Source organism: Nerophis lumbriciformis, linkage group LG23 (assembly GCF_033978685.3).
Source record: "Nerophis lumbriciformis linkage group LG23, RoL_Nlum_v2.1, whole genome shotgun sequence".
NCBI classification, from domain to species: domain Eukaryota; kingdom Metazoa; phylum Chordata; class Actinopteri; order Syngnathiformes; family Syngnathidae; genus Nerophis; species Nerophis lumbriciformis.
This window is the reverse complement of record NC_084570.2, coordinates 39,635,924-39,708,012: the sequence shown is the minus strand read 5'-3', so window position 1 is coordinate 39,708,012 and position 72,089 is coordinate 39,635,924. Positions and strand designations below refer to the sequence as shown.

At 38.3% G+C, this 72,089-nt stretch overlaps 2 protein-coding genes and 1 non-coding gene across 6 annotated transcripts in view; 1 reads left to right on the top strand and 2 right to left on the bottom strand.

Annotated features, from left to right (window-relative positions):
- Positions 1-12,038, bottom strand: part of mbd6 (methyl-CpG binding domain protein 6) — an 86,445-nt gene extending 74,407 nt beyond the window's left edge. For 2 of the 4 annotated variants that reach the window (XM_061985554.2, XM_061985558.2), the window contains exons 1-2: positions 10,404-10,564; positions 3,170-3,331 (exon numbers count right to left, since the gene is read on the bottom strand). The gene's annotated coding sequence lies outside the window, so the exon portion shown is untranslated. Of the gene's footprint in view, positions 1-3,169; positions 3,332-10,070; positions 10,315-10,403; positions 10,565-11,932 lie in introns of those variants that run through there. The other 2 variants (XM_061985555.2, XM_061985557.2) reach the window with 2 other exon arrangements.
- Positions 12,039-24,324: 12,286 nt separating this feature from the next.
- Positions 24,325-55,769, top strand: stac3 (SH3 and cysteine rich domain 3). Its single transcript, XM_061985389.2, has 13 exons — positions 24,325-24,601; positions 25,411-25,440; positions 32,743-32,821; positions 36,894-37,047; positions 37,107-37,204; positions 39,945-40,005; positions 41,267-41,364; positions 41,621-41,690; positions 43,925-43,974; positions 46,170-46,252; positions 47,509-47,560; positions 54,021-54,158; positions 54,224-55,769. The coding sequence occupies exons 2-13, from the start codon at positions 25,433-25,435 to the stop codon at positions 54,329-54,331; spliced, it is 999 nt and encodes a 332-aa protein (XP_061841373.1). The 5' UTR covers positions 24,325-24,601; positions 25,411-25,432; the 3' UTR covers positions 54,332-55,769.
- A 12,380-nt stretch (positions 55,770-68,149) lies between these two features.
- Positions 68,150-68,262, bottom strand: LOC133622766 (U5 spliceosomal RNA). The gene has a single exon (XR_009817829.2). It is a non-coding gene; the product is annotated as a U5 spliceosomal RNA (small nuclear RNA).
- Between the last annotated feature and the right edge of the window lie 3,827 nt (positions 68,263-72,089).

Below are 72,089 nucleotides of genomic sequence, written 5' to 3'. Positions count from 1 at the left end.
TACTATCCAGGTGAGGGACGTGATTCATCAGCTGGAATTAACTTACACCAACTCAAAGGCCATGCAGCAGCTCAATATGTCTAAAAGTAGTCCACCTGTGTTAGCGCTTATAATAACAATAGTGCCAATGTTCAGGTCACGACATGTAATTGGAGTATTAGAGGACTTTGTAGGCAGTATAGAGTACTCTCATTAGCCAACTTGCCATATTTATATTTAGAATGCATTAAAAAAATAAGTTCTTGTCTTACGTAAGAGTCGTGGATGACGGACAAAATACAAATTAAAGTGCAGTTCCCCTTTAACTCTTATTGATGTTTTCTTGCTGTTGGGTGTTGCTACGCGTCGCCTGGTTACTCTCTGCCATGTAGCTGAGGTCGGCGTTTACACTTAAGTCTGATACGGCACTCACGTTTGACTAAATAAAAAGCATTATTGGAGCCTGGCTCACTGATTGAGAGTGAAGAAGTGCAGTGCTAGCCAATGAGATAACAGCCACGCGCTGTCAACACGTCACAGGAAGTGAATATGGAAGTATCGTTGCAGTGAAACTATCTGCAAGGGCGTATCTCCATCTGGAATATGATCCACGTGTCCATGTGCTAATTTGTGTGTCTGTATCTCAATTTGTGTGTGTATAATCAGATTCGCGTGTGCTAATTTGTGTGTCTGTATCTCAATTTGTGTGTGTGTAATCAGAGCCGCGTGTGCTAATTTGTGTGTCTGTATCTCAATTTGTGTGTGTGTAATCAGATTCGTGTGTGCTAATTTGTGTGTCTGTATCTCAATTTGTGTGTGTGTGTGTGTGTGTGTGTAATCAGAGCCGCGTGTGCTAATTTGTGTGTCTGTGAAAAAAAAAGTGTGTGTGTATTCAGATTTGTGTGATGCAGGAAGTCTGATTGACTTTAGAGACACTTCTGAAAGTGTAAAAAAGACGTGTCTGCAACTTCACCTTTCCCTCTACTCCACGCTCGTTGTTCACCTTTCCCTCTACTCCCCGCTCATGTTATTCACCTTTCCCTCTTCTCCCCGCTCATGTTATTCACCTTTCCCTCTACTCCCCACACGTTATTCACCTTTCCATCTACTCCCCACTCATGTTATTCACCTTTCCCTCTACTTCCCACTCATGTTGTTGAAGCCGCCACATAAGACTGACTTGTTGACAGATAACATTACTGAGAACTTCTTTGAAACACTGAGTTACTGCTAAAATATCAATTTGTACTTGCAGCTAGTGATCCCACATCCATTGTTTACACTTCATCAGGAAATAACATGAGTGGGTGCAAGACGCCCACTAGTGGGGAATATCGGGAAAGGCAAGATGACATGGCAGACACACAAGTCTTACTCTAAAAACACACACACACACACAGATTGAGATATAGACACAAAAATTAGGACATGTACACAGATTGAGATACAGACACACAAATTAGTACACAGACAATTAATCAGATTACAGACACACAGATTGAGATACACACAATTAGTACACAGACACAATGAATCACATTACAGACACAGATTGAGATACACACAATTAGTACACAAGACACAATGACTCAGATTACAGACACAGATTGAGATACTCACAATTAGTACAGACACAATGAATCACATTACAGACACAGATTGAGATGCACACAATTAGTACACAGGCACAATGAATCAGATTACAGACACACAGATTGAGATACACACAATTAGTACAGACACAATGAATCACATTACAGACACAGATTGAGGTACACACAATTAGTACACAAGCACAATGAATCAGATTACAGACACACAGATTGAGATACAGACTCACAAATTAGTACACAGACACAATGAATCAGATTACAGACACACAGATTGAGATACAGACACACAATTAGTCCACAGACACAATGAATCACATTACAGACACAGATTGAGATACACACAAATTAGTACACAAACAATAATCCAATTACAAACACACAGATTGAGATACAGACTCACAAATTAGTACACAGACACAATGAATCAGATTACAGACACACAGATTGAGATACAGACAGACAATTAGTACACAGACACAATGAATGACATTTCAGACACAGATTGAGATACACACAATTAGTACACAGACACAATGAATCAGGTTACAGACACACAGATCGAGATACAGACACACAATTAGTACACAGACACAATGAATCACATTACATACACAGATTGAGATACACACAAATTAGTACACAAACAATAATCCAATTACAGACACACAGATTGAGATACAGACTCACAAATGAGTACACCGACACAATGAATCAGATTACAGACACACAGATTGAGATACACACAAATTAGTACACAGACACAATGAATCAGATTACAGACACACAGATTAAGATACGGACACACAATTAGTACACAGACACAATGAATCACATTACAGACACAGATTGAGATACACACAAATTAGTACACAAACAAAAATCCAATTACAAACACACAGATTGAGATACAGACTCACAAATTAGTACACAGACACAATAAATCAGATTACAGACACACAGATTGAGATACAGACACACAATTAGTACACAGACACAATGAATGACATTACAGACACAGATTGAGATACACAATTAGTACACAGACACAATGAATCAGGTTACAGACACACAGATCGAGATACAGACACACAATTAGTACACAGACACAATGAATCACATTACATACACAGATTGAGATACACACAAATTAGTACACAAACAATAATCCAATTACAGACACACAGATTGAGATACAGACTCACAAATGAGTACACCGACACAATGAATCAGATTACAGACACACAGATTGAGATACACACAAATTAGTACACAGACACAATGAATCAGATTACAGACACACAGATTAAGATACGGACACACATTAGTACACAAACACAATGAATCAGATTACAGACACACAAATTAGTACACAGACACAATGAATCAGATTACAGACACACATATTGAGATACAGACACACAAATTAGTACACAGACACAATGAATCAGATTACAGATGCATAGATTGAGATACGCGTTTGCAAAGAGTTTTGCTACAAAAACACTTCCATAAGTGAGGTTTACGCCACTAACTATCGCACGGCCACAATGAGGAGTGTGAAAGCGCCCAGAGCGTACCTTGTCATCTTTGGGAAGCCAGGCTCCGGTTTGGGCTAGGGTATGGACTGTCTGAGGAACATGCTGCTGCTGGTGTAAGCTTCACGTCCAAAAGTGTGCAGAAGATGTGTCTGTCCTCACTTCATGTCCGATGGAGCTGGGCTTAGAAGGACTGGATGAGTCCTGCAGAAGAAAGGTGGAGGTGGATTAAGTAAGGAGGGAAGTAGGGTTGTGCCAGGTTGGGGGCTAACGCACAAGAAGCCATGCAAAGCCACGCACAAGGAGAAAAACAAGTTTAGCACTTGGAAGGTGTGTTTGGTACACAGGCCTGTGTAGTAGTGCGTGTCCGGCTGCATCATCAGTGTTAACGTGCGTTAACGCACTTTTTGTGTCTTTTTACACCGGAACGTCTTTTTTACCGTAAGATTTCAAGAAAAGCTGTACTTCTGTAGGATTATAGCCAATTTAAATGACCACGTTGCTTTTGAACATCCCATGTACAAGTGAATGAAGGGCATACTTAATCAACAGCCATACATGTCACACTAAGGGTGGCCCTATAAACATCGCCAACACTGTCATAAATATGTGTCATATAGTGAAACCACACTAAACAACACTGTCATAAATATGTGCCATATAGCGAAACCACTAAGGCTGAAACGACGCGTCGACGTAGTCGACGTCATCGGTTACGTAAATACGTTGACGTCGTTTTTATGCTTCGACGCGTCGCATATTTACGTCACACTGCCGTCATGGCGGAGCGCAAAGCAGATGATGCGAGCGGTGCGAGCGAGGGAAAAAAAGCACGCCAAAAGTCGTCAAAAGTGTGGGAGTATTTCAATAAACAAATGTATATAATTCGGCATTATTTCGGCCAGTCGGCTTATAAAATCAGAGCCGATCAGTTTACGTTCGCGCGCAGGTATAACGCGGCGCGCTCCTGTCTCATCTGCTGGTGCGCGAGCCCGGTAATTAGACCGCTGTGTCAAATCAAGGAGTACAAAAGACGCCAGCGCAGAGTGGAAAAAGGTTTAGTTCATTACAGATAACCCAGAGTTGTGCCAAAAGTATGTAAGATTTAATATTTCTCTTCGTGGGTGTGGCGCACCTGTTGCGCTGGTGAGATGGGAGGGGGGGTTGTGTGCATGTAGCGTGCTTAGTCTGGAGGCTAAATACACACAGTGTGTTATGTAACTGTTGTTTAGTGTTGATATTCTTTGCTTAGTTTGATAAATGTTGGAGCAGTTTGCTTCATCAGGAGGGTGAAGTCGCTCAATTTAAAGTGTTGGATTTAACTGTGTTGGTGAGGGCGTAGAAAAAGGGGCATTTTTCTACCAGTAGACAGCGTTTAAGATTGAGTGTTTCACTGCTAAATTAATAATATATTTATATTGAATATGGATTTTAAATATGTATCTAAATAGGTGGTTAATTGGTTAGGTATTTATGTATTTGCATATTGGGTTTTCTGTTGCATTTATCTATTGTGTTTCTGGTGTTAAATGTATTTTATATGTATCTTGGTGCATTTATGTTGAGACAATTTATTTAAAATCTGTTTTAACTTAAAGGGAAAAGATGTGTCCATTTTCTTGCACTTGTTTAATGGTTAAGAGTTTGATAGCTAATTAATAGTTGTAAATTATGGGATTGATAATTGATTGATTTTTTACAGCATGTTAATCTTGTGGTGTTTTGTCCTTAAAGGTTTTTCACCTACTAAAGAAGCTAAAGGCTACTAAAGGCTACTAAAGACAGCTAATGACAGCTAAAGAAACTAAAGTCTATTAACACTGCTAAAGACTGCTAAAAAGACTAAAGAAGAAAAAAGAAGCTGTTTCTTGGTTGGAAAAACTGTTGCAAACTAAAGGAAAATAAAAGGAAAAAGTAACTACGGTCTGGTCTTTTGAGTGAAATCCAGAAGCCACATTCAGCATTGGTACATCCCTTCAAGTGTGGGATAAGCACAGCGAAAAAAGCAAAACACTTGACAGTTGTTGTATGCACACTGTGTCGAGCGGAAATGGCCTATCATAGCAGCACAACGGCTATGAAGGAACATTTGAAAAGAAAACCCCCGACAGCGTTCTTGCCATCACCATCAACTAGTCAATCGTCCGCGTGAGTATACATTGTCATCATTACACAAAATCATGAATGTGTCATTTGTATCTGCGTTGTAAATTCATAAACTAAAACACTGTTTCGCTCTGAGAGGCGCGTTTGGCATGCCTGTTCAGTGTTTACAAAGACGCGCTCCTCTTTAACGCTAACGTTAATTAGTTGTGCAAATACCTTTTACAACATTAACAGTTACATATACTATGTACAAACCAGCAATTAACTTTCACTTTAATCATACTATCATTGTTGTGTTATTAAGCAAAATAAGCAATACTTTTACTTTTGTTGAAATGTTTACACTGTTACAGAATATTTCGTTTTGCACTTTTTTGTATTGGATGTTTATCTTTATTTTTGCACATTTTAAAGCAAAATAAGCAATACTTTTACTTTAGAAATGCTTATACTATTGCAGAATATTAAGATTTGCACTGGATGTTTACTTTTATATTTGCACATTAAAAAGCAAATAAGCTACTTTTAATTTTGTTAAATGTTAAAAGTTTTAAATGTTTACATTGTTACAGAATATTTTGTCATGTTGTTGTCAATGTTGACTGAGTGGCCATACTTTTTTTTTTGTATATAAAAGTCATGCCTTTTGAAAAAACTGGCCAACATTTATTTTTTCATCTTCATTTTAAATAAAAAAAAATAATCGGTAAAAGGAAAAATAATCTATAGATTAATCGAAAAAATAATCTATAGATTAACCGATTAATCGAAAAAAATAATCTATAGATTAATCGATAGAAAAATAATCGTTAGCTGCAGCCTTAGAAACCACACTAAACAACACTGTCATAAACATATGTCATATAGTGAAACCACACTAAACAACAATGACAAACACATTTCGGGAGAATATTTGCACCACAACACAACATAAACACAGCAGAACAAATCAGTACCAACTCTTCCGGGACGCTACACTATTTTATTTGGTACAGGGTGTATTTATAAGTGTGACCAGTAGATGGCAGTCAAACATAAGAGATTAGTCTCAAATGAACAACACCAACATTTTAAATGTTCCATTGAAAATATAGAACATTACACACGGCGCTCAAAAATCTATCAAAATGTTTTAGTAGTAAATGTCTTAGTGCCATTTCTAATATAAAGTAGTGTAAAGTTCTTACTTATATCGGTCAGTAAACTCACCATGAAAGTGCTAAAACATACCAGCGTAGTGAGTTTACATTATTCACCCAAGGAACTTTAGTTATTAGAGAGTTCCGGTCGGACGGTTTTTCACGGGACACATTTCCGGCGTTGTTGTTTCCGGATGTGGAGATGCTGCTCCGTTATTGATTGAAGTAGTCTGAATGTCAGTAAAACAGTTAGCGCCATCTTTTGACACTTCTTCCACTCCCGTCCTTGCACGCTACACCGCTACAACAAAGATGACGAGGAGAAGACGCTGTCAAAGTGGAGGCCCGTAAATAAGACCGCCCACAAAACGGCGCATCCTGAAGCGACTTGAAGATGATGTGTAAAACATCATCTATGCATTTTGAGCAAAGAACCACCATTACATGTTATGTAGACCACAAGGAAGTATTTTACATTTAGAAAATAATCATAATATGACTCCTTTAATTTGCCCTATAATTCGGTGTGCCTAATATATGAAAAAAAATTAAAAAATAGACCATTCATGGGCAGTGCACCTTATAATCCGGTGCGCCCTATGTTCCGAAAAATACGGTATATTTGCCGGGTAAAATTATTAATTATTTATTATGGGTCGACTTCAACGTAATGCACTTAAATAGACCCCCTTTTAGACCAGTTGATCTGCCGTTTCTTTTCTGCTCTGCCCCCCCTCTCCTTTGTGGAGGGGGGAGGGGGGGGCACAGATTCGGTGACCACAGATGACGCGCTAGCTGTCCAAAGTCGGGACCCAGGGTGGACCACTCATCTGTGCATCAGTTGGGGACGTCTCTGCGCTGCTGACCTGTCTCCACTTAAGATGATCTCCTGCTGGCCCCACTATGGACTGGACTTTCACTATCATGTTATATCCACTATGGACTGGACTCTCACTGTTATGTTAGAATCACTATGGACTGGACTCTCACTATTATGTTAGATCCACTATGGACTGGACTCTCACACTATTATGTTAGATCCACTATGGACTGGACTCTCACTATTATGTTAGATCCACTATGGACTAGACTATCACAATATTATGCTAGATCCACTATGGACTGGACTCTCGCTATTATTATGTTAGATCCACTATGGACTGGACTCTCACTATTATGTTAGATCCACTAAGGACTGGACTCTCACACTATTATGTTAGATCCACTATGGACTGGACTCTCACAATATTATGTTAGATCAACTATGGACTGGACTCTCACACTATTATGTTAGATCCACTATGGACTGGACTCTCACTATTATGTTAGATCCACTATGGACTGGACTCTCACACTAATATGTTAGATCCACTATGGACTGGACTCCCACTATTATGTTAGATCCACTATGGACTAGACTCTCACAATATCATGCCAGATCCACTATGGACTGGACTCTCACTATTATGTTAGATCCACTATGGACTGGACTCTCACTATTATGTTAGATCCACTATGGACTGGACTCTCACAATATTATGTTAGATCCACTATGGACTGGACTCTCACACTATTATGTTAGATCCACTATGGACTGGACTCTCACACTATTACGTTAGATCCACTATGGACTGGACTGTCACACTATTATGTTAGATCCACTATGGACAGGTTCAGTGTTACATAATTTTAATAGTTACATTTATATTTGTAGATTTTGCCATTGCAGTATTAACAGTCAGGTAAAAAATATGTATATTTTATATAAAAAAAAAAAGAAGAATTTATGTCAACTGCTGTACAGAAAACCTTTTTTTTTTCTATAGATAGATGGATAGATAGATAGATAGATAGATAGATAGATAGATAGATAGATAGATAGATAGATAGATAGATAAAACAAATATTTATGTCCAGTAAAGAAAGTCTGTCTTTTTTCTTTTCTTTTTTAATATGTAAAACAAGTATTTATGTTAAGTGCAGTTCCATCCATCCATCCATTTTCTACCGCTTGTCCCTTTTGGCGTCGCGGGGGGTGCTGGAGCCTATCTCAGCTGCATTCGGGCGGAAGGCGGAGTACACCCTGGACAGGTCACCACCTCATCGCAGGGCCAACACAGATAAACAACATTCACACTCACATTCACACACTAGGGCCAATTTAGTGTTGCCAATCAACCTATCCCCAGGTGCATGTCTTTGGAGGTGGGAGGAAGCCGGAGTACCCGGAGGGAACACACGCAGTCACGGGGAGAACATGCAAACTCCACACAGAAAGATCCCGAGCCCGGGATTGAACTCAGGACTACTCAGGACCTTCGTATTGTGAGGCACATGCACTAACCCCTGTCCACCGTGCTGCCTTTATGTTAAGTGCAGTTGTTGATGTTAAATAAAGTGATTATTGGCAAAACCGCTTGTCATTTTTATGTTGAGGCGGCGGGGGTAATGTCGGTAGCTGCATCGCCGAATATAACTAATAAAGTAACTTGTAATCTAACTTTTAAAATCAACTAATCAGTAAAGTAACTAAGTTACTTTCTAAAAGGAGTAATCAGTAGTCATTAATCAGATTAGTTTTTCAAGTTTACTGTGGCAACACTGATATCACTTGTATTTACCGGCAAATGTCCACGCTTGGAGGAAACCAGAGGAGTGGAAGAAAGGTTTTAAAAGCTGAAGTGATCACAGTGTTTCTCAACCTTTTTTTAACGAAGGCACATTTTTTGCGTTGAAAAAATCTGGAGGCACACCACCAGCAGAAATCATTAAAAAAACTAAACTCAGTTAACAGTAAAAAGTTGTTGTCGCAATTGTTGGATATTACTTTAATGCATAACAAGCATGCATCAATATAGCTCTTGTCTCAAAGTTGGTGTACCGTTACCACCTATCACATCACACCCTGACTTATTTTGACTTTTTAGCTGTTTTCCTGTGTGTAGTGTTTTGGTTCTTGTCTTGCGCTCCTATTTTGGTGGTGTTTTCTCTTATTTTGGTATTTTCCTGTAGCAGGTTCATGTCTTCCTTTGAGCGATATTTCACGTATCTACTTAGTTTTAAGAATCAAGAATATTTCAGTGGTTTTTATCCTTCTTTGTGGGGACATTGTTGATTGTCACGTCATGTTCGGTTGTACACTGTGGACGCCGTATTGGCTCCACAGTAAGTCTTTGCTGTCATCCAGCATTCTGTTTTTGTTTACTTTGCAACCAGTTCGGTTTTAGTTTTGTTTTGCATAGCCTTCCCTAAGCTTCAATGCCTTTTCTTAGGGGCACTCATCTTTCGTTTATGTTTGGTTTAAGCATTAGACACAATTTTACCTTCACGCTGCCTCCCGTGTTTCCGACATCTACAAAGCAATTAGCTACCTGCTGCCACCTACTGATATGTAAGAGTATTACATGGTTACTCTGCAGAGCTCTAGACAACACCGACACTCAACAACAACACATCATTTGCAGACTATAATTACTGGTTTGCAAAACATATTTTTAACCCAAATAGGTGAAATTAGACAATCTCCCACGGCACACCAGACTGTATCTCATGGCACACTAGTGTGCCGCGGCACAGTGGTTGATCACATGCTAAGCTAACGGCTAAGCTAGCTGTGTAGTGACAGCTGTCAGGCGCACAAAAACACTCTCTAGCCCCGCAATGTGCACCGCACACGTCCAGAATATAAAAGGCATTACCGCGTTAGGGCCAGCCCCCGTAGGCGACGTCTAGTCCGGGACGAGTTGTGCAAATGTTCGCCTTTAGCGTCTGCTTGGCTCGCGGGAAGAATCACGTTAGCATCGGCGAGCTAACGGCTGCTAGGAGATGCTTTCTGACGCTCAAACGTGAAGACGCAGGCTTATCGCGGCGGTGACCGGCTGACGTGTGGACAACGTATGCGGGTTAACGCGCAGACAAAGCGGCAACGAGCCTCCTTTTTGTTGGTAACAATGTTAGCATAGCAACTAGCATAGCATAGCTAGCTGAGTTGGTTTGTTTGCAAGTGTCCCGACAAGAGTGCAGGATGTTACTTAGCCACGTCGTCGCTCTTGTCTAAGGCCGTCTTCCGTTCCAACGACGTACTCCAACAACCATTACGAGCCATGTAAATCCCCAAAATTCACAGTTTTTGTTGTTTTTGTATTATTATTCTACATTCCCACTTTGCAAAAAAATAATAATGGGAGTTTTCTGTCGCGCATGCGCACTGCGTCGCTGGAAGGAGGAGTGTACCCAGCATGCAACGGGAACTTTGTAGCCTTACGTAAAAACATTAATAACGCTTCAGGAAAACATCGTTGTACTTAAGTAACGAACCTCAAAAATGTCTACATTTACATATATTTTTTTAAATATTACAATGAGTAAACTGATGAGTTTGTAAATCTGTCACGTTACGTATAACATGTCATGTGGTTACGTAATCCTGCTTCTCATACAGCAGGGGTGTCCTAACTTTTTCCACACTGGGGTCATTGTCATCATTTTCGTTTTTTAAACCAATAAAATATTTATTGTAAAACTAAAGGCTTCCCTCAATTTTGTTGAACATTAAAGGACCTTAAACACTTAAATCTTCAGCTCAACTTCAGAAGTTATAATTTAATTTAATGTAGCCTGGCAAATTAATGTAAAGTGGCCAGATCCACATCATTAAAATTGTCCAGATCTACCTCATTTAAATTGGCCGGATCCACATCATTTAAAGTGACCAAATCCACTTCATTTAAAGTGGCCATATCCACTTAATTTCAATTGGCCAGATCCACTTCATTTAAAGTGTCCAGGTCCACTTCATTTAAATTGGCCAGATCTACATCATTTAAATTGGCCAGATCCACTTCATTTAAAGTGGCCAGATCCACATCATTTAATTTGGCCAGATCCACTTAATTTAAATTGACCAGATCCACTTCATTTAAAGTGGCCAGATCGACTTAATTTAAATTGGCCAGATCTACATCATTTAAAGAGGCCAGATCCACTTCATTTAAACTGGCCACATCTACATCATTTAAATTGGACAGATCCACATCATTTTAATTGCCTAAGTCCACATCATTTACAGTCGTGCTCATAAGTTTGCATACCCTAGGAGAATTTATGATTTCTTGGCCATTCTTCAGAGAATATGAATGATAACACAAAAACCTTTCTGCCATTAATTTCTGCGCAAATGTCACAAAGTATCCCGCTTTCATTACGCCAAACAGCAAAGAGACAAGCCTAAAAACTTCTGGAACAAAGTAATTTGGAGTGATGGCTTTCTTCTGGCGACTCGACCATGCAGCCCATTTTTCTTCAAGTGCCTCCTTATTGTGCATCTTGAAACAGCCACACCACAATTTCTCAGAGAGTCCTGTATTTCAGCTAAAGTTATTTGTGGATTTTTCTTTGCATCTCAAACAATTTTCCTGACCGTTGTGGCTGAAATCTTTGCTGGTCTACCTGAATCCCTCATTTTCCACTTCTTAATCAGCGTTTGAACACTGCTGATTGGCATTCTCTATTCCTTGGATATCTTTTTATACCCCTTTCCTGTTTTATGCAGTTCAATTACCTTTTCTCGCAGATCCTTTGACAATTATTTTGCCTTCCCCATGACTCAGAATCCAGAAACATCTGTGCAGCACTGGATGAAAGATGCAATGGTCTGTCAGAAGCCCAGAAACTCACTGACCTTTTATACACACACATTAATTACAAACAAACAGGTCACAGGTGAGGATTGGAATCTTGATTAGCCATTCAAACCTGTTTGTGTCAACTTTTGTGCACGTTATCAGATCAAAGTCACTGGGGTATGTAAACTTTTGATCAGGGTGATTTGGGTACTTTCTTTTGTCATTCTGATTTAAAAAGAGTAAACACAGTTGTTTGCCAATAAATAGCTTCACACAACTACTAAGCATGAGTGGAAGAAAGGTTTTTGTGTTATCATTCATATTCTCTGAAGAATGGCCAAGAAATCATAAATGATCCCAGGGTATGTAAACTTATGAGCACAACTGTAAATTGGCCAAATCCACATCATTTAAAGTGGCCAGATCCACTTAATTTATAGTGGCCAGATCCACATCATTTAAAGTGGCCAGATCCACTTAATTTAAATTGGCCAGATCCACTTAATTTAAGTTGGCCAGATCCACATCATTTAAAGTGGCCAGATCCACATCATTTAAAGTGGCCGGATCCACATCATTTAGAAATAGCCAGATCCACATCATTTCATGTGGCCAGATCTACTTCATTTAAATTGGCCAGATCCACTTCATTTAAATTGGCCAGATCCACATCATTTAAATTCGCCAGATCCACATAATTTAAAGTGGCCAGATCCACTTCATTTAAAGTGGCCAGATCCACTTCATTTAAAGTGGCCAGATCCACTTCATTTAAACTGGCCAGATCCACTTCATTTCAATTGGTCAGATCCACATCATTTAAAGTAGCCAGATCTACATCATTTGAACTGGCCAGGTCCACATCATGTAAATTGGCCAGATCCACATCATTTAAAGTGGCCAGATCCACTTCATTTACATTGGCCGGATCCACTTCATTTAAATTGGCAAGATCCACTTAATTTTAATTGGCCAGATCCACTTCATTTAAATTGCCCAGATCCACATCATTTAAAGTGGCCAAATCCACTTCATTTAAACTGGCCAGATCCACTTCATTCATGTGGCCAGATCCACTTCATTTAATTTGGCCAGATCCACGTCATTTAAATTGGCCAGATCCACTTAATTTAAGTTGGCCAGATCCCCTTCATTTAAATTGGACAGGTCCACATAATTTAAAGTGGCCAGATCCACATAATTTAATTTGGCCTCCACTTCATTTAAGTTGGCCAGATCCACATCATTTAAAGTGACCAGATCCACTTCATTTAAATTGGCCAGATCCACTTCATTTAATGTGCCCAGATCCCCTTCATTTAAATTGGACAGGTCCACATCATTTAAACTGGCCAGATCCACATAATTTAAATTGGCCAGATCTACTTCATTTAAAATGGCCAGATCCACATCATTTAACGTGGCCAGGTCCATATCATTTAAATTGGCCAGTCCACATCATTTAAATTGGCCAGATCCACATAATTTAAAGTGACCAGATCTACTTCATTTAAAATGGCCAGATCCACATCATTTAAAGTCGCCAGGTCCACATCATTTAAATTGGCCAGTCCACATCATTTAAATTGGCCAGATCCACTTCATTAAAATTGGCCAGACCCAATTCATTTAAAGTGGCCAGATCGACTTAATTTACATTGGCCAGATCTATATAATTTAAAGTGGCCAGATCCACATAATTTAAAGTGACCAGATCTACTTCATTTAAAATGACCAGATCCACATCACTTAAAGTGGCCAGGTCCATGCACATCATTTAAATTGGCCAGTCCACATCATTTAAATTGGCCAGATCCACTTCATTAAAATTGGCCAGACCCAAGGCATTTAAAGTGGCCAGATCGACTTAATTTACATTGGAGAGATCTATATAATTTAAAGTGGCCAGATCCACTTTATTTAAACTGGCCAGAGCTACATCATTTAATTTGGCCAGATATACATAATTTAAATTGCCCAAGTCCACATAGTTTAATTTGACCAAATCCACATCATTTAAATTGGCCAGATCCACTTCATTTGAATTGGTCAGGTCCATCTCATTTAGAAAAAGCCAGATCTACGTAATCTAATTTGGCCAGATCCACTTTATTTAATGTGGCCAGATCCACATCATTTAAATTGGCCAGATCCACTTCATTTAAATTGGCCAGATCCACATAATCTAAATTAGCCAGGTCCACATCATTTAAAGTAGCCAGATCCACTTCATTTAAAGTGGCCAGATCCACATAATTTAAAATGGTCAGATCCACTTCATTTAGTTTGGCCAGATCCACTTCAATTAAATTGGCCAGATCCACATAATTTAAGTTGGCCAGATCCACTTAATTTAAGTTGGCCAGATCCACTTCATTTAAAGTGGCCAGATCCACTTCATTTACATTGGCCGGATCCACTTCATTTAAATTGGCAAGATCCACTTAATTTTAATTGGCCAGATCCACTTCATTTAAATTGCCCAGATCCACATCATTTAAAGTGGCCAAATCCACTTCATTTAAACTGGCCAGATCCACTTCATTCATGTGGCCAGATCCACTTCATTTAATTTGGCCAGATCCACGTCATTTAAATTGGCCAGATCCACTTAATTTAAGTTGGCCAGATCCCCTTCATTTAAATTGGACAGGTCCACATAATTTAAAGTGGCCAGATCCACATAATTTAGAAATAGCCAGATCCACATCATTTAAAGTGAACAGATCCACTTAATTTAAATCGGCCAGGTCCACGTCATTTAAAGTGGCCAGATCCACTTAATTTAAATTGGCCAGGTCCACTTCATTTAAATTGACCAGATCCACTTCATTTAAATTGGCCAGATCCACATCATTTAAAGTGGCCAGATCCACTTCATTTACATTGGCCGGATCCACTTCATTTAAATTGGCAAGATCCACTTAATTTTAATTGGCCAGATCCACTTCATTTAAATTGCCCAGATCCACATCATTTAAAGTGGCCAAATCCACTTCATTTAAACTGGCCAGATCCACTTCATTCATGTGGCCAGATCCACTTCATTTAATTTGGCCAGATCCACGTCATTTAAATTGGCCAGATCCACTTAATTTAAGTTGGCCAGATCCCCTTCATTTAAATTGGACAGGTCCACATAATTTAATGTGGCCAGATCCACATAATTTAATTTGGCCTCCACTTCATTTAAGTTGGCCAGATCCACATCATTTAAAGTGGCCAGATCCACTTCATTTAAATTGGCCAGATCCACTTCATTTAATGTGCCCAGATCCCCTTCATTTAAATTGGACAGGTCCACATCATTTAAATTGGCCAGATCCACATAATTTAAATTGGCCAGATCTACTTCATTTAAAATGGCCAGATCCACATCATTTAAAGTGGCCAGGTCCACATCATTTAAATTGGCCAGTCCACATCATTTAAATTGGCCAGATCCACATAATTTAAAGTGACCAGATCTACTTCATTTAAAATGGCCAGATCCACATCATTTAAAGTCGCCAGGTCCACATCATTTAAATTGGCCAGTCCACATCATTTAAATTGGCCAGATCCACTTCATTAAAATTGGCCAGACCCAATTCATTTAAAGTGGCCAGATCGACTTAATTTACATTGGCCAGATCTATATAATTTAAAGTGGCCAGATCCACATAATTTAAAGTGACCAGATCTACTTCATTTAAAATGACCAGATCCACATCACTTAAAGTGGCCAGGTCCATGCACATCATTTAAATTGGCCAGTCCACATCATTTAAATTGGCCAGATCCACTTCATTAAAATTGGCCAGACCCAATGCATTTAAAGTGGCCAGATCGACTTAATTTACATTGGAGAGATCTATATAATTTAAAGTGGCCAGATCCACTTTATTTAAACTGGCCAGAGCTACATCATTTAATTTGGCCAGATATACATAATTTAAATTGCCCAAGTCCACATAGTTTAATTTGACCAAATCCACATCATTTAAATTGGCCAGATCCACTTCATTTGAATTGGTCAGGTCCATCTCATTTAGAAAAAGCCAGATCTACGTAATCTAATTTGGCCAGATCCACTTTATTTAATGTGGCCAGATCCACATCATTTAAATTGGCCAGATCCACATAATCTAAATTAGCCAGGTCCACATCATTTAAAGTAGCCAGATCCACTTCATTTAAAGTGGCCAGATCCACATAATTTAAAATGGTCAGATCCACTTCATTTAGTTTGGCCAGATCCACTTCAATTAAATTGGCCAGATCCACATAATTTAAGTTGGCCAGATCCACTTAATTTAAGTTGGCCAGATCCACTTCATTTAAAGTGGCCAGATCCACATAATTTAGAAATAGCCTGATCCACATCATTTAAAGTGAACAGATCCACTTAATTTAAATTGGCCAGGTCCACGTCATTTAAAGTGGCCAGATCCACTTAATTTAAATTGGCCAGGTCCACTTCATTTAAATTGACCAGATCCACTTCATTTAAATTGGCCAGATCCACTTCATTTATAGTGGCCAGATCCAAGTCATTTAAATTGGCCCGCCCCATCAATTATGTGGCCAGGTACATCAATATAGTGACCCTCTATATGATTGTATTGTATGTGTATATGTTATTGTAAATTAGATGTCAATGAAGTACGTTATATTTTCTTCCTCAATGTTCTTTCTGTTTTGACAGAAAGAAAAACACATTTTAAACTATAATAATATTTAATAATACAACACATATTACATTTGATTAAATCATTCAATTGCATGTTTATGAATACTGATACTACATCTGTATCTGATACAACTACAATATCTGTATCTGATACAAGTAGTATATCTGTATCCATACTTGCCAACCCTCCCGGATTTTCCGGGAGACTCCCGAAATTCAGCGCCTCTCCCGAAAACCTCCCGGGACAAAATTTCACCCGAAAATCTCCCGAAATTCAGGCGGAGCTGGAGGCCACGCCCCCTCCAGCTCCATGCGGACCTGAGTCCGCTTTCCCACAATATAAAGAACGTCTACAGTAAAGCAGTCTGTCTGCCATAAACAGCAATGTTGTGACACTCTTAAACAGGACAATACTGCCATCTAGTGCATTTGATGAAAGCACTGTTGTGCGTGCCACACAGCAATGCATCATCAGAGAGGGTGTTCAGCATGGTTAGAAAAATAGTGACAGAGAATAGAACAAGGATGGACAATTCAACCCTTAACTCAACAATGAGTAGATGAGTGTTATGTGTGTGTATATGTGTAACTAAATGAACACTGAAATTCAAGTATTTCTTTTATATATATATATATATATATATATATATATATATATATATATATATATATATATATATACATATGTCTTAATAATGTGACGATCTGTCACTTCATTTCGGTTTGTTTCATTGTTTTTGTATTTACTTCCTGTCAGTGCTCTTATTTTGTTATACTTCCTGTTTGTTCCGCTGAGCACTGTTTTCTCCTCACCTGCCGTTGATTGGCAGCCTGTCCACACCTGCTGCCAATCAGCATATGTCTATTTATGTTTTCTCTCGAGCACTCCTCAGTGCTCGACGATAGACTATGTTAGGAACTGTTGTATGCAAGACTGCTACATTTCTCTGTTGTTTTATAATTAAAATCATCTTACCTGCTCATCCTCCTCCTGGTTCTTGCATCTTGGGGTCACACAAACGGCAGCCATGCGAGTTCCTCACAGTATCGTCGAGCCAGAAGATTGTGTCCTCGCGAGAACCCCTGTCGGCAATGCACAGCCGACCTTCTGGACCGCACAATTTTTGGAGGACTTAAAAGCCAGGTTTGTGCGGTCCCAGCCCACAGCAGGCTCGGACCTTCACTCTCCGCCTCGACCGCCGGTTCCGGCTCTCCGACCGGCGAGGCCACCGCCGCCTTCGCTCCTCCCGGCTCGGCCGCCGGTTCCGGCTCTCCGACCGGCTAGGCCACCGCCGCCTTCGCTCTTCCCGGCTCGGCCGCCGGTTCCGGACCTCCGACCGGCGCGGCCACTGCCGCCATCTTCCCCGTCGCCTGCTGTGCATCCTGTCCCGGCTCCACGGCAATCGCCTGTGCCAGCGCGCCGACCACCGGTTCCCACACCGCGTCGCACGCCGGTCGCGGCGCCACAACAACCAACACCGGCTGAGTGCCCAGCACCCGTTCCTGCTCCAAGGCAGCTTCCAGCAGCTGCACCACGGCTGCTATCCCTTCCAGCACCCGCTCATCCTGCCAGTCCGGCGAAGGCTCCAGTGGAGCCCACCGTGATGTCCTTCCTGGCCTCCTGCTGGGACTCGGCGAGGGACGTGTCGTTTTCCCTCCTCCTGGCCCCCTTCCGCCCGTTCCTGGTTTTCGCATCGGGGGACATAAAAAACCTAGAACTCCTTCTCCCAGTGGTGGACGGCGTCTGGCATTCGCCTAGTGGAGGGGGGGCTACTATCAGCAGCAGTGCAGCCAAGCACACGCCGCTGTCATCCCCGCCATCGTCTCCTCCCACGGAGACATCATCGTCTCTTTCCACGGCGCCGCCACCTTCATCTTCTCTGGCGCGCATTCGCACTGCGCGGACATCTTCCGCGTCACCGGTGGGACTCCGCATGACACCGCCATCTTCCTGGTCGGCAGCAGATCCACCCACAACCACATCGTCTCTGGCGGGCTTTCGCAAGGCGCCGCCATCTTCATGGTCATCATCATCATCATCATCGTCACCACCGGCTGCGCGACCTCCTCCTCATCCGCCAAAGATGTGGCGGTGTTATGGACTTCATCCGCGCTGTCGGCAGCGATCTGCAGAACCTGCGTGTGGACCTTTGCAGCTGTTGGTGTTCAGGTACCACGTGCTTCCGCCTCCTTGTCGGCCACTAATGTGGCCATTCCGTGGTCGCCCGCCTCGCCAGTTCCAGCGGCGTTCAACGCGTCGCCGCCACCTGACTTTCCCTCGCTGGCTGCGGGGACACTTGGCCTGGCGACCCTCCGCCATGTCCTCCCTCCTCCCTCCCGTAATTTTTGGACTTATTTCCGTTCTTGTTTCCAGGGAACATCTGGAATCTGTTCCTTGAGGGGGGGTCCTGTGACGATCTGTCACTTCATTTCGGTTTGTTTCATTGTTTTTGTATTTACTTCCTGTCAGTGCTCTTATTTTGTTATACTTCCTGTTTATTCCGCTGAGCACTGTTTTCTCCTCACCTGCCGTTGATTGGCAGCCTGTCCACACCTGCTGCCAATCAGCATATGTCTATTTATGTTTTCTCTCGAGCACTCCTCAGTGCTCGACGATAGACTATGTTAGGAACTGTTGTATGCAAGACTGCTACATTTCTCTGTTGTTTTATAATTAAAATCATCTTACCTGCTCATCCTCCTCCTGGTTCTTGCATCTTGGGGTCACACAAACGGCAGCCATGCGAGTTCCTCACAAATAAGGTTATCCAAAAAATAGTGCTCGATACCGTAGTAGAGCGCAATATATGTATGTGTGGGAAAAAAATCACAAGACTACTTCATCTCTACAGGCCTGTTTCATGAGGGGTTCCCTCAATCATCAGGAGATTTTAATGGGAGCATTCACATACCATGGTTTATATAGGGCACAGAGTGGGTGGGTACAGGCTGGCGTAGGGGCGTGGTGATTGGCTCATGTGTTACCTAGGAGGTGTTTCCGTCTGTGGCGGCATGCTGATACAATTTCGCTGCGCTTGTTGGGGGATGACAGGTCTGGACGGTATATAATAAACAGTTTCTCTTTCAAGCATAGGTTGCATCTTTTATTACCACTATTGTAAGGTGTGCTGGATGCAAGAATTTGCCATGTTATTGAATATTCAACATTATTGTCTTTGAGGTCCCAAATGTGTTTGCTGAGTTCTGTGGTATTCCGCAGGTTTTGGTTCCTGAAAGAAGCCTTGTGATTGTTCCATCTGGTTTTAAACTCTCCCTCGGTTAATCCTACATATGTTTCGGATGTGTTAATGTCCTTGCGTGTTACCTTAGATTGGTAAACAACTGATGTTTGTAAGCACCCACCGTTGAGAGGGCAATCAGGTTTCTTGCGGCAGTTGCAGCCTTTGTTGGTTTTGGGGTCGCTCTGTCCGGGGGCCGACGGCTCTTTTGCAATTGTTTTGTTGTGGTTTGAGATGATTTGTCGTATATTGTTCATACAGCTGTAGCTCAATTTGATGTTGTTCTTGTTGAATACTTTTCTTAGGGTGTTGCCTTTGGGGAAGTGTTTGTCAATCAGATTGAGGAATTTGTGGCCAATGTTAGTTGAGACGTTTTTGCTGTATGGGGGGTTGTACCAGATGATGTTGTCTCGTTTTCTGTTCTTTTTTGGTTGGTTTCCTGGCGTGGGTTCATAGGTGAGGGTGAAATTGTATCCGCTTTCATCAAGGGCTTTTTGGTACGGGGGGGTTGCTTGGTCAAATTCAGCTTTGCTAGATGACAGCATCGATAGCCTTTTATTAATTCCGGTAGGTATTCTTTTCGTGGTGGTGGGTGGGTGGTTGCTGTCATGGTGCACGTATTGGAGTGTTGTGTTGGATTTCGTGAATGGTTGGTAGCTGTTATTTCTCAGGTTGAAAGTGACGTCGAGGAAGTTGACGGTTTGCTTGTTGGCTTCAATCGTGATCCGTAGGCCGTTCTCTTTGAAAATTTGGCATATGCGCTTCTTGGTATTCTCGCTGCTCCTTGGCGAGGCGCGACACACTGCCAGTCCGTCATCACGGTAAATACCAAGGTTCAGGTTGAGGCTAGCAAGCTGGGAGAGGAGGAAACTCCCAACGAGTTCACACGTTTCTGCTCCGTCAAAACTTCCCATAGTGACGTCAAATGTTGAGTTGTTCTTTTTTTGCCATGGTGTACTGTTGTGGATGAGTATGGAGTTTTTTGCGTGGATGATGATGTTTCTTTCGTTGCCTGTGATTGAGTCGTAGTCTGAGGCGAAGTCTAGTGCTTGAGTCAGTAGGTCTTGCGTGATGGAAGGGTAAAATTATTCGATATCGAAGGAGATGAAGTTGTGCTGTTGTTTGTCTTGGATGTTGTTGAACCATTTGATTACTGCTGCTGTATTTCTCCATTGGTTGAGTGGTGTTTTGTCCTTGATTTTTGTGTTGACTCTGTCCAGGATTATTTTGCTGATTTTTCCTATTTCAGATTTAGTTGGGTTTATTAGTCGGCATGTTGGGTTATTTGCGAAGTTGGGTTTGTGGTCCTTCAATGTGATGAAGGCTTCCTTGTTGGCTGTGGCGTCCACCCTGTCCTCAATGTCCAGTTCAGCCGCGATCCTTTTATTTTCCAGGTGGATGTTCTGTAAAGTGTTGGGTTGTGCTTTTTTATATGATTTGGTGATGCTTCTGTCCAGTAAGGTGTTATGTTCTGGTATGTCCATTCTGTAGAAGTTTGTGGTTTTATCGGCAGCTATGATGAGGTTGTTTACTTTCTTGATGCGCTCCTTGTCATTTTTCAGCTTGGTGAGGAGTGGGTTGCGGACTGGCTTGAATTTGACTGATTGTATCATTTTGAGCATGTCGTTCTCAAAATCCTTTAGTTCCTCAACTGTGGGTGGGTTCTTGGTAGATTTGAATCCGTAAGTTTTCTTTTGCGTTCCTTTTGTTTCAGGGTGGAGGAAAAAATGTGCTTTCCACCGCATCCTTCTTAGGAAGTGTTCCGTCTTTTCTATGAGCCTATGAATACCTATCTCCTTCGATATCGAAGAATTTTACCCTTCCATCACGCAAGACCTACTGACTCAAGCACTAGACTTCGCCTCAGACTACGACTCAATCACAGGCAACGAAAGAAACATCATCATCCACGCAAAAAACTCCATACTCATCCACAACAGTACACCATGGCAAAAAAAGAACAACTCAACATTTGACGTCACTATGGGAAGTTTTGACGGAGCAGAAACGTGTGAACTCGTTGGGAGTTTCCTCCTCTCCCAGCTTGCTAGCCTCAACCTGAACCTTGGTATTTACCGTGATGACGGACTGGCAGTGTGTCGCGCCTCGCCAAGGAGCAGCGAGAATACCAAGAAGCGCATATGCCAAATTTTCAAAGAGAACGGCCTACGGATCACGATTGAAGCCAACAAGCAAACCGTCAACTTCCTCGACGTCACTTTCAACCTGAGAAATAACAGCTACCAACCATTCACGAAACCCAACACAACACTCCAATACGTGCACCATGACAGCAACCACCCGCCCACCACCACGAAAAGAATACCTACCGGAATCAATAAAAGGCTATCGATGCTGTCATCTAGCAAAGCTGAATTTGACCAAGCAACCCCCCCGTACCAAAAAGCCCTTGATGAAAACGGATACAATTTCACCCTCACCTGTGAACCCACGCCAGGAAACCAGCCAAAAAAGAACAGAAAACGAAACGACATCATCTGGTACAACCCCCCATACAGCAAAAACGTCTCAACGAACATTGGACACAAATTCCTCAATCTGATTGACAAACACTTCCCCAAAGGCAACACCCTAAGAAAAGTATTCAACAAGAACAACATTAAATTGAGCTACAGCTGCATGAACAATTTACGACAAATCATCTCAAACCACAACAAAACAATTGCAAATGAGCCGTCGACCCCCAGACAGAGCGACTCCAAAACCAACAAAGCATGTAACTGTCGAAAGAAACCTGATTTCCCCCTCAACGGGGGGTGCTTACAAACATCAGTTGTCTACCAATCTAAGGTAATACGCAAGGACATTAACACATCCGACACATATGTAGGATTAACCGAGGGTGAATTCAAAACCAGATGGAACAATCACAAGGCTTCTTTCAGGAACAAAAACCTGCGAAATACCACAGAACTCAGCAAATTCATTTGGGACCTCAAAGACAATAATGTTGAATATTCAATAACATGGCAAATTCTTGCATCCAGCACACCTTACAATAGTGGTAATAAAAGATGCAACCTATGCTTGAAAGAGAAACTGTTTATTATTTACCGTCCAGACCTGTCATCCCTCAACAAGCGCAGCGAAATTGTAACAACATGCCGCCATAGACGGAAACACCTCCTAGGTAACACATGAGCCAATCACCACGCCCCTAGGCCAGCCTGTACCCACCCACTCTGTGCCCTATATAAACCATGGTATGCGAATGCTCCCATTAAAATCTCCTGATGATTGAGGGTACCCCCCCTCATGAAACAGGCCTGTAGAGATGAAATAGTCTTGTGATTTTTTTCCCACACATACATATATATATATATATATATATATATATATATATATATATATATATATATATATATATATATATATATATATATATATATATATATATATATATATATATATATATATATATATCCACATCATATATATCCACATCATATATATATGAAATACTTGACTTGGTGAATTCTAGCTGTAAATATACTCCTCCCCTCTTAACCATGCCCCCAACCACGCCCCCCGCACCCACCCCCACCCCCCACCTCCCGAAATTGGAGGTCTCAAGGTTGGCAAGTATGTCTGTATCTGATACAACTACTTTATCTGTATCTGATACAACTACTACATCTGTATCTGATACAACTACTTTATCTGTATCTGATACAACTACTACATCTGTATCTGATACAACTACTATATCTGTATCTGATACAACTACTTTATCTGTATCTGATACAACTACTATATCTGTATCTGATACAACTACTACATCTGTATCTGATACAATTACTACATCTGTATCTGATACAAGTAGTATATCTGTATCTGATACAAGTAGTATATCTGTATCTGATACAACTACTACATCTGTATCTGATACAACTACTACATCTGTAGCTGATATAACCACTATATCTGTATCTGATACAAGTACTATATCTGTATCTGATACAACTACTATATCTGTATCTGATACAACTACTATATCTGTATCTGATACAACTACTATACAGTATATGTATCTGATACAAATACTACATCCGTATCTGATAAAAGTACTATATCTGTATCTGATACAACTACTTTATCTGTATCTGATACAACTACTATATATGTGTCTGAAACAACTACTACATCTGTATCTGATACAAGTACTATATCTGTATCTGATACAACTACTACATCTGTATCTGATACAACAACTATATCTGTATCTGATACAAGTACTTTATCTGTATCTGATAGAAGTAGTATATGTGTATCTGACAGAAGTAGTATTTGATACAAGTACTATTTTGGGCGTTCAGGCAAGAGAAGTATCCAGTTTCTCCTGGTCCTGGCTGGTCCAGGTCTGAAGTCTGCAGCTGTCCCAAACGCTCACTTTGACACACGGAGACATGAGCTGAGCTCCACATTGACTTGGACACACATAGGCACCAACGCAAACACGCAACCAACAACCAACAACAACAAACAACAACAACAACACCTGCTGGCTTCCTGACCTTGCGACAAGGAAGTCACTTGCTATACAACTATACAAGACCTGGACCAGGAGGAAGTGTTTTTGTGACCAGGTGGTCCAGGAGTCCTGAGGCGGGACAAGGTTGTCCAGGAGTCCTGAGACGGGACAAGGTTGTCCAGGAGTCCAAGAGCAGCTGAAGGTACAAACAATAAACACTATAGATATATTTTTTATATTTGCATTTATTTTGAAAACATAATTTCAATAAGTTGAAATATTTGTCTTACTTGCTGATATAAAACCTTGCTAAATGTTACAAATATAAGTAGTACTGAAAAAGGACAATTATAATACTGCTAAAAACACATTACTGTTCTGAATATTACTGTACATGTACTACATATTATAATTAATATTGCTATATTGATCATTTTCCAAATATTGTAAATTACATATTTTTTTTACCTTTGATTTAAATAGTAATGCCATTGTAAATGTTCACATATTATATATATATATATATATATATATATATATATATATATATATATATATATATATATATGTGTGTGTGTGTGTGTATATATATATATATGTGTGTATATATATATATATATATATATATACACATACGTATATACAAGAAAACAGTATTACTGTATACTTTTTTTCAAATATTTCTGTGTATTTTTAAAACATTATTTCAAAATCTAAATATTCAAATATTATTTTTATTTCATTTCTCTTACTTAATGATACAAAATATTGACAAATTGCAATGCTAAAAAATACAAGTATTACTTAAAAGAGAAGATAATAATACTAATAAAACATATTACTACTGTACATGTACTATATATATTGTTGTAGTACTACTATGACTATTACTGTACATGTACTGTATATATTGTTGTAGTACTACTATGACTAATACTGTACATGTACTGTATATATTGTTGTAGTACTACTATGAGTATTACTGTACTGTACTATGTTTTATTGTTATAGGTGGAGCAGTGACAACACAAATATGGACCAGTGAGTACACTTCTGATATAAAACATTACATTAATAATAATAATTTATTTATGAAGTATTTATATAGGTATTATATAGTTTATGGTAAATAATGTGTATTTATATAGTTATTATGATAAAGTTTATGGTAAATAATGTGTATTTATATAGTTATTGTGATATAGTTTTATGGTGAATAATGTGTATTTATATAGTTATTATGATATACTTTTATGGTGAATAATGTGTATTTATATAGTTACTATGATATAGTTTTATGGTGACTAATGTGTATTTATATAGTTATTATGATATAGTTTTATGGTGAATAATGTGTATTTATATAGTTCCTATTATATAGTTTCATGGTAAATAATGTTTATTTATATAGTATTATGACACAGTATAGTTTTATGGTGAATATTGTGTATTTATATATTATTATGATATAGTTTTATGGTGAATAATGTGTATTTATATAGTTATTATGATATAGTTTTATGGTAAATAATGTGTAATTTTTTAAAAGTTATTATGATGTAGTTTTATGGTAAATATTGTGTATTTATATAGTTATTATGATATAGTTTTATGGTGAATAATGTGTATTTATATAGTTATAACGATATAGTTTTATGGTAAATAATGTGTATTTATATAGTTATTATGATATAGTTTTATGGTAAATAATGTGTATTTATATAGTTATTATGATATAGTTTTATGGTAAACAATGTGTATTTATAGAGTTATTATGATGTAGTTTTATATTATGAAATAGTTTTATGGTAAACAATGTGTATTTATAGAGTTATTATGATGTAGTTTTATGGTGAAAAATGTGTATTTATATAGTTATGATATAGTATTATGGTAAATAATGTGTATTTATATAGTTATTATGATATAGTTTTATGGTAAAAAATGTGTATTTATATAGTTATTATGATATAGTTTTATGGTAAATAATATGTATATATACAGTTATTATGTTATAGTTTTATGGTAAATAATGTGTATTTATATAGTTATTATGATATAGTTTTATGGTGAATGATATGTATTTTTATTGTTATGATATAGTTTTTTTGGTAAATAATCTGTATTTATATAGTTATTATGATTTAGTTTTATGGGAAATAATCTGTATTTATATAGTTATGATATAGTTTTATGGTAAATAATGTGTATTTATATAATCATTATGATATAGTTTTACTTTAAATAATGTGTATTTATATAGTTATTATGATATCGTTTTATGGTAAATAATGTGTATTTATATAGTTATTATAAGATAGTTTTATGGTAAATAGTGTGTATTTATAAAGTTATTATAAGATAGTTTTATGGTAAATAATGTGTATGTATATAGTTATTATGATATAGTTTTATGGTAAATAATGTATATTTATATAGTTATTATGATGTAGTTTTATGGTAAATAATGAGTATTTATATAGTTATAATATAGTTTTTTGGTAAATAATCTGTATTTATATAGTTATTATGATGTAGTTTTATGGTAAATAATCTGTATTTATATAGTTATTATTATATAGTTTTACAATATATAATGTGTATTTATATAGTTATTATAAGATAGTTTTATGGTAAATAATGTGTATTTATAAAGTTATTATAAGATAGTTTTATGGTAAATAATGTGTATGTATATAGTTATTATGATATAGTTTTATGGTAAATAATATATATTTATACAGTTATTATGATATAGTTTTATGGTAAATAATAAGTATTTATATAGTTATAATATAGTTTTTTGGTAAATAATCTGTATTTATATAGTTATTATGATGTAGTTTTATGGTAAATAATCTGTATTTATATAGTTATTATAATATAGTTTCACGGTAAATAATGTGTATTTATATAGTCATTATGATATAGTTTTACGATAAATAATGTGTATTTATATAGTTATTATGATATAGTTTTATGGTAAATAACGTGTATTTATATAGTTATTAAAAGATAGTTTTATGTTAAATAATGTGTATTTAGAAAGTTATTATAAGATAGGTTAATGGTAAATAATGTGTATTTATATAGTTATTATGATATAGTTTTATGGTAAATAATGTGTATTTATATAGTTATTATACGATAGTTTTATGGTAAGTAATGTGTATTTATAAAGTTATTATAAGATAGTTTTATGGTAAATAATGTGTATTTTTATAGTTATTATGATATAGTTTTATGGTAAATAATATGTATTTATATAGTTATTATGATATAGTTTTATAGTAAATAATGTGTATTTATGTAGTTATTATGATATAGTTTTATGGTGAATAGTGTGTATTTATATAGTTATAATATAGTTTTTTGGTAAATAATCTGCATTTATATAGTTATAATGATGTAGTTTTATGGTAAATAATCTGTATTTATATAGTTATTATAGTATGGTTTTACGATAAATAATGTGTATTTAAATAGTTATTATAATATAGTTTTACAGTAAATAATCTGTATTTATATAGTTATTATGATATAGTTTTATGGTAAATAATGTGTGTTTATATAGTTATTATAATATAGTTTTATGGTAAATAATTTGTTTTTATATAGTTAATATAATATAGTTTTATGGTGAATAATGTGTATTTATATAGTTATTATGATATAGTTTTATGGTAAATAATTTGTGTATTTATATAGTTATTATACGATAGTTTTATGGTAAGTAATGTGTATTTATAAAGTTATTATAAGATAGTTTTATGGTAAATAATGTGTATTTATATAGTTATTATGATATAGTTTTATGGTAAATAATATGTATTTATATAGTTATTATGATATAGTTTTATGGTAAATAATGTGTATTTATGTAGTTATTATGATATAGTTTTATGGTGAATAATGTGTATTTATATAGTTATAATATAGTTTTTTGGTAAATAATCTGCATTTATATAGTTATTATGATGTAGTTTTATGGTAAATTATCTGTATTTATATAGTTATTATAGTATAGTTTTACGATAAATAATGTGTATTTATATAGTTATTATAATATAGTTTTACAGTAAATAATCTGTATTTATATAGTTATTATGATATAGTTTTATGGTAAATAATGTGTGTTTATATAGTTATTATAATATAGTTTTATGGTAAATAATTTGTTTTTATATAGTTATTATAATATAGTTTTATGGTGAATAATGTGTATTTATATAGTTATTATGATATAGTTTTATGGTAAATAATTTGTGTATTTATATAGTTATTATACGATAGTTTTATGGTAAGTAATGTGTATTTATAAAGTTATTATAAGATAGTTTTATGGTAAATAATGTGTATTTATATAGTTATTATGATATAGTTTTATGGTAAATAATATGTATTTATATAGCTATTATGATATAGTTTTATGGTAAATAATGTGTATTTATGTAGTTATTATGATATAGTTTTATGGTGAATAATGTGTATTTATATAGTTATAATATAGTTTTTTGGTAAATAATCTGCATTTATATAGTTATTATGATGTAGTTTTATGGTAAATTATCTGTATTTATATAGTTATTATAGTATAGTTTTACGATAAATAATAATCCCACAGGTTGGCATTGATGATGGTTCCTGGTCAGTAGACTCCTAGGACCCGACGGAGGCAACGGTTTACGAATGTCTGTAATTTATTGAGTATACTATTGGTGGTTTTCCAGGTTTCTGATCCGTACAGCAGAATGGATTTGACATTTGAGTTAAATATTTTCAGTTTGGTTTTGAGATATTTTTTTTTTTGCTCTCCATATTTTGTTTAGTATGTTGAATGATGTTCTTGCTTTCCCTATTCTGTATTTGACATCATCTTCCCCTCCATCTACACTGATTATGCTCCCCAAGTATGTAAAACTGACTACCTCCTCTAATTGATTATGGTGCATTGTTATTGCTGTATTGTTCTTGTTATTGATACGCATGACCTTTGTTATTTGTGAATTAATCTTAAGCCCAAGAAATGCAGCAGTTCTTTGTAGTTTTTGTGATTTGTCCTGCATCTGTTGGTGAGTGTGAGCCAGGAGAGCTACTGTAGATCATCTGCAAAGTCTAGGTCCTCCAGTTGTTCGGTAAGGCTCCACTGTATGCCGGTTTGCTGTTTTTGGTTGTTTGGTTCATGGTCCAGTCAATACAGAGGAGGAAAAGGAAAGGCGAGAGCAGACATCCTTGCCGCACCCCAGTCAGGTCCTTGAAGTATGAACATTTACTGTCATGTAGGACACGACATCGCATCCCTTGGTAGGTGCTCTTGATGATGTTGATGAGATTCGGTGGGATGCCATAGTGTGCCATCAACTTCCACAGTGTCTCACGGTCGACACTGTCAAACGTCTTTTCAAAGTCTATGAAATTAATATACAGGTAAAAGCCAGTAAATTAGAATATTTTGAAAAACTTGATTTATTTCAGTAATTGCATTCAAAAGCAGCAGGAAGCATGAAGTGCTCTAAAACTTGCTGGTAGACGGCTGCGTTGACCCTGGATCTCAGGAAACAGAGTGGACCGACACCAGCAGATGACATGGCACCCCAAACCATCACTGATGGTGGAAACTTTACACTAGACTTCAGGCAACATGGATCCTGTGCCTCTCCTGTCTTCCTCCAGACTCTGGGACCTCGATTTCCAAAGGAAATGCAAAATTTGCATGGTTGGGTGATGGTTTGGGGTGCCATGTCATCTGCTGGTGTCGGTCCACTCTGTTTCCTGAGATCCAGGGTCAACGCAGCCGTCTACCAGCAAGTTTTTAGAGCACTTTGCTGACCTGCTCTATGGAGATGGAGATTTCAAGTTCCAACAGGACTTGGCGCCTGCACACAGCGCAACATCTACCCGTGCCTGGTTTACGGACCATGGTATTTCTGTTCTAAATTGGCCCGCCAACTCCCCTGACCTTAGCCCCATAGAAAATCTGTGGGGTATTGTGAAAAGGAAGATGCAGAATGCCAGACCCAAAAACGCAGAAGAGTTGAAGGCCACTATCAGAGCAACCTGGGCTCTCATAACACCTGAGCAGTGCCAGAAACTCATCGACTCCATGCCATGCCGCATTAACGCAGTAATTGAGGCAAAAGGAGCTCCAACCAAGTATTGAGTATTGTACATGCTCATATTTTTCATTTTCATACTTTTCAGTTGGCCAACATTTCTAAAAATCCCTTTTTTGTATTAGCCTTAAGTAATATTCTAATTTTGTGACACACGGAATTTTGGATTTTCATTTGTTGCCACTTCAAATCATCAAAATGAAATGAAATAAACATTTGAATGCATCAGTCTGTGTGCAATGAATAAATATAATGTACAAGTTACACCTTTTGAATGCAATTACTGAAATAAATCAAGTTTTTCAAAATATTCTAATTTACTGGCTTTTACCTGTATACCGGTGAGTTCCATTCCATGGATTGTTCTACTATAATCTTGAGGGAGGTAATTTGGTCAGCACAAGATCTTCCATTTCTGAAACCAGCCTGGTTTTCCCTCAGTTGTGCATCGACCAATGTCCGCATCCTTTCTAGTAGTATATGGTTGAGCACCTTCCCTGGCGTTGAGAGGAGCATAATTCCCCTGTAGTTTTTACACTCCCTGGTGTCTCCTTTCTTGGGAATCTTTATGATGTTGCCATCTCTCCAGTCTTATGGGACTTTTTCTTCCTCCCAGATAGCTTGCATGAGATGGAAAAGCATGCTGGAGGATGTTTTGATATCTGCTTTGAGAGCTTCTGCTGGTAGCTCATCTGGCCCTTCTGATATACCCGTATTTTCCGCACTATAAGGCGCACCGGATTATTAGCCGCACCTTCAATGAATTACATATTTCATAACTTTGTCCACCAATAAGCCGCCCCGGATTATAAGCCGCGCCTACGCTGCGCTAAAGGGAATGTCAAAAAAACAGTCAGATAGTTCAGTCAAACTTTAATAATATATTGAAAACCAGCGTTCTAACAACTCTGTCCCAAAATGTACGCAAATGTGCAATCACAAACATAGTAAAATTCAAAATGGTGTAGAGCAATAGCAACATAATGTTGCTCGAACGTTAATGTCACAACACACAAAATAAACATAGCGCTCACCTTCTGAAGTTATTCTTCATTCGTAAATCCTTCGAATTCTTCGTCTTCGGTGTCCGAATTGAAAAGTTGCGCAAGCGTGGTATCCAAAATGGCCGGTTCCGTCTCGTCGAAGTCATCGGAGTCAGTGTCGCTGTTGTTCTGTGAATCCTGCCTTCCGGAAAGCTCGGACCACAGTTGTGACCGAAATATCTGCCCAGGCATTTACGATCCACTGGCAAATGTTGGCGTATGTCGTCCGGCGCTGTCTGCCCGTCTTAGTGAAGGTGTGTTCGCCTTCGGAGCTGTGTGAAAAAAGCCACCCGGCCTCTTCGCGTAAACTTCCCTTAACCACTCGCTCATCTTTTCTTTATCCATCCATCCCTTCGAGTTAGCTTTTATGATGACGCCGGCTGGAAAGGTCTCTTTTGGCAAGGTCTTCCTTTTGAATATCACCATGGGTGGAAGTTAGCATGGCAAGCTAGAACCACAGTGAAGGATGACTTCTCATTCCCTGTGGTGCGAATATTCACCGTACGTGCTCCCGTTCCACAGTGCGGTTCACAGGAATATCAGTTGCTGTGAAATACGGTAGTAATCCGTGTGCGGATGGAGAGATTGCGTCTTTTTATGAACCGGATCCTTGTCGCTAAGTAGGAGCCATTTTGTGGTCTTTACAGATGTAAACAGGAAATGAAACGTACGGTGATATCCGCGCGTTTTTTCCTCTTCTTCCGGGGGCGGGTGGTTGCTTACAGTAGAAGAAGAAGAAGCGCTTCCTGTTCTATGGGGGCGGGTGCTTTCCTTGGCGGTTGCTTGCGTAGAAGAAGAAGCGCTTCCTGTTCTACCGGGAAAAAAGATGGCGGCTGTTTACCGAAGTTGCGAGATCGAAACTTTATGAAAATGAATCGTAATAAAGCGCACCGGGTTATAAGGCGCACTGTCAGCTTTTGAGAAAATGTGTGGTTTTTAGGTGCGCCTTATAGTGCGGAAAATACGGTAGTTGTATGGTTAATATAAAAAGTGTTGTGTTGACATGAAGTACTTGTGTTTGTACATAAAGGACAAGTTGGTGGTAACTTTGTGTATAAATAAATACAAGTGTGCGGGAAGGAGACGTGCATTATTATGAGTTAACATGATGTCATCAAATACATGTTTTTGAATATTTATTGATCTAAAGTTGTCACTTTGACTTGAATATTGGTGTGATGGATCAGGGAGGATGACAAAAATTCGGTGGACATCCACGACAACCCCCCCGCCCCCGACAACGTGGTGAGGGAGGATGGTGACACGGTGAGTGTTTACTATCATCACTACTTCAATTATTACACAATAGAACATTTACATTGTTACACAATAGAACATGATTATACAATAGAATATTTACATGATTACACAATAGAACATTGACATGATTGCACAAGAACATTTACATTGATACACAATGGAACATTTACATGATTACACAATACCACATTGACATTATCACACAATAGAACATTTACATGATTACACAATAGAACATTTACATGATTACACAATAGAACATTTAAATGACTACACAATAGAACATTTAGATGATTACACAATAGAACATTTACATGATTACACAATAGAACATTTAAATGACTACACAATAGAACATTTAGATGATTACACAATAGAACATTTACATTGTTACACAATAGAACATTGACATGATTACACAATAGACCATTGACACGATTACACAATAGAACATTTAGATGACTACACAGAAGAACATTGACATGATTACACAATAGCACATTGACATTATTACACAATAGCACATTGACATTATTACACAATAGAACATTTACATGATTACACAATAGAACATTGACATGATTACACAATAGAACATTTACATGATTACACAATAGAACATTTACATGATTACACAATAAAACATTGACATGATTATACAATAGAACATTTACATGATTACACAAGAACATTTACATTGATACACAATGGAACATTTACATGATTACACAATAGCCCATTGACATTATCACACAATAGAACATTTACATGATTACACAATAGAACATTTACATGACTACACAATAGAACATTTAGATGATTACACAATAGAACATTTACATGATTACACAATAGAACATTTAAATGACTACACAATAGAACATTTAGATGATTACACAATAGAACATTTACATTGTTACACAATAGAACATTGACATGATTACACAATAGACCATTGACACGATTACACAATAGAACATTTAGATGACTACACAGAAGAACATTGACATGATTACACAATAGCACATTGACATTATTACACAATAGAACATTTACATGATTACACAATAGAACATTTACATGATTACACAATAGAACATTGACATGATTACACAATAGAACATTTACATGATTACACAATAGAACATTTACATGATTACACAATAGAACATTGACATGATTACACAATAGAACATTTACATTGTTACACAATGGAACATTTACATGATTACACAATAGACCATTGACACGATTACACAATAGAACATTTAGATGACTACACAGAAGAACATTGACATGATTACACAATAGCACATTGACATTATTACACAATAGAACATTTACATGATTACACAATAGAACATTTACATGATTACACAATAGAACATTGACATGATTACACAATAGAACATTTACATGATTACACAATAGAACATTGACATGATTACACAATAGAACATTTACATTGTTACACAATGGAACATTTACATGATTACACAATAGCACATTGACATTATCACACAATAGAACATTTACATGATTACACAATAGAACATTTACATGATTACACAATACAACATTTAGATGACTACACAATAGAACATTTAGATGATTACACAATAGAACATTTACATTGTTACACAATAGAACATGTACATTATTACACAATAAAACATTGACATGATTACACAATTTAACATTTACATTGTTACACAATGGAACATTTACATGATTACACAATACCACATTGACATTATCACACAATAGAACATTTACATGATTACACAATAGAACATTGACAAGATTACACAATAGAACATTTACATGATTACACAATAGAACATTTAGATGATTACACAATAGAACATTTAGATGACTACACAATAGAACATTTAGATGATTACACAATAGAACATTTACATTGTTACACAATAGAACATGTACATTATTACACAATAAAACATTGACATGATTATACAATAGAACATTTACATTGTTACACAATAGAACATTTACATGATTACACAATAGCACATTGACATTATCACACAATAGAACATTTACATGTTTACACAATAGAACATTTACATGATTACACAATAAAACATTTAGATGACTACACAATAGAACATTTAGATGATTACACAATAGAACATTTACATTGTTACACAATAGAACATTTACATGATTACACAATAGAACATTTACACTACTACACAATAGAACATTTAGATGACTACACAATAGAACATTGACATAGTTACACAATAGCACATAGACATTATTACACAATAGAACATTTACATGATTACACAATAGAACATTTACACTACTACACAATAGAACATTTAGATGACTACACAATAGAACATTGACATAGTTACACAATAGCACATAGACATTATTACACAATAGAACATTTACATGATTACACAATAGAACATTTACATGATTACACAATAGAACATTTAGATGACTACACAATAGTACATTTAGATAATTGCACAATAGAACATTTACATTGTTACACAATAGAACATTTACATGATTATACAATAGAACATTTACACTATTACACAATAGACCATTTAGATGACTACACAAAAGAACATTTACATTGTTACACAATAAAACATTTACATGATTACACAATAGTACATTTACACTATTACACAATAGAACATTTAGATGACTACACAATAGAACATTGACATGGTTACACAATAGCACATTGACATTATTACACAATAGAACATTTACATGATTACACAATAGAACATTTACATGATTACACAATAGAACATTTACATGATTACACAATAGAACATTTAGATGACTACACAATAGAACATTTAGATGATTACACAATAGAACATTTACATTGTTACACAATAGAACATTTACATGATTACACAATAGAACATTTACACTATTACACAATAGAATATTTAGATGACTACACAATAGAACATTTAGATGATTACACAATAGAACATTTACTGTTGTACAATAGAACATTTACATGATTACACCATAGAACATTTACATGATTACACAATAGAACATTTAGATGACTACACAATAGAACATTTAGATGATTACACAATAGAACATTTACATTGTTACACAATAGAACATTTACATGATTACACAATAGAACATTTACACTATTACACAATAGAACATTTAGATGACTACACAATAGAACATTGACATAGTTACACAATAGCACATAGACATTATTACACAATAGAACATTTACATGATTACACAATAGAACATTTACATGGTTACACAATAGAACATTTAGATGACTGCACAATAGTACATTTAGATAATTGCACAATAGAACATTTACATTGTTACACAATAGAACATTTACATGATTACACAATAGAACATTTACACTATTACACAATAGAACATTTAGATGACTACACAAAAGAACATTTACATTGTTACACAATAGAACATTTACATGATTACACAATAGTACATTTACACTATTACACAATAGAACATTTAGATGACTACACAATAGAACATTGACATGGTTACACAATAGCACATTGACATTATTACACAATAGAACATTTACATGATTACACAATAGAACATTTAGATGACTACACAATAGAACATTTAGATAATTACACAATAGAACATTTACATTGTTACACAATAGAACATTTACATGATTACACAATAGAACATTTACACTATTACACAATAGAATATTTAGATGACTACACAATAGAAGATTTAGATGATTACACAATAGAAGATTTAGATGATTACACAATAGAACATTTACATGATTACACAATAGAACCTTTAGATGACTACACAATAGAACATTTAGATGACTACACAATAGAACATTTAGATAATTACACAATAGAACATTTACATTGTTACACAATAGAACATGTACATTATTACACAATAGAACATTTAGATGACTACACAATAGAAGATTTAGATGATTACACAATAGAAGATTTAGATGATTACACAATAGAACATTTAGATGACTACACAATAGAAGATTACACAATAGAAGATGTTGTGTGTGCAGGTCTACTTCATCTACGAGGAGGAGGTGGAGGTGGAGGAGAAGGAACCAGAACCTCCTCCTCCGGTGGTCCGGGTCAATGACAAACCTCACAAGTTCAAGGACCACTACTGCAAGAAGCCCAAGTTCTGTGACGTCTGCGCTCGCATGATCGTCCGTAAGTTGGCTTTTTGTTTGGCTTCTCACACAAGGTGACCATGACTTGACTCCTTCTAGTCAACAACAAGTTTGCTCTGAGGTGCAAGAACTGCAAGACCAACATCCACCACTCCTGTCAGTCCTACGTGGAGTTCCAGAAGTGCTTTGGCAAAATAGTAAGTGTCTCTTGTCCCACTGTCTCTGAATGCCACACACCTCCAAACACAACCTGCCACACACACTGTCGCCTCCAAACACAACCAACAAATCATCTATTTAAAAATTTTAAAATGTGTGTGTACAACCCTAAGTATGTATATATATATACAGGTAAAAGCCAGTAAATTAGAATATTTTGAAAAACTTGATTTATTTCAGTAATTGCATTCAAAAGGTGTAACTTGTACATTATATTTATTCATTGCACACAGACTGATGCATTCAAATGTTTATTTCATTTAATTTTGATGATTTGAAGTGGCAAGAAATGAAAATCCAAAATTCCGTGTGTCACAAAATTAGAATATTACTTAAGGCTAATACAAAAAAGGGATTTTTAGAAATGTTGGCCAACTGAAAAGTATGAAAATGAAAAATATGAGCATGTACAATACTCAATACTTGGTTGGAGCTCCTTTTGCCTCAATTACTGCGTTAATGCGGCGTGGCATGGAGTCGATGAGTTTCTGGCACTGCTCAGGTGTTATGAGAGCCCAGGTTGCTCTGATAGTGGCCTTCAACTCTTCTGCGTTTTTGGGTCTGGCATTCTGCATCTTCCTTTTCACAATACCCCACAGATTTTCTATGGGGCTAAGGTCAGGGGAGTTGGCGGGCCAATTTAGAACAGAAATACCATGGTCCGTAAACCAGGCACGGGTAGATTTTGCGCTGTGTGCAGGCGCCAAGTCCTGTTGGAACTTGAAATCTCCATCTCCATAGAGCAGGTCAGCAGCAGGAAGCATGAAGTGCTCTAAAACTTGCTGGTAGACGGCTGCGTTGACCCTGGATCTCAGGAAACAGAGTGGACCGACACCAGCAGATGACATGGCACCCCAAACCATCACCCAACCATGCAAATTTTGCATTTCCTTTGGAAATCGAGGTCCCAGAGTCTGGAGGAAGACAGGAGAGGCACAGGATCCACGTTGCCTGAAGTCTAGTGTAAAGTTTCCACCATCAGTGATGGTTTGGGGTGCCATGTCATCTGCTGGTGTCGGTCCACTCTGTTTCCTGAGATCCAGGGTCAACGCAGCCGTCTACCAGCAAGTTTTAGAGCACTTCATGCTTCCTGCTGCTGACCTGCTCTATGGAGATGGAGATTTCAAGTTCCAACAGGACTTGGCGCCTGCACACAGCGCAAAATCTACCCGTGCCTGGTTTACGGACCATGGTATTTCTGTTCTAAATTGGCCCGCCAACTCCCCTGACCTTAGCCCCATAGAAAATCTGTGGGGTATTGTGAAAAGGAAGATGCAGAATGCCAGACCCAAAAACGCAGAAGAGTTGAAGGCCACTATCAGAGCAACCTGGGCTCTCATAACACCTGAGCAGTGCCAGAAACTCATGGACTCCATGCCACGCCGCATTAACGCAGTAATTGAGGCAAAAGGAGCTCCAACCAAGTATTGAGTATTGTACATGCTCATATTTTTCATTTTCATACTTTTCAGTTGGCCAACATTTCTAAAAATCCCTTTTTTGTATTAGCCTTAAGTAATATTCTAATTTTGTGACACACGGAATTTTGGATTTTCATTTGTTGCCACTTCAAATCATCAAAATTAAATGAAATAAACATTTGAATGCATCAGTCTGTGTGCAATGAATAAATATAATGTACAAGTTACACCTTTTGAATGCAATTACTGAAATAAATCAAGTTTTTCAAAATATTCTAATTTACTGGCTTTTACCTGTATATATATATATATATTTTTTTAATAAGAATTCCTTTTTTAAAATAGGTTTTTAAACCATGTCCTTGATGAAAGTTGGTCAATATTTTTTTGTTTACTTTAACGCTAATAAGGGCACAATGTTATGCAGGGGTGGACTTACAACAATTATATTAGGGGAAGCACAACACATTGATTCAACAGGAAAGCTTAGCATGTAAAGCAGAAAACAAATGGTAAAGCCGAGCACAGAAATCAAGAAAACTTAGACGTAACATGTTGCATGGAAGCAAACAAGGTTGAGTGAGGTAAACAGCGGGAATAAGTAGCTCTCAGAATAGTGCCCAGGAGCAGGTGAGCGTCCTGAACACTAATCAGAGGCAGGTGAAAACAATCTGCAGTCATGGCAACTAAAACACAAACCAGGGGTGCTCAAAACAGGAAGTGAAGGAATCGAAAACCAAACAAATATGATCCAGGCAGCGGATCATGACAGTAATTGTTGTAAGTACACCTCTGCATAACTTTGTGTCCTTATTAACGTAAACAAAACATAAAGAAATATAGATCGACTTCCAAAAAAAGAATAACTATATCAACAGAAATGATTTCAAGTGCATGGATTTGCCTGAAATTTAAAAAAGGAATTTTTCAAATTAAAAACATTTTTTGAGCGACTGGAACCATTTGATCCAAAGTAAAAACAGGTTCTAGTCGTACTAGACATGATGACATTAAAAAAGTGCAGTTTTCCTGTGAGGGTGTGTGAGTAGTTAGTAAATACAAAAAATTAATAGAATAAAAGTTGTTACTTTGTGAGTGAAATGTTTTTTAACAAAGACTTTTTCACCTTCTTACTCGTCATGCAGACACACCGCCTCTTGTACACCTGTACTCATGAGTACACATGTACGCGTGAGTACATGTACTCGTGAGTACAGGATGAAAGTTGAAGATGTGAATGAAAGTTTTGACAGGATATTTATCAGACAAAGTGTTGAAAAAGTTGTTTCCATTTCAGCCGCCTGGCTTCAGACGAGCGTACAGTTCTCCTCTTTACGGCAGCGACCAGCCTGATCCAAGTCAGTCACTCATTTCATATTTATATCATCCATAAACATATTCATATCATCTGTCATCAATAAACAATATTCATATCATCTGTCATCAATAAACAATATTCATATCATCAGTCATCAATAAACAATATTCATATCATCTGTCATCAATAAACAATATTCATGTTATGAGTCATCAATAAACAATATTCATGTTATGAATAATCAATAATCATGTTATGTGTGATCAGTAATCAATAATCATGTTATGTATGATCAATAATCATGTTATGAGTGGCCAATAAACTATATTCATGTTATGAATGAGCAATAATCAATAATCATGTTATGTGTGATCAGTAATCAATAATCATGTTATGTATGATCAATAATCATGTTATGTATGATCAATAATCATGTTATGTATGATCAATAATCATGTTATGTATGATCAATAATCATGTTGTGAATGGGCAATAAACAAACATGTAATGTGTGGTCAATAATCAATAATCATGTTATGTATGATCAATTATCATGTTATGAGTGGTCAATAAACAATCATGTAATTTGTGGTCAATAAACAATCATGTAATGTGTGGTCAATAATCAATAATCATGTTATGTGTGATCAATAATGAATAATCATTTTATGAGTCAACAATAATCATGTTATGAGTCATCAATAAACAACAATCCTGTTATGAATGATCAATAAACAATAATCTTGTTATGAATGATCAGTAAACAATATTCATGTTATGAGTCATCAATAAACAAGATCCATGTTATGAATGATCAATAATCAATAATCATGGTATGTGTGATTAGTAATGAATAATAATGTTATGAGTGATCAATAAACAATCATGTCATGTGTGATCAATAATCAATAATCATGTTATGTGTGATCAATAATCAATTATCATGTTATGAGTCATCAATAAACAATAATACTGTTATGAATGATCAATAAACAATAATCCTGTTATGGGTCATCAATAAACAATATTCATGTTATGAATGATCAATAAACAATAATCATGTTATGAATGATCATTAAACAATAATCATGTTATGAATGATCAATAATCATGTTATGAAAGATCAATAAACAATATTCTTGTTATGAATGATCAATAATCATGTTATGAATGATCAATAATCATGTTATGAATGATCAGTAAACAATATTAATGTTATGAAAGATCAATAAACAATAATCATGTTATGAATTATCAATAATGATGTTATGAGTGATCAATAATGAATATTGATGTGACAGACAACCCTAACCGCAACGACCCAGTGTTTGACACCCTGAGAGTGGGAGTCATCATGGCCAACAAGGAGCGCAAGAAGAACGAGAACGACAAGAAGAATGTACGTCTCTCACACACACACACACACACACACACACACACACACACACACACACACACACACACACACACACACACACACACACACACACACACACACACACACAAACACGCACGCACACGCACACACACACGCACACACACGCACCCGCACACACATACACACACACACACACACGCGCGCACGCACGCACACACGCACACACACACGTAAGTTCCAATCAATAAGTGTTGGAGTGATCAATATGTGAGTGCAGATGATGATGATGATGGAGGAAGAGGAAGATGACAACCAGCAGCCCAAAGAGAACGAGGAAGGAGGAGAAGGTGATATCAACATGTCTGATACCGATGTCCACCCAGTATTGGATGATATCAACTAGCATGTCACACTAATAATAATAATAATACAAGTATGTACAGTATCGGGTGTGGATCACTACACTGATATGTGTGTGATATCAGACTGTATGGATCAATACATTGATATTGCTGTGATATCAGACTGTATGGATCAATACATTGATATTGCTGTGATATCAGACTGTATGGATCAATACATTGATATTGCTGTGATATCAGACTGTATGGATCAATACATTGATATTACTGTGATATCAGACTGCATGCATCAATACATTGATATTGCTGTGATATCAGACTGTATGGTTCAATACAATGATATTGCTGTGATATCAAACTGTATGGGTCAACACAATGATGTTGGTCTGATATCAGACTGTATTGATCAATATATTGATGTTGGTGTGGTATCAGATTTTATGTATCAATACATTGATATTGCTGTGATATCAGACTGTATGGATCAATACGCTGATATTGGTGTGATATCAGACTGTATTCATCAATACAACAATATTGCTGTGATATCAGACCGTATGGATCAAGACATTGATATTGCTGTGATATCAGACTGTATGGATCAATACAATGATATTGGTGTGATATCAGACTGTATGGATCAGTACATTAATATTGGTGTGATATCAGACTGTATGGATCAATACAATGATATTGGTGTGATATCATACTGTATGGATCAGTACATTGATATTGGTGTGATATCAGACTCTATGGATCAATATATTGATATCAGTGTGATATCAGACTGTATGGATCAATACAACAATATTGCTGTGATACCAGATTGTATGGATCAATACATTGATATTGCTGTGATATCAGACTGTATGGATCAGTGCATTGATATTGGTGTGATATCAGACTGTATGGATCAATACATTGATATTGCTGTGATATCAGACTGTATGGATCAATACATTGATATTGCTGTGATATCAGACTGTATGGATCAATACATTGATATTACTGTGATATCAGACTGCATGCATCAATACATTGATATTGCTGTGATATCAGACTGTATGGTTCAATACAATGATATTGCTGTGATATCAAACTGTATGGGTCAACACAATGATGTTGGTCTGATATCAGACTGTATTGATCAATATATTGATGTTGGTGTGGTATCAGATTTTATGTATCAATACATTGATATTGCTGTGATATCAGACTGTATGGATCAATACGCTGATATTGGTGTGATATCAGACTGTATTCATCAATACAACAATATTGCTGTGATATCAGACCGTATGGATCAAGACATTGATATTGCTGTGATATCAGACTGTATGGATCAATACAATGATATTGGTGTGATATCAGACTGTATGGATCAGTACATTAATATTGGTGTGATATCAGACTGTATGGATCAATACAATGATATTGGTGTGATATCATACTGTATGGATCAGTACATTGACATTGGTGTGATATCAGACTCTATGGATCAATATATTGATATCAGTGTGATATCAGACTGTATGGATCAATACAACAATATTGCTGTGATACCAGATTGTATGGATCAATACATTGATATTGCTGTGATATCAGACTGTATGGATCAGTGCATTGATATTGGTGTGATATCAGACTGTAGGGATCAATACACTGATATTGCTGTGATATCAGACTGTATGATCAATACACTGATATGTGTGTAATATCAGATTGTATGGATCAATAGTGAAGTGAAGTGAAGTGAAGTGAATTATATTTATATAGCGCTTTTCTCTAGTGACTCAAAGCACTTTTACATAGTGAAACCCAATATCTAAGTTACATTTAAACCAGTGTGGGTGGCACTGGGTGTGATATCAGACTGTATGGATCAATACATTGATATGGGTGTGATATCAGACTGTATGAATCAATACATTGATTTGGGTGTGATATCAGACTGTATGGATCAATACGCTGACATGGGTGCGTTATCAGACTGTATTAATCAATACGTTGATATGGGTGTGATATCAGACTATATGGATCAATACACTGATATGGGTGTGATATCAGACGGTATGTATCAATACGCTGACATGGGTGTGATATCAGACTGTGTGAATCAATACGCTGATATAGGTGTGATATCAGACTGTATGAATCAATACGCTGATATGGGTGTGATATCAGACAGTATAGGACACACAACATGTTGTCGCTTGCAGGAAAGCCAGAAGAAAAGAAGGAGAAAGGAGGAGAAAAAGCAGATGAGAAAGTAAGTAAAACATCAAGTTCATGTCAAATAGTACTACATCAACACCGTGTAGGGTGCTGATGGTGTTCTGCTGACCTCGACTGCGGATGTTGTGGATCGGTGGAGGGAATACTTCGAAGACCTCCTCAATCCCACCAACACGTCTATGAGGAAGCAGTGCCTGGGGAATCTGTGGTGGGCTCTCTTATTTCTGGGGCTGAGGTTGCTGAGGTAGTTAAAAAGCTCCTCGGTGGCAAGGCCCCGGGAGTGGATGAGAGCCGCCCGGAGTTCCTTAAGGCTCTGGATGCTGTGGGGCTGTCGTGGTTGACAAGACTCTGCAGCATCGCGTGGACATCGGGGGCCGTACCTCTGGATTGGCAGACCGGGGTGGTGGTTCTTCTCTTTAAGAAGGGGAACCGGAGGGTGTGTTCCAACTATCGTGGGATCACACTCTTCAGTCTTCCTGGTAAGGTTTATTCAGGTGTACTGGAGAGGAGGCTACGCTGGATAGTCGAACCTCGGATTCAGGAGGAACAGTGTGGTTTTCATCCTGGTCGTGGAACTGTGGACCAGCTCTATACTCTCGGCAGGGTCCTTGAGGGTGCATGGGAGTTTGTCCAACCAGTCTACATGTGCTTTGTGGACTTGGAGATGGCATTCGACCGTGTCCCTCGGGAAGTCCTGTGGAGAGTGCTCAGAGAGTATGGGGTATCGGACTGTCTGATTGTGGCGGTCCGCTCCCTGTACAATCAGTGTCAGAGCTTGGTTCGCATTGCCGGCAGTAAGTCGGACACTTTTCCAGTGAAGATTGGACTCCGCCAAGGCTGCCCTTTGTCACCGATTCTGTTCGTAACTTTTATGGACAGAATTTCTAGGCGCAGTCAAAGTGTTGAGGGGATCTGGTTTGGTGGCTGCAGGATTAGGTCTCTGCTTTTTGCAGATGATGTGGTCCTGATGGCTTCATCTGGTCAGGATCTTCAGCTCTCACTGGATCGGTTCGCAGCCGAGTGTGAAGCGACTGGGATGAGAATCAGCACCTCCAAGTCCTAGTCCATGGTTCTCGCCCGGAAAAGGGTGGAATGCCATCTCCGGGTTGGGGAGGATACCCTTCCCCAAGTGGAGGAGTTCAGGTACCTAGGAGTCTTGTTCACGAGTGAGGGAAGAGTGGATCATGAGATCGACAGGCGGATCGGTGCGGCGTTTTCAGTAATGCGGACGCTGTATCGATCCGTTGTGGTGAAGAAGGAGCTGAGCCGAAAGGCAATGCTCTCAATTTACCGGTCGATCTACGTTCCCATCCTCACCTATGGTCATGAGCTTTGGTTTATGACCGAAAGGACAAGATCACGGGTACAAGCGGCTTAAATGAGTTTCCTCCGCTGGGTGGCGGGGCTCTCCCTTAGAGATAGGGTGAGAAGCTCTGCCATCCGGGGGGGAGCTCAAAGTAAAGCCGCTGCTCCTCCACATCGAGAGGAGCCAGATGAGGTGGTTCGGGCATCTGGTCAGGATGCCACCCGAACGCCTACCTAGGGAGGTGTTTAGGGCACGTCCAACCGGTAGGAGGCCACGGGGAAGACCCAGGACATGTTGGGAAGACTATGTCTCCCGGCTGGCTTGGGAACGCCTCGGGATCCCCCGGGAAGAGCCAGACGAAGTGGCTGGGGAGAGGAAAGTCTGGGCTTCCCTGCTTAGGCTGCTGCCCCCGCGACCCGACCTCGGATAAGCAGAAGAAAATGGATGGATGGATGGATGGATGGGTGTAATATCAACATATTTATGTACATATTTATGTATGTTTATGATGTAATATCAACATGTTTATTAATGTTTATGATGTAATATCAACATATTTATTAATGTTTATGATGTAATATCAACATATTTATGTCCGGTATGTTTATGATGTAATATCAACATCCATCCATCCATCCATCCATTTTCTACCGGTTATTCCCTTCGGGGTCGCGGGGGGCGCTGTGTTTATGTATATTTATGATGTAATATCAACATATTTATGATGTAATATCAACATATTTATGATGTAATATCAACATATTTATGATGTAATATCAACATATGTATGTATGTTTATGATGTAATATCAACATTTTTATGTATGTTAATGATGTAATATCAACATATTTATGTATGTTTATGATGTAATAACAACATATTTATGTATGTTTATGATGTAATATGAAGCTATTTTCTGACAGACCAAGGGCACCTTCTCCCAGTCTCACTACTACCTGGCACTCTACCGCTTCAAAGCCATAGAAAAGGATGACCTGGACTTCCAGTAAGTCCCAGGCACACTTGCTGATGTCACGCTAGGATAACTATTAAACTACCATAACAAATGAAAATATTATTGCATAAATTGCAAATATTATGGTATAACATATAAATATTATTGCATAAAATATAAATATTATTGTATAAAATATAAATGTTATTGTCTAAAAATAAATATTATTGTATAAAATGCAAATATTATTGTGTAAAATTTACTTATTGTTGTATAAAATATAAATATTGTCGTCTAAAATATAAATATTGTTGTATAAAATATAAATATTATTGTATAAAATATAAATATGAGTGTAAAATGCAAATATTATTGTATGAAATATAAATATGATTGTATAAAATATAAATATAACTGTATAAAATATAAATATTATTGTATAAAATGCAAATATTATTGTGTAATATATAAATATTATTGTATAAAATATAATTATTGTTGTATAAAATGTAAATATTATTGTATAGAAAATTAGTATTATTGTATAAAATATAAATATGAGTGTATAAAATGCAAATATCATTGTATAAAATATAAATATGATTGTATAAAATATAAATATAACTGTATAAAATATAAATATGATTGTATAAAATGCAAATATTATTGTATAAAATGCAAATATTATTGTATAAAATATAAATATTATTGTATAAAATGCAAATATTATTGTAAAAAATATAAATATTGTATAAAATATAAATATGATTATATAAAATGCAAATATTATTGTATGATAATGCAAATATTATTGTATAACATAAATATTATTGTATAAAATGTATATATTACTGTATAAAATGCAAATATGATTGTATAAATAATAAATATTATTGTATAAAATGCAAATGGTATTGTAAAAAATATAAATATTATTCTATAAAATCTAAATATTATTGTATAAAATATAAATATTGTTGTACAATGTATGTATATATTTATTCCATCCATCCATATTCTACCGCTTATTCCTTTTGGGGTCGCGGGGGTATATATATATTATTGTATAAAATACAAATATTGTATGAAATATAAATATGGTTGTATAAAATATAAATATTGTATAAAATATATATATTATTGTATAAAATACAAATCTTCTTGTCTAAAATATAAATATTATTGTATAAAAATAAATATTATTATATAAAATGCGAATATTATCGTATATAATATAAATATGATTGTATAAAATATAAATATGATTGTATATAACATGAATATGGATGGTAATGTTTTTGTTTTAGCCCGGGTGATCGCATCACAGTGCTGGACGACTCCAATGAAGAGTGGTGGAGGGTGAGTTCTTCTCACCATCAATAATCAATAATGGTGGAGGGTGAGTTCTTCTCACCATCAATAATCAATAATGGTGGAGGGTGAGTTCTTCTCACCATCAATAATCAATAATGGTGGAGGGTGAGTTCTTCTCACCATCAATAATCAATAATGGTGGAGGGTGAGTTCTTCTCACCATCAATAATCAATCATGGTGGAGGGTGAGTTCTTCTCACTATCAATAATCAATGATGGTGGAGGGTGAGTTCTTCTCACCATCAATAATCAATATGGGTGGAGGGTGAGTTCTTCTCACCATCAATAATCAATAATGGCAGTATTGGCCCTGGTCAAGTTATGAATATATTACATATAAGACATAACAATATATACACTGATCTATATTAGCATTTATATATACATATACCTGTATATATATATATATATATATATATATATATATATATATATATATATATATATATATATATATATATATATATATATATATATATATATATATATATATATATATATATATATATATATATGTATATATATTATATATATATACATACATGATGTAAGTATATATGTAATGTAGTAACATTCGTGATAACATGTAATATTTACATATTTTCATCATACTGTAAGTATATATGTAATGTAGTAACATTTATGATAATATGTAATATATACATGATGTAAGTATATATGTAATGTAGTAACATTCATAATAACATGTAATATTTACATATTTTCATCATATTGTAAGTATATATGTAATGTAGTAACAGTCGTAATAACATGTAATATTTACATATTTTTATCATACTGTAAGTATAGTATGAATCAATCAATCAATGTTTATTTATATAGCCCTAAATCACAAGTGTCTCAAAGGGCTGCACAAGCCACAACGACATCCTCGGTACAGAGCCCACATAAGGGCAAGGAAAAACTCACGCCAGTGGGACGTCGATGTGAATGACTATGAGAAACCTTGGAGAGAACCGCATATGTGGGAAGCCCCCCAGGGGAGACCGAATGCAATGGATGTCGAGTGGGTATGACATAATATTGTGAGAGTCCAGTCCATAGTGGATCCAACATAATAGTAAGAGTCCAGTCCATAGTGGATCTAACATAATAGTGAGAGTCCAGTCCATAGTGGGGCCAGCAGGAGACCATCCCGAGCGGAGACGGGTCAGCAGCGCACAGATGTTCCCAACCGATGCACATGCGAGCGGTCCACCCCGGGTCCCGACTCTGGACAGCCAGCACTTCATCCATGGCCACCGGACCTGTGTATCTATCTCCACAAGGGATAGGGGGGAGCAGAAGAGAAAGGAAAAGAAACGGCAGATCAACTGGTCTAAAAACTTAAATGCTTCTACTGAGGTAGCATCTCTAACTGTTACCGGGAGGGCATTCCATAGTACTGGAGCCCGAATAGAAAACGCTCTATAGCCCGCAGACTTTTTTTGGGCTCTGGGAATCACTAATAAACCAAAGTTCTTTGAACGCAGATTTCTTGCCGGGACATATGGTACAATACAATCGACAAGATAGGCTGGAGCTAGACCGTGTAGTATTTTATACGTAAGTAGTAAAACCTTAAAGTCACATCTTAAGTGCACAGGAAGCCAGTGCAGGTGAGCCAGTATAGGTGTATATATATAAGTATATATATAGATGTATATATATATGTATATAAAGGTATATACAGTATAGGCGTAATATGATCAAACTTTCTTGTTCTTGTTAAAAGTCTAGCAGCCGCATTTTGTACCAATTGTAATCTTTTAATGCTAGACATGGGGAGACCCGAAAATAATACGTTACAGTAATCGAGACGAGACTTAACGAACGCATGAATAATGATCTCAGCGTCGCTAGTGGATAAAATAGAACGAATTTTAGAGATATTACGGAGATGAAAGAAGGCCGTTTTAGTAACACTCTTAATGTGTGATTCAAACGAGAGAGTTGGGTCGAAGATAATACCCAGATTATTTACCGAGTCACCTTGTGTAATTGTTTGGTTGTCAAATGTTAAGGTGGTATTATTAAATAAATGTCGGTGTTTAGCAGGACCGATAATCAGCATTTCCGTTTTCTTGGCGTTGAGTTGCAAAAAGTTAGCGGACATCCATTGTTTAATTTCATTAAGACACGCCTCCAGCTGACTACAATCCGGCGTGTTGGTCAGCTTTAGGGGCATGTAGAGTTGGGTGTCATCAGCATAACAGTGAAAGCTAACACCGTATTTGCGTATGATGTCACCTAGCGGCAGCATGTAAATACTAAAAAGTGCAGGGCCAAGAACCGAACCCTGAGGAACTCCGCACGTTACCTTAACATAGTCCGAGGTCACATTGTTATGGGAGACGCACTGCATCCTGTCAGTAAGATAAGAGTTAAACCACGACAAGGCTAAGTCTGACATACTAATACGTGTTTTGATACGCTCTAATAAAATATTATGATGGACGGTATCGAAAGCAGCGCTAAGATCTAGAAGCAGCAACATGGATGGCGCATCAGAATCCATCGTTAGCAGTAGATCATTAGTCATTTTTGCGAGGGCTGTCTCCGTAGAGTGATTTGCCCTGAAACCGGATTGAAAAGGTTCACAGAGATTGTTAGACACTAAGTGTTCATTTAGCTGCTGTGCGACAATTTTTTCGAGGATTTTCGAAATAAACGGAAGGTGGGACACCGGTCGGTAGTTTACCATCAGGTCAGGATCGAGGTTAGGTCTTTTGAGCAGAGGATGAATAACCGCTTTCTTGAATGCTAGGGGAACAGTGCCAGAGGAAAATGATAAGTTTATAATATTTAGCACTGATGGACCTAATAATACAAAAAGCTCCTTGTAATGTAGTAACATTTATGATAACATGTAATATGTACATGATGTAAGTATATATGTAATGTAGTAACATTCATAATAACATGTAATATATACATGATGTAAGTATATATGTAATGTAGTAACATTCATAACATGATGTAAGTATATATGTAATGTAGTAACATTCATAATAACATGTAATATTTACATATTTTCATCATGCTGTAAGTATATACTGAATGTAGAATCTAGTAACATTCATAATAACATGTAATAATTACATATTTTGATCATTTGAAACATACGGTAGAGACAGTTGGCATGTTTATATCTTCCAGTTTACATGAACAATTCATCATAATCCGCATGAATATCTTTATCTGTCAAACCATCGTCTTTTCCTGTCTTTCTAACCATCTCGGGGTCTAAGTGGGATGTCAAAGTGGACCAACTTATTTGTACAAATCAGGGAAATGGTTAGGAAAAGCAGATGTGGATGAAAGTGTTCCAATGACGTCATATTACAGTGGGATGAAAGTGTTCCAATGACGTCATATTACAGTAGGATGAAAGTGTTCCAATAACATCATGTTATAGTGGTATGAAAGTGTTCCAATGACATCGTATTATAGTGGGATGAAAGTGTTCCAATGACATCATATTATAATGGGATGAAAGTGTTCCAATGACATCATTTTATAATGTTCCAATGACATCAAATTATAGTGGGATGGATGACCTCATATTATAGTGGGATGGATTGCATCATGTTATAGTGAGATGATGACATCATATTATAGTGGGATGACATCATGTGTTCCAGTGACATCATAATATAGTGGGATAGATTACACCATATTATAGTGGGCTGGATGACATCATATTATAGTGGGATGGATGACATATTATAGTGGGATGAAGGTGTTCCAATGACATCATATTATAGTGGGATGAAAGTGTTCCAATGACATCATATAATAGTAGGATGAAAGTGTTCCAATGACATCATATTATAATGGGATGAAAGTGTTCCAGTGACATCATATTATAGTGTTCCAATGACATCATTGTCACGGTTGGTAAAACTGGTGGACCCAAATGCAGAAAAGACAAGCTGAATTAAAGTTCAAGGGTTGTTATTAATAAATCCAGAGGGAAAGGAGGGAGTTCATAGTCCTTGGCTTTGTGGTCCAGGAGAGCAGGCTGAGGCGAGCAGGCTGTGGCGAGCAGGCTGTGGCGAGCAGGCTGAGGCGAGCAGGCTGAGGCAGGCACACACGGTAGGTAAGGAACTGAAGGCAGAGGAAAACAGGGGTAAGATGAGGAGACAAAAAAACACAAAAATGGCAGATTCGCAAGGTTATCAAAAATGCTGGAATTCTAGGACAAACTGGCGAGAAGCGTTACCAAATGTAGAAAGGTGAACGATCTAGTGAAGTCCAAACATTTGTAGGCTGCAGGTGATGAGTTGATGGCAGGCAGGTGAGTGATTAGGGTGCTGGGATCATCTGTGCCAGGCTAAGAGCTGGAGCCAAGCCTACGCCCAAAACACGCCCAGTCTCCCAAAGACACACACAGAGACAAACAGACACAGACAGAGACTGTGACAATCATATTATAGTGGGATGAAAGTGTTCCAATGACGTCATATTACAGTGGGATGAAAGTGTTCCAATGACATCATATAATGATAGGATGAAAGTGTTCCAATGATATCATATTATAGTGGGATGAAAGTGTTCCAATGACATCATATAATGATGGGATGAAAGTGTTCCAATGACATTATATTATAGTGGGATGAAAGTGTTCCAATGACATCATATGAAAGTGGGATGAAAGTGTTCCAATGTCATCATATTATAGTGGGATGAAAGTGTTCCAATGACATTATATGATGATGGGATGAAAGTGTTCCAATGAAATATAATAGTGGGATGAAAGTGTTCCAATGACATCATACTATAGTGGGATGAAAGTGTTCCAATGACATCATATTATAGTGGGATGAAAGTGTTCCAATGACATCATATTACAGTGGGATGAAAGTGTTCCAATGACATCATATAATGATGGGATGAAAGTGTTCCAATGACATCATATAATAGTGGGATGAAAGTGTTCCAATGACATCATATTATAGTGGGATGAAAGTGTTCCAATGACATCATATTATAGTGGGATGAAAGTGTTCCAATGACATCATATAATGATGGGATGAAAGTGTTCCAATGACATCATATAATAGTGGGATGAAAGTGTTCCAATGACATCATATTATAGTGGGATGAAAGTGTTCCAATGACATCATATTATAGTGGGATGAAAGTGTTCCAATGACATCATATTATAGTGGGATGAAAGTGTTCCAATGACATCATATTACAGTGGGATGAAAGTGTTCCAATGACATCATATAATGATGGGATGAAAGTGTTCCAATGACATCATATTATAGTGGGATGAAAGTGTTCCAATGACATCATATGAAAGTGGGATGAAAGTGTTCCAATGACATTATATTATAGTGGGATGAAAGTGTTCCAATGACATTATATGATGATGGGATGAAAGTGTTCCAATGAAATATAATAGTGGGATGAAAGTGTTCCAATGACATCATACTATAGTGGGATGAAAGTGTTCCAATGACATCATATTATAGTGGGATGAAAGTGTTCCAATGACATCATATTACAGTGGGATGAAAGTGTTCCAATGACATCATATAACGATGGGATGAAAGTGTTCCAATGACATCATATAATAGTGGGATGAAAGTGTTCCAATGACATCATATTATAGTGGGATGAAAGTGTTCCAATGACATCATATTATAGTGGGATGAAAGTGTTCCAATGACATCATATTATAGTGGGATGAAAGTGTTCCAATGACATCATATTACAGTGGGATGAAAGTGTTCCAATGACATCATATAATGATGGGATGAAAGTGTTCCAATGACATCATATTATAGTGGGATGAAAGTGTTCCAATGACATCATATGAAAGTGGGATGAAAGTGTTCCAATGACATTATATTATAGTGGGATGAAAGTGTTCCAATGACATCACATTATAGTGGGATGGATGGCATCATATTATAGTGGGATGGATGACATCATATTATAGTGGGATGACTTGTGTTCCAGTGATACCATAATATAGTGGAATGATGACATCATATTATAGTGGGCTGGATGACATCATATTATAGTGGGATACATGACATCATATTATAGTAGGATGGATGACATCATATTATAGTGAAATGACATCATATTATAGTGGGATGGATGACATCATATTATAGTGGGATGACATCATATTATAGTGGGATGGATGACATCATATTATAGTGGAATGGATGATATCATATTATAGTGGGATGACATCATATTATAGTGGGATGACATCATATTATAGTGGGATGGATGACATCATATTATAGTGGAATGGATGATATCATATTATAGTGGGATGGATGACATCATATTATAGTGGGATGGATGATATCATATTATAGTGGGATGACATTATATTATAGTGGGATGGATGACATCATATTATAGTGGGATGGATGACATCATATTATAGTGGGATGGATGACATCATGTGTTGCAGGGCAAGATGGGTGAGAAGAGCGGTTACTTCCCCACCAACTACCTGATCAAGGTGCGTGCATCTGAGCGCGTCTACAAGGTGACTCGCTCCTTTGTGGGCAACAGAGAGATGGGACAGATCACTCTGAAGAAGGACCAGGTGAGACTCACCTGTCTTACCTCTGCTGCTGTTGTTGTGTGCTTTTGACACTCCGCCTCCTACAGATCGTGGTGAAGAAAGGAGACGAGAAGGGAGGTTACTTGAAGGTCAGCACTGGACGCAAGCTGGGATACTTCCCCTTGAACCTGTTGCAGGAGATCACTGTCACATAAACAACAACATATCTAAATAAACAAAAACAATAACAAGCTGGGATACTTCCCCTTCAACCTGCTGCAGGAGATCCCTGTCACATAAACAACAACATATCTAAATAAACAACAATAATATCATATTCACTCGGCTAAATAAACAACAACAACAATATCATACTATCTTGGCTAAATAAACAACAACAATATTATATTCACTCAGCTAAGTAAATAACAACAATATCATATTCGCTCAGCTAAATAAACAACAACAATATATTCACTCAGTTAAATAAACAACAACAATATATTTACTCAGCTCAAGCAGGGATGTCCACAGTGACGTGCAGTCAGGGGAGGCAGGTGAGGCGGGGCCTCACGTGCCATCATGGAAAGAAAAAAAATGTAAAAAGAAAAAACAATTTTTTAATTGTTATATGTATCCAGTGATTATACTATAAAGTTATTTTCCATTTAACTTCACCAGTTTTAGACTATTTTTATTCAAAATCGCTGAATTTTCACATTTGCCGTTCAAATACTGAGAAGAGACTTGCGGTGAGTCACCAGCCAGTTGAGGCACGTCACTGAGTTGAGCCTCACCATGGATTGCGCAATGACTCGGCTAACTGCTGGCCTGCTGTGCAGTGAGACCATATTGCTATATGAATTATATTATACATGTCCATAGTTTAGTTAGCTGAGGTATATAATGTACAGTGTATTTTGTCAACAACTGTATGTGTGTAACATATTTCTTGTGCTGAGCAATTATAAAACTGCTGCGAAGACGCACTGTGTGAGGCTCTCAGTAATCCCGCCTCATGGTGGTAGAGGGCGCTAGTGATCCCAGAGATCATTTTTGCGACTACTCGGCTGCAGAATAAGTGACAACAAGCAGCAACAGTTAGCGATCGTTTATTTTTTCCTCTTGCTTGGATGTTTAACATGGAGGATTACATATCTAAAATAAAACAGTTTTCTAAACTGGACTTTCAATCGAAGCAGGAGGTAATACTTAAAGGAAGATCTCCAACGAGACAGAGAGACTTTTAAAACTGAAGAAAGATAAGGAAGACTTCTATAAACAAGTTATCGATGCTTTTGTTCAAAAGGAGCTGCGCATGGACTTCATTTATAAGTAAAGGTAAGACCATAATAAAAAAAATGTTTTATTAAATGTGCTTTTTTGTGTGCTACAGTTTGTATGTGTAAAGTTAAAGTTAAGTTAAAGTACCAATGATTGTCACACACACTAGGTGTGGTGAAATTTGTCCTCTGCATTTGACCCATCCCCTTGACCACCCCCTGGGAGGTGAGGGGAGCAGTGGGCAGCAGTGGCGCCGTGCCCGGGAATCATTTTTGGTGATTTAACCCCCAATTCCAACCCTTGATGCTGAGTATGAGCTTTTAAACATAACCCGTTAACTGCTGCCAATCAAATGGTGAATAAGATACTCTTTAGGGTTCATATGTTTGTAAATCTGACTGTGATGAAGTCAGTGCCTCACCAGCCATCAACCTCACCGCAAGTCACTGGATGTCCAAAGTGTGGCCCCAAGCTGATTTTTTAACCCACAATCGTTAGCATATTAACATGCTATCTTTCTTGGTGCTAATTTTGCAGGTAATCTCAGTGACAAATATTTTGCTACTTGACGAATGGTACTTGTTAGCATGCTAACATTAGTATGCTAGCTTTTTTTTAAATATTGTTTTGTGGGTATACACCTCAGCCATATTTTAACACTTTTTTGCTAATTTTGCAGGTAATCACCTCAGAGTCAAATATTTTTTCTATTTGCCGAATAATACCTGTTAGCATGCTAACTTAGTGTGCGAGTTCTTTTTTTATTTTTTATTTTTTTATTTTTTTTTTACAAATTTTGTCGGTACAAAAAATCCTGGGGTTTTTTTATGGCAAAAAACCCCAAAACATGCATTAGTTTTCTCCCCCAAAAATGTCATTATTTGATTTCTATTCATTATTATTTTCTGAGTTTAAAAAAAAAATCCCACTAAACATCTTGGGGATCCAAAAGGGTCCCACTCATAAAAGTGTTAAAAATAAGTCATACTTTTACTTAAGTCAACTTCAGATCTATCAGTCCATTATAAGTTCTTATTCAATGTTTTTTTTTAATTGTTTGTTTTATGCCCAAAGAAAACTGCCTTAAATGTGAAATAGTTGCCTTAAAATATATTTCAATGTGGAATATTTGATGTAGTAATTGGAGCCTTGAATACATCAATAATTCACAACAACATTTACAGTTTTTAAGAAAAACATATCTTGCATGGCAACTTTTGCTCTTTTTTTCCACGTTTTAATGTTTATGATAGTATTTCTAGTATGAAAAAGAGCACTTTGGACACCCCTGCTTTAGTACAATAAAAAGTTTTAATGTGGGCAAGCATTTAATGTGGTTTTGTGTAAAATTATCTTTAGTGGACTATTCATAACATATCTACATCGTTGACATTTACAACACATATTGTAACGACATGCTGGGGTTGATGTTGTGGGCGGTGTTCAGAGTTCCCAGGGTCATGAACGCACTACGCCTGGGAGGTGATTGGCGGAGAAGGAGGGAGTGTTGTGGATGCGGAAATAAGATAAACGTGCTGGATATGAGCTGTGTTTACACAGGTTGGTCAATCCATCCATCCATCCATCCATCCATCCATCCATCTTCTTCCGCTTATCCGAGGTCGGGTCGCGGGGGCAGCAGCCTAAGCAGGGAAGCCCAGACTTCCCTCTCCCCAGCCACTTCGTCCAGCTCCTCCCGGGGGATCCCGAGGCGTTCCCAGGCCAGCCGGGAGACATAGTCTTCCCAACGTGTCCTGGGTCTTCCTCGTGGCCTCCTACCGGTCGGACATGCCCTAAACACCTCCTTAGGGAGGCGCTCGGGTGGCATCCTGACCAGATGCCCGAACCACCTCATCTGGCTCCTCTCGATGCGGAGGAGCAGCGGCTTTACTTTGAGCTCCCCCCGGATGACAGAGCTTCTCACCCTATCTCTAAGGGAGAGCCCCGCCACCCGGCGGAGGAAACTCATTTCGGCCGCTTGTACCCGTGATCTTGTCCTTTCGGTCATAACCCAAAGCTCATGACCATAGGTGAGGATGGGAACGTAGATCGACCGGTAAATTGAGAGCTTTGCCTTCCGGCTCAGCTCCTTCTTCACCACAACGGATCGATACAGCGTCCGCATTACTGAAGACGCCGCACCGATCCGCCTGTCGATCTCACGATCCACTCTTCCCTCACTCGTGAACAAGACTCCGAGGTACTTGAACTCCTCCACTTGGGGCAAGATCTCCTCCCCAACCCGGAGATGGCACTCCACCCTTTTCCGGGCGAGAACCATGGACTCGGACTTGGAGGTGCTGATTCTCATCCCAGTCGCTTCACACTCAGCTGCGAACAGATCCAGTGAGAGCTGAAGATCCTGGCCAGATGAAGCCATCAGGACCAAATCATCTGCAAAAAGCAGAGACCTAATCCTGCAGCCACCAAACCGGATCCCCTCAACGCCTTGACTGCGCCTAGAAATTCTGTCCATAAAAGTTATGAACAGAATCAGAACAGGTTGGTCAATACAAGTTAAAAAGAGCGTCAGACTTTGTGTGCACTTCTTCTGCATGCTAAGATGTATCGTCAGGAATGTGCCATATTTAAATATATTAATTTTCAATGTAAAATATTAGTGAGTGGTAATTGCTGTGATAAAACGGAGAATTGTGTCGTATTAAAACTGACAATTATGAAATAAAACAACTTATCAGATATATCAATCAATCAATCAATCAATCTTTATTTATATAGCCCTAAATCACAAGTGTCTCAAAGGGCTGCACAAGCCACAACGACATCCTCGGTACAAAGCCCACATACGGGCAAGGAAAAACTCACCCCAGTGGGACGTCGATGTGAATGACTATGAGAAACCTTGGAGAGGACCGCATATGTGGGTAACCCCCCCCCCCTCTAGGGGAGACCGAAAGCAATGGATGTCGAGTGGGTCTGACATAATATTGTGAGAGTCCAGTCCATAGTGGATCCAACATAATAGTAAGAGTCCAGTCCATAGTGGGGCCAGCAGGACACCATCCCGAGCGGAGACGTGTCAGCAGCGCAGAGATGTTCCCTGCCGATGCACAGGCGAGCGGTCCACCCCGGGTCCCGACTCTGGACAGCCAGCACTTCATCCATGGCCACCGGACCTGTGCACCCCCGCCCCTCAAGGAAAAGGGGAGCAGAGGAGAAAAGAAAAGAAACGGCAGATCAACTGGTCTAACAGGGGGGCTATTTAAAGGCTAGAGTATACAAATGAGTTTTAAGATGGGACTTAAATGCTTCTACTGAGGTAGCATCTCTAATTGTTACCGGGAGGGCATTCCATAGTACTGGAGCCCGAATAGAAAACGCTCTATAGCCCGCAGACTTTTTTTGGGCTCTGGGAATCACTAATAAGCCGGAGTTCTTTGAACGCAGATTTCTTGCCGGGACATATGGTACAATGCAATCGACAAGATAGGACGGAGCTAGGCCGTGCAGTATTTTATACGTAAGTAGTAAAACCTTAAAGTCACATCTTAAGTGCACAGGAAGCCAGTGCAGGTAAGCCAGTATAGGCGTAATATGATCAAACTTTCTTGTTCTTGTCAAAAGTCTAGCAGCCGCATTTTGTACCAACTGTAATTTTTTAATGCTAGACATAGGGAGCCCCGAAAATAATACGTTACAATAGTCGAGACGAGACGTAACGAACGCATGAATAATGATCTCAGCGTCGCTAGTGGATAAAATAGAACGAATTTTAGCGATATTACGGAGATGAAAGAAGGCCGTTTTAGTAACACTCTTAATGTGTGACTCAAAGGAGAGAGTTGGGTCGAAGATAATACCCAGATTCTTTACTGATTCGCCTTGTGTAATTGTTTGGTTGTCAAATGTTAAGGTGGTATTATTAAATAAATGTCGGTGTTTAGCACCGACATTTCGTACATGTATTTTCAAGAAGTGTGTGTTGAATAAAAGAAAAATAAGAACAGATCAGTTCAAAAGGAGTTTCTTGGTTGACATGGGGAATATTCACGTGCGGATGTTGTTTCTGGACTTCAGCTCAGCATTCAACACCATCATCCCGCAGCACTTGGTGAGCAAACTGGCCCCCCTTGGATTTAGTACCCCCCTTTGCAACTGGCTGCTTGACTTCCTTACAGACAGACCCCAATCTGTGAGAGTGGGCAACAACACCTCCAGTACCATCTCCCTGAGCACCGGGTCCCCCCAGGGCTGCGTCCTGAGTCCGCTGCTGTTCACGTTGATGACCCATGACTGCTGCGCCAGGTCCACTACTAACCACATTGTGAAGTATGCGGACGACACGACAGTAGTGGGCCTCATCCGTGACAACAACGACATGGACTACAGGGAGGAGGTGAAACATCTGGTTGACTGGTGCAGAACCAACAACCTGGTCCTGAATGTCAACAAGACCAAGGAGATAATCGTCAACTTCAGGAAGCACCAGTCCAGCCACGCTCCACTCTTCATCAACGCCACAGCGGTGGAAATGGTAAGCAGCACCAAGTTCCTGGGGGTGCAGATAACTGACAATATAACCTGGAGCTCTTGTAAAAAGAGCTCAGCACCGCATGCACTTTTTGCGTCGGATGAAAAGAGCACAGCTCCCTCCCCCCATTCTTACCACATTCTACAGAGGCACTATAGAGAGCCTGCTGACCAACAGCATCTCTGTCTGGACTGGAGCCTGCAGTGCCTCAGACTGGAAGTCTCTCCAGAGAGTGGTGAGGACGGCGGAAAAGATCATCAGGACTCCTCTTCCTCCTATCCAGGAGATCGCAAAAAGCCGCTGCCTGACCAGGGCTCAGAAAATCTGCAAAGACTCCTCCCACCCCCACCAAGGACTGTTTTCACTGCTGGACTCTAGAAAGAGGTTCCGCAGCCTCCGAAGCAGTCTGTAACAGCTTCTTCCCTCAGGCCGTACGACTTTTGAACGCATCATAATTATCCCCTCAACTACCCCCAAAATGGATTAACTCGCTGGAATAAAAAAGACAATATAACATACATCCATAAACGTGGACACATGTGGAAAAAGTGCAATATATTTATCTGTACAGTAATCTATATATTTATTTATATCTATGTATTTATTATATATATATATATACAGGTAAAAGCCAGTAAATTAGAATATTTTGAAAAACTTGATTTATTTCAGTAATTGCATTCAAAAGGTGTAACTTGTACATTATATTTATTCATTGCACACAGACTGATGCATTCAAATGTTTATTTCATTTAATTTTGATGATTTGAAGTGGCAACAAATGAAAATCCAAAATTCCGTGTGTCACAAAATTAGAATATTACTTAAGGCTAATACAAAAAAGGGATTTTTAGAAATGTTGGCCAACTGAAAAGTATGAAAATAAAAAATATGAGCATGTACAATACTCAATACTTGGTTGGAGCTCCTTTTGCCTCAATTACTGCGTTAATGCGGCGTGGCATGGAGTCGATGAGTTTCTGGCACTGCTCAGGTGTTATGAGAGCCCAGGTTGCTCTGATAGTGGCCTTCAACTCTTCTGCGTTTTTGGGTCTGGCATTCTGCATCTTCCTTTTCACAATACTCCACAGATTTTCTATGGGGCTAAGGTCAGGGGAGTTGGCGGGCCAATTTAGAACAGAAATACCATGGTCCGTAAACCAGGCACGGGTAGATGTTGCGCTGTGTGCAGGCGCCAAGTCCTGTTGGAACTTGAAATCTCCTTCTCCATAGAGCAGGTCAGCAGCAGGAAGCATGAAGTGCTCTAAAACTTGCTGGTAGACGGCTGCGTTGACCCTGGATCTCAGGAAACAGAGTGGACCGACACCAGCAGATGACATGGCACCCCAAACCATCACTGATGGTGGAAACTTTACACTAGACTTCAGGCAACGTGGATCCTGTGCCTCTCCTGTCTTCCTCCAGACTCTGGGACCTCGATTTCCAAAGGAAATGCAAAATTTGCATGGTTGGGTGATGGTTTGGGGTGCCATGAATCTGCTGGTGTCGGTCCACTCTGTTTCCTGAGATCCAGGGTCAACGCAGCCGTCTACCAGCAAGTTTTAGAGCACTTCATGCTTCCTGCTGCTGACCTGCTCTATGGAGATGGAGATTTCAAGTTCCAACAGGACTTGGCGCCTGCACACAGCGCAAAATCTACCCGTGCCTGGTTTACGGACCATGGTATTTCTGTTCTAAATTGGCCCGCCAACTCCCCTGACCTTAGCCCCATAGAAAATCTGTGGGGTATTGTGAAAAGGAAGATGCAGAATGCCAGACCCAAAAACGCAGAAGAGTTGAAGGCCACTATCAGAGCAACCTGGGCTCTCATAACACCTGAGCAGTGCCAGAAACTCATCGACTCCATGCCACGCCACATTAACGCGGTAATTGAGGCAAAAGGAGCTCCAACCAAGTATTGAGTATTGTACATGCTCATATTTTTCATTTTCATACTTTTCAGTTGGCCAACATTTCTAAAAATCCCTTTTTTGTATTAGCCTTAAGTAATATTCTAATTTTGTGACACACGGAATTTTGGATTTTCATTTGTTGCCACTTCAAATCATCAAAATTAAATGAAATAAACATTTGAATGCATCAGTCTGTGTGCAATGAATAAATATAATGTACAAGTTACACCTTTTGAATGCAATTACTGAAATAAATCAAGTTTTTCAAAATATTCTAATTTACTGGCTTTTACCTGTATATATATTTATATATTATTTGTATATATTTATTTATTTATTTATATATGCACCTTATTGCTTTTTATCCTGCACTACCATGAGCTTATGTAACGAAATTTCGTTCTTATCTGTGCTGTAAAGTTCAAATTTGAATGACAATAAAAAGGAAGTCTAAGTCTAAGTCTAAGTGCTGCTAGTTGAATAATACTATAAAGTGTGTTCATAAATGTGTAGAATAAAATCTTAAATTATCAATGACGTCGAGTGGTTTGAACAAAACTTAGAAACAAGTTCGGTTTTACATTTTCAAATGTTGGTCACGTATCAGAAGTTTTATGTCAAACACACAAACAATTTGACAGACTTCAAGTAAGTTTCATTTGAAAACATGTCAACATAATTGTGGAAAGATTCACGATAAATATGACACGACTCTTAAGCCTTGTTTGTTTGTGTACACAACGTCTATGAATGATTAGGTTGTAAATATGTATAGTTAGTTACTCATGTGCATTATATTCAACAATTAATATGACTAAGCATGTAATGATGTTATGTATTATAATCAACAATTAATATGACTAAGCATGTAATGATGTCATGTATTATATTCAACAATTAATATGACTAAGCATGTAATGATGTCATGTATTACTCACTCAGGTCGCAGGACAATAGCGGAACCAATGTAGGGGGAACTTAAGGGCGGGGGACACAGGAAATGATGACATGTGTTGTGTGTTGGACACCAGAAAGTGGAAGAAGAAAGAGCGGGAATAAAAGGCAGAAAAAGGCAATAAGCTTTTTTTGTGTATTATTAAGCTTAGAGTGCACTAACTAATAAGTGACAAGTTGGACACACAAAAAATTTATTAGTAATTGATGTATTATTGCGAGTAATGTCTGCTAAAGTAACTTATACCCTTAAGACAATCGTAGCAGTAGTGTAATGTTAGGTTGTATGCGTTTATGACACGTGATCACTTTACGTCATAGCGCAGAAACAAGCTGATTGCATTTGATTTTCACAATAAAGGAAGCCCCACTTCCGCGGGGCATCAATAAATAATATTACCGTATTTTCCGCACTATAAGGCGCACCGGATTATTAGCCGCACCTTCTATGAATTACATATTTCATAATTTTGTCCACCAATAAGCCGCCCCGGACTATAAGCCGCGCCTACGCTGCGCTAAAGTGAATGTCAAAAAAACGCTGCGCTAAAGTGAATGTCAAAAAAACAGTCAGATAGTTCAGTCAAACTTTAATAATATATTGAAAACCAGCGTTCTAACAACTCTGTCCCAAAATGTACGCAAATGTGCAATCACAAACATAGTAAAATTCAAAATGGTGTAGAGCAATAGTAACATAATGTTGCTCGAACGTTAATGTCACAACACACAAAATAAACATAGCGCTCACCTTCTGAAGTTATTCTTCATTCGTAAATCCTTCGAATTCTTCGTCTTCGGTGTCCGAATTGAAAAGTTGCGCAAGCGTGGTATCCAAAATGGCCGGTTCCGTCTCGTCGAAGTCATCGGGAGTCAGTGTCGCTGTTGTTCTGTGAATCCTGCCTTCCGGAAAGCTCGGACCACAGTTGTGACCGAAATATCTGCCCAGGCATTTACGATCCACTGGCAAATGTTGGCGTATGTCGTCCGGCGCTGTCTGCCCGTCTTAGTGAAGGTGTGTTCGCCTTCGGAGCTGTGTGAAAAAAGCCACCCGGCCTCTTCGCGTAAACTTCCCTTAACCACTCGCTCATCTTTTCTTCATCCATCCATCCCTTCGAGTTAGCTTTTATGATGACGCCGGCTGGAAAGGTCTCTTTTGGCAAGGTCTTCCTTTTGAATATCACCATGGGTGGAAGTTAGCATGGCAAGCTAGAACCACAGTGAAGGATGACTTCTCATTCCCTGTGGTGCGAATATTCACCGTACGTGCTCCCGTTCCACAGTGCGGTTCACAGGAATATCAGTTGCTGTGAAATACGGTAGTAATCCGTGTGCGGATGGAGAGATTGCGTCTTTTTATGAACCGGATCCTTGTCGCGTAGTAGGAGCCATTTTGTGGTCTTTACAGATGTAAACAGGAAATGAAACGTACGGTGATATCCGCGCGTTTTTTCTTCTTCTTCCGGGGGCGGGTAGAAGAAGAAGCGCTTCCTGTTCTATGGGGGCGGGTGCTTTCCTTGGCGGTTGCTTGCGTAGAAGAAGAAGCGCTTCCTGTTCTACCGGGAAAAAAGATGGCGGCTGTTTACCGAAGTTGCGAGATCGAAACTTTATGAAAATGAATCGTAATAAAGCGCACCGGGTTATAAGGCGCACTGTCAGCTTTTGAGAACATTTGTGGTTTTTAGGTGCGCCTTATAGTGCGGAAAATACGGTATACACTGGAGGGGAGGGAACAGGTGGTAGAGGTGAACGGCACCGTGCCCCCCCCCCTCTCAGTAAGCTGTGGAGTCCCCCAAGGCAGTATATTGGGGCCTTTACTGTTCCTAATATACATAAACGACTTGTCATCGGCATGCGACTGTGAATTGTTCTTGTTTGCGGATGACTCGGCCCTGCTGGTATCAGACAAGGACAAGTCACAGGTGGAGAAAATCCGCAGTGCTGAACTCTATAGAACATGCACCTGGCTCGCTGACAACAAGCTATCCATACACTTGGGTAAAACGGAATCCATCCTGTTTGGGTCCCACATCAACCTTAAGAAAGTCAATGACTTCACTATAAAAGTGGGTGACATTGTTATCACCAGGAAAGATGAGGTCACCTACCTAGGTTCCATTCTAGAGGCTAATCTTTCCTGTGATAAAATGGCAACCAAGGTAATCAAAGAGGTCAACCAATGAACAAGATTTCTCTATAGAATCTCCTCTCTGGTCAACAAAAGCACCATGAAGATTCTGGCGGGAACTCTCGTTCAACCCTTTTTCGATTACACATGCAACTCCTGGTACCCTAGCACCTCCAAAACCCTCAAATCTAAACTCCAAACATCCCAGAACAAGCTAGTCAGATTACTTCTACACCTCCACCCCAGATCCCACCTCACTCCTACCCACTTCTCCAAAGTGGGCTGGCTCAGGGTGAAGGACAGAGTAAAACAACTTGCACTGAGCCTAGTCTATAAAATCCGCTACACCTCCCTGATACCGAAGTACATGTCATACTACTTCCTTAACGTAAATGACCGCCATAACCACAACACCAGGGGGAGCTCCACTAACCACGTTTAACCCAGATTCCGATCTAACAACGGTCTTAACTCATTCTCCTTCTATGCCACATCAATGTGGAATGCACTCCCAACAGGTGTAAAAGAAAGGGCATCTCTATCCTCCTTCAAAACCGCAATAAAAGTACACCTCCAGGCAGCTACAACCCTAAATTAACACCCTCCCCGGACTGTTAATAATCAAGGTAAATAATCAAATGTAGATACTTTTTCTTATGCCTTCTGATCTCTCTCTCCCTCTCTTTCTCTGTTCTCAATTGTTGATGACTGATGATAACAGTAAATAATGTAAATAATTCAATGTATACACCCTGATGATTATCTTGTGTGATGACTGTATTATGATGATAGTATATATCTGATAGTATATATCTGTATCATGAATCAATTTAAGTGGGCCCCGACTTAGTTGAAAAACGTATTCGGGTGTTACCATTTAGTGGTCAATTGTACGGAATATGTACTTCACTGTGCAACCTACTAATAAAAGTCTCAATCAATCAATTAAAACTTGTTGTTAATAAATAGTATTATACTCTTGTTGTTAATAAATAGTATTATACTCTTGTTGTTAATAAATACTATTATACTCTTGTTGTTAATAAATAGTATTATACACTTGATGTTAGGAATGGTATGGCACTTCAACGTCGTATGTGAGTCAAGGCAGGTGGCCAAATACTTTTGTTAATATAGTGTATCATCAAACAATAACTCAACTTACATTTGACTCAGCAATATTATAGTTCAACATGATTGTCACCACTAGATGTCGCTACAACAACACAATATGTACACTTTTAGTCCTTTTCTTCTTTCATTCCCACAAGTCACACTTTTGTCATACATTATGAAATGTATTTAGTTACAGTATCATGTACTAAGTGTCATACATTATGAAATGTATTTAGTTACAGTATCATGTACTAAGTATCATACATTATGAAACGTATTTAGTTACAGTATCATGTACTAAGTGTCATACATTATGACTTGTATTTAGTTACAGTATGATGTACTGAGTATCATACATTATGACTTGCATTTAGTTACAGTATCATGTACTGAGCGTCATACATTGTGACTTGTATTTAGTTACAATATCATGTACTGAGTGTCATACATTATGACTTGTATTTAGTGACAGTATCATGTACTAAGTATCATACATTATAACTTGTATTTAGTTACAGCATCATGTACTAAGTGTCATTCATTATGACTTGTATTTATTTACAGTATCATGTACTAAGCACCAGACATTATGAAATGTATTTAGTTACAGTATCATGTACTAGGTATCATACATTATGACTTGTATTTACCGTATTTTCCGCACTATAAGGCGCACCTAAAAACCACAATTTTTCTCAAAAGCTGACAGTGCGCCTTATAACCCGGTGCGCTTTATTACGATTCATTTTCATAAAGTTTCGATCTCGCAACTTCGGTAAAGAGCCGCCATCTTTTTTCCCGGTAGAACAGGAAGCGCTTCTTCTTCTACGCAAGCAACCGCCAAGGAAAGCACCCGCCCCCATAGAACAGGAAGCGCTTCTTCTTTTACTGTAAGCAACCACCCGCCCCCGGAAGAAGAAGAAAAAACGCGCGGATATCACCGTACGTTTCATTTCCTGTTTACATCTGTAAAGACCACAAAATGGCTCCTACTAAGCGACAAGGATCCGGTTCATAAAAAGACGCAATCTCTCCATCCGCACACGGATTACTACCGTATTTCACAGCAACTGATATTCCTGTGAACCGCACTGTGGAACGGGAGCACGTACGGTGAATATTCGCACCACAGGGAATGAGAAGTCATCCTTCACTGTGGTTCTAGCTTGCCATGCTAACTTCCACCCATGGTGATATTCAAAAGGAAGACCTTGCCAAAAGAGACCTTTCCAGCCGGCGTCATCATAAAAGCTAACTCGAAGGGATGGATGGATGAAGAAAAGATGAGCGAGTGGTTAAGGGAAGTTTACGCGAAGAGGCCGGGTGGCTTTTTTCACACAGCTCCGAAGGCGAACACACCTTCACTAAGACGGGCAGACAGCGCCGGACGACATACGCCAACATTTGCCAGTGGATCGTAAATGCCTGGGCAGATATTTCGGTCACAACTGTGGTCCGAGCTTTCCGGAAGGCAGGATTCACAGAACTGCTGCACAACAACAGCGACACTGACTCCGATGACTTCGACGAGACGGAGCCGGCCATTTTTGGATCCCACGCTTGCGCAACTTTTCAATTCGGACACCGAAGACGAAGAATTCGAAGGATTTACGAATGAAGAATAACTTCAGAAGGTGAGCGCTATGTTTATTTTGTGTGTTGTGACATTAACGTTCGAGCAACATTATGTTGCTATTGCTCTACACCATTTTGAATTTTACTATGTTTGTGATTGCACATTTGCGTACATTTTGGGACAGAGTTGTTAGAACGCTGGTTTTCAATATATTATTAAAGTTTGACTGAACTATCTGACTGTTTTTTTGACATTCCCTTTAGCGCAGCGTAGGCGCGGCTTATAATCCGGGGCGGCTTATTGGTGGACAAAGTTATGAAATATGTAATTCATTGAAGGTGCGGCTAATAATCCGGTGCGCCTTATAGTGCGGAAAATACGGTAGTTAAAGTATCATGTACTAAGTATCATACATTATGAAATGTATTTAGTTACAGTATCATGTACTAAGTAAGTGATAATAAAACTTTAAGACCAAACAAGCGTTGAATAACGGAGTGTGCTTTTGCGACAGAAGTCCTTTCTTTACACTACAGTCCTACCTTATATGGAAGATACATTTGATTGTTGATTTTCACAATAAAGGAAGCCCCAAACTAGTATTATACTCTTGTTGTTCCTCCCCACGGAGATCTTTAGTAAAAGGCGAAAGATTTATGCGATGTGAAGAGAAAGAAGAGTGAAGTGTGGAATGTTACTATCGTCCATCCATCCATCCATCCATTTTCTTCCGCTTATCCGAGGTCGGGTCGCGGGGGCAGCAGCCTAAGCACACAGGGAGGCGTTCGGGTGGCATCTTGAGCAGATGCCTGAACCACCTCATCTGGCTCCTCTCCATGTGGAGGAGCAGCGGCTTTACTCTGAGCTCCTCCCGGATGACAGAGCTTCTCACCCTGTCTCTAAGGGAGAGCCCCGCCACCCGGCGGAGGAAACTCATTTCGGCCGCTTGTACCCGTGATCTTGACCTTTCGGTCATAACCCAAAGCTCATGACCATAGGTGAGGATGGGAACGTAGATCGACCGTTAAATTGAGAGCTTTGCCTTCCAGCTCAGCTCCTTCTTCACCACAATGGATCGATACAGCGTCCGCATTACTGATGACGCCGCACCGATCCGCCTGTTGATCTCACGATCCACTCTTCCCTCACTCGTGAACAAGACTCCTAGGTACTTGAACTCCTCCACTTGGGGCAAGATCTCCTCCCCAACTTGGAGATGGCACTGCACCCTTTCCCGGGCGAGAACCATGGACTCGGACTTGGAGGTGCTGATTCTCATCCCAGTCGCTTCACATTCGGCTGCGAACCGATCCAGTGAGAGCTGAAGATCCTGGCCAGTTGAACCCATCAGGACCAGATCATCTGCAAAAAGCAGAGACCTAATCCTGCAACCACCAAACCAGATCCTCTCAACGCCCTGACTGCGCCTAGAAATTCTGTCCATAAAAGTTATGAACAGAATTGGTGACAAAGGGCAGCCTTGGCGGAGTCCAACCCTCACTGAAAACTGGTCCGACTTACTGCCGGCAATGCGGACCAAGCTCTGACACTGATCGTACAGGGAGCGGACCGCCACAATCAGACAGTCTGATACCCCATACTCTCTGAGCACTCCCCACAGGACTTCCCGAGGGACACGGTCGAATGCCTTCTCCAAGTCCACAAAGCACATGTAGACTGGTTGGGCAAACTCCCATGCACCCTCAAGGACCCTGCCGAGAGTATAGAGCTGGTCTACCGTTCCACAACCAGTTCCTCCTGGATCCGAGGTTCGACTATCCGGCGTAGCCTCCTCTCCAGTACACCTGAATAGACCTTACCGGGAAGGCTGAGTAGTGTGATGCCACGATAGTTGGAACCACACCATGAATTGATTAACGTGGAACCCGACTTAAACAAGTTGAAAAACTTATTGGGGTGTTACCATTTAGTGGTCAATTGTACGGAATATGTACTGTACTGTGCAATCTACTAATAAAAGTTTCAATCAATCAATCAAAACACCCTCCGGTTCACCTTCTTAAGGAGAGGAACCACCACCCCGGTCTGCCAATCCAGAGGTACCGCCCCCAATGTCCACGCGATGTTGCAGAGTCTTGTCAACCCACAGCATCCAGAGCCTTAAGGAACTCCGGGCGGATCTCATCCACCCCCGGGGCATTGCCACCGAGGAGCTTTTTAACTACCTCGGCAACCTCAGCCCCAGAAATAAGAGAGCCCACCACAGATTCCCCAGGCACTGCTTCCTCATAGATGTGTTGGTGGGACTGAGGAGGTCTTCGAAGTATTCCCTCCACCGATCCACAACATCCGCAGTCGAGGTCAGCAGAACACCATCAGCACCATACACGGTGTTGATAGTGCACTGCTTCCCCTTCCTGAGGCGGCAGATGGTGGTCCAGAATCACTTCACAGCCGTCTGGAAGTCGTTTTCCATGGCTTTCCCAAACTCATCCCTTGTCCGAGTTTTTGCCTCTGCGACCGCTGAAGCCGCACACCGTTTGACCTGTCGGTACCTGTCCGCTGCCTCTGGAGTCCAATGTGTCAAAAGGACACAATAGTACTCTTTCTTCAGGCTGACGACATCCCTCACCGCTGCTGTCCACCAGCAGGTCCTGGGATTACCACCACGGCAGACACCAACTACCTTGCGGCCACAGCTCCAATCAGCCGCCTCGACAATAGAGGAACTGAACATGGTTCACTCGGACTCAATGTCCAGCACTTTCCTCGTGATATGTTCAAAGTTCTTCCAGAGGTGTGAATTGAAACTCTCTCTGACAGTAGACTCTGTGACTAAGTCCATTTCCAGACAGAGCATATTAACTTAAGGTGGCACCATTTAGTTGACTAATATAATACATGTCATTTCATCACATCACTCACAACAACGCAGTGCCACCTTAAAAAACTGGAATAGTCTTTTGCTCAAGTATCGTAAAGCTTTATTTTACTGCTGAGTGTATTCACAAAGCATTCTGGGAGTGAAAACAAAATGTCATTACAAGTGTAATACAAGTTATTACCGTCACATATTAAATTGTTATATGATGAATATGAAGTAAAAGACGCGTGTGTGTTTATATTGTTAAAGACCAGGGGCGTCACTAGCTTTTAAAGACAGGGGGGGCTAAGCCCCCAGGAGATGCCCAGGATGTGAGCGAACGTAGCGCACGAGCACAAAACCTCACAAACGGCTAACAAATACTTAGAAATTATTCATTGTTATTATTATTATTTCAGTCGGTTTATTTTCAGTCTGTGTTCAGTACAACAACAAACATGGGTTTGCACAGTGACATTTTGTTTACAGCATCAACAAGAAACAATTACTTGCTTGATCCTTCAAGATACACTGACACACAATGAAAGTCATGGCATTAGCCTCTATGTTATTAATTCACAACATAGAGGCGAATGCCACGACTTTCGCTCACAATACAATAATTGTTTGTTCCCAAATATTTTGAAGTTGCACAGATTACATTTTGGGCACATATGTGACTAAAATGGTTGTAAATTCAAGCCCTGGAAATATTACTTAATTACTTGAATTAAAGTAATATCTGGATCGGGATAATTTGGCTTATATGTAATATATTTATATATATATATATATATATATATATATATATATATATATATATATTATGGCAAGCCATTAAGGAAATTAAATATATATGGAAGTCTGAATAGAAATGAGAAACCTTTATATATACTGTAAATAAGAAAGCCTTAGAGTCCGTCTGCTGATCTGAAAAAGAGCCAAAGCTGTCAAAGAGCTGAGGGACCATCTTCAAATTTCAATGCTGAAACAAATAATGCAAACAATAAAATGTAACTTCCAGGGCTTGAGATTAACGTAGTCCCATCGTCCCGGGGACGGTAAAAAAATGCCCGGGATGAAATTAAATGCTCTCCGGGACGATGGCTTTTAACCATTTTTTTTCTTTTTATGTATTTATTCATTTTACATTTTATATTAAATGTCTTGGTTTTTCCTCCCTCTGAAAATCCTATGAAATGTTTAACAAGCCATCCTATAACAATACAACAGCTATTAATGTAACAATACAATAAAACAAATATATTTAATGATCTTTCTTTCATTATTTTAACAATAGGCTAATGTATATTACTTTATATGGATTCTACAAGAAACACAAAACTTAAAAACTAAATTATTTACAATTGCAGACAAAAGGTTTCGTGCAGCTTCACTCATTGTAAAGGAAGACGGAAGTCCACGCAGGAAAAAAATGACTACAAAGATGGTGTCTGGGTTTTTCTTATATATATATATATATATATATATATATATATATATATATATATATATATATATATATATATATATATATGTATATATATATATATATACATATGTATATATATACATATACATATGTATATATATACATATATATATATATATATACATATATAAATATATGTATATATACATATATATATATATATATATATATATATATATATATATATATATATA

What these genes read in the sequence shown, in the direction of transcription:
- stac3 (XM_061985389.2), top strand. An exon ending in TGAGGGAGGATGGTGACACG is followed by an intron (nt 32,822 to 36,893) that starts GTGAGTGTTTAC and finishes TTGTGTGTGCAG; the next exon opens with GTCTACTTCATCTACGAGGA. An exon ending in CAGCGACCAGCCTGATCCAA is followed by an intron (nt 40,006 to 41,266) that starts GTCAGTCACTCA and finishes TTGATGTGACAG; the next exon opens with ACAACCCTAACCGCAACGAC.